This window comes from Notamacropus eugenii, chromosome 2 (assembly GCF_028372415.1).
Source record: "Notamacropus eugenii isolate mMacEug1 chromosome 2, mMacEug1.pri_v2, whole genome shotgun sequence".
NCBI classification, from domain to species: domain Eukaryota; kingdom Metazoa; phylum Chordata; class Mammalia; order Diprotodontia; family Macropodidae; genus Notamacropus; species Notamacropus eugenii.
The window spans coordinates 144,344,657-144,416,745 of record NC_092873.1 but is presented as its reverse complement, the minus strand read 5'-3'; positions in this window follow the sequence as shown (position 1 = coordinate 144,416,745).

The window sequence follows — 72,089 nt, the reverse complement described above, 5'->3', positions numbered from 1 at the left end:
AAAACTAAAAATTAATTAATTAATTTAAAAAATAAAATAAAGGAATAGGTTTGTGAGTTATATCCATAAAGGCAAATTTATCATTCTTTCTATGAATTTCTTGACTCTACCATTTTCAAGGAAGCCAAAATAGGGCTGATTTTAGGGTAAAACTATTTGACAAATCAGCATTTTGCTACACAACTATAGCATTTCATATACAATAATTATGAAGATTTTAAAGAAACCAAAACCAGAGCTTCATTAGAAACTAAAGTCCTCCTGATGTAATAATTTATTTCACATTCTAAATATGGTCTAAATTTTTTGAACTACAATTTTGGTAACTGGTGACTTCTAGCTAATTGTTGGACTTCAGTTCCTGCTATTAACATGAATTATATGCAAACTTAGATACCCTTCAAGGGAAAAAAAATCCTGAAGTTTATTATTTATAGGAGTTAGAAATTTATGAGTAATAAACCTCTCACCAAAAATATTCAGTTTGATTTAATTCAAGAGACATAATCTACTGGGTTTAGGATCAATAGATCTGATTCATGTCCCAGTTCTACCACTTACAACCCATGTAATTATGGACAATCCTTTAACATTTCTAGGACTCATTTTCCTTATCTGTAAAATGAAGATGACTAGATTCTAAAAACCACTTAATCTCAAGATAAAAGATATTATTCAATATATTTTCATGTGAATATAAGAAGTTTCTAGTAAATTCTATTGACTGACTGATTGAAAGGCCCTATGGTTGGCATTAGAATCATAGAAGAAAATATTCCCTTTATTCAAGTTTACATTTTAGTGGGAGGAATAGACAGTGGTTCCACCCAGGAATCACAGGCAGGAACATATAAGATTCATCAATTGCACCTAAAAGGAATGGAGGTGATAGAACATAATATTCCCCAAGACAAAATATATAGACATATGACCACGAATTACTTACCTAGCAGAAATGAACATTTTTCCTACAAAAGAAAAAAGAATGGATCTTTAATGAAACAGGAGACTTCCACATTCCTAATGAAAAATATTTGGAGTAAAGTAAAAACTTTGAAATGCAAATATGGAAGTAAAGAGAAACATAAAAAGGTAAATACAAGTGAGCAAAGTTTATTAAGTTCCTACTACATATACGCAAAGCATTAAACCAGGCAGTGGGCACAGTGTCTAGATGAGACATTGATCTTTTAGAATGCTTGGTCCATTAAGTACTTTCAGTGTTCAGATTCAGATTTCTTCAGTGCCACTTGCAGTGTGTAAAAAAATCCAAAAAAATCAACATAAACATTTGAATTTACAGTGTTAGTTCTTACTCTGAAGCACAGTGGAGCAGGGCCAAAAGAGATAACTTCGATAACAAACCTTAACTGGTTTTCATCTGGGAAACATAACAGAACAAAATCATCTAGGACACATTTTCCTTATTTGTGTTGCTTTTTCACTGACTTAGAGATTTATAGCCTTGCTCTTGTAGACCTTCTATGGAATGCTAATATCTCCTAAAAGAAACGAGGGACAAAATATGCTTACTGAAAGCTGTATTTTTAGTTTGATCTCTTACAGTAAATCTAATTAGGCAAATCTTGTTGAGCAGACGTTAAAATTATGATTGCTTTAACTTTAAAAACTCTAATTATTAGGAATACATGGAGATGATAAGTTGTTTCTATTACATTCAGCATTTACTGAGCACTTCGAGGCACTGTGATAAAGAATGAGAATGCAAAAATTGACATAACATCAAAATCTCTTTCTAAATTTTCTTTCTTCCTTTGGCTTCTATGGCTCTCTCCTGGTTATCCTCTTAAAATATTGTCTTAAATTTGCCTTTCGTTTGTGAGCACCTGAAAAATAGAAATGAAGACAGTGAAAACATGTCTTGGGGAAAAATATATGTTGAAGACATATATGTTGCATGATAAAAAATTATGTATTTTAGCAGGCAAAATGGACACTTTGAAAAAGGTACACATTATGCCCAGGTTGATTTAAAAAATGTACTAAGCCAAACTAAGTATATTTGGTGGATTTTAAAGTTTATATTCTTAATTTTCTTGAGACCACAGTGCTTAGCCCAGTGCCGGCACATAGTAGGCACTTAACAAAAAATGATTAACTTTGGAGAGAGAATTTATTTTCTTCATTTGATTGAACATATTGTATTTGACCATAATTCAATTATTTTCTGAGCTATCTTTATCATGGCTAAAATCTACAATAAGGAAGAAAAAATAAAATATACATTTATTAATTATTCTTCTGTGTGTATATCATTTCTAAAGACTAGATGAATGGGACAGGATTATTAGTGTAGTAATAGACTACTAACTCTAGAGTCAGAACACTTGCGTCCTAGTTCTGTCACTGAGTACTTGGGGAACCAGAGAGAAATCATTTTCCTCTCTAGCGACAATTTCCTCATCTTTAAAATATTTGCCTTCCCTACCTCATGGGGTTTTGTCAGGAAACCACTTCATAGACCTTCAATCAGTATAAAATAGCCTTATTGTAGTGAAAATGATTAAATCATGCCTTATGTGCTGATCAGTGATTTTTATGAGTTTTATAAGTATTGTTTGTATTTTCCTCACCCTGAAAAGCTCCAGGGATTCCCTTTCACCTCCCAAGTCAGATATCAAATCCTCTGTTTGATATTCAAAGTCCTTCATAACTTGACCAGTCACTTGATGCTTTATACCCCACTTCCATAATCTTCCTACACACAGAGTAAATTATCGTTGACTGTATGACAATCATCTCAGGACTCCAGGCATTTTCACTAACTTCCTTAGCACAATGCCTAACACTTCCCAAAGGATTTAAGGCAAAATTGATGGAAACAGCAGCTATTTTGTTAGTGAGACGCCATGGAGTCCAGTCCTTACTTCTTTGGCTTTCCTTCACCTACTTTTCCCCTAAGTACTGCCTAGGGATAACCTTTAACTGGATATCATTTCACTTCCTGTTAATCCTCCAATAAGCAGGAAGGATGGAGGGCAGGGAAGGAAGGTTAACCCCCATCATACCTATCATAATCTGTGGGTAGATTCTTTGTTCCTTTTCAATGCTTATCTGTGAGATAATGCTATTTGAAATTCTTATTAAAGTGTGTGACCATTTACTATAAACCCAAAGGGAAATGAAACTTTCTCCACTGCAGTCTGGGGTGAGAATGAGAGTACTTCTTCAGTTTTGGAGAAATGTAAATGTTTTCGTAGTGAACATGTTCATGCTTACTAGGTTGCTTATGAAGCTAAAAAGGTCTTTAACAAGAAAAGAAGCTATAAATGGAGAGGTACAGAGTTTGGGTGGTGTTGTGTCCAAATGCCTCCATTTGGCACATGCTGGTGGTATCAAGCCTTGCCTGGCAGTAGATAGATCCTTATACCAAACAGAGTTCCTGCTCCATGTAGGAATCTCCCTTACATCCATTTTATGATGAGGAAGCTGGGACATCATGTCAAGTACTCTATTCCAGGGTATTTCTATGTACTTGAATGAATGGATAAGGGGAAAGAAGGCCCAACATCAGATTATGGGGTATGGGGGTCAAATTGTGCTGAAACAAACCAGAATCAGAACCAGAATTTGAAATTTAGGACATTTAGCTAACAAGGGTTTATTGAGTTTCTTATGAACTTTGCCAGCAAGAGACCTCTGAAGAAAGAACAAAATATCAAAACTTATATAGGTTTCCACTTAGGCAAGAGATGAATTAAATATGGAGTACCTTTGGATTGTGTAGGACTTGTTGCTTGGGAGATTGCAAGGCAGAAATGTTGGATGCTCTATACCTTGATTGGACAGAACCTGTTGCTAGGGTCAGTAACGGGAAAGGCTGGCTCTTCTTCAGGCTACCCTGTCCTAATAGATAGGATTGTCGTTTCAGCAGAAAGGAAGGTTGCAGATAGGGGCAGGGTAAGAGACAGACAAAATGGAACTGCTTTAGTTTTCTCAGCTACCGACAGGTAACATAACTGCTGTTCTTCTTCAGGACTCAACCAGGCATCCCTCCACACTAATTCTTATCCACTTTTTATTAATACTCTGTATAAGATGGTCCCATCCAATATGTAGCGACCCTCTTTCCATTGCCTGGCTCTGCTAAAAACTAAAAGAATTGGTCATATAGCGTGTGCTCATATTCTTCTTTCTTCCTTTCCTCCTTATTGCTCAAGCATCTCTTAACTAATTGTGTGCAATTCATTTGAATTACTATTCAGAGTTCCAAAGGGTACACACCCTCATGAAACCACTAGATTTCTGGTCTTTCTTCCTCCTCTAGGCCTGCTTCTCCTTCCTTGCTCTCTGTCATTACTGCGTTGCTCCAACTCTTGAACCCCTCTTTGACCCCAACCTTTTGCAAATGATGAATATAGTTTGCATGCAGAATAGGAATGTAGGAATGAGTAGTTTCCGTTCCCCTTAAAGGGAAATCAGTCCAAGATCTGAATCATAGGATTTTTCCCTTCTCTACAATCCATTTCCCCTTTCCCATAAATAGAAATGCAAATGCTCTCTGGGGACCTAAGCTAAAATTTTTCCAAGGAGACACATTAATATTAATGATGATGGGTGATGATGATAGTAATTATAACAATATTGATATATTCATTTGGTAACATACAGGGAGGGTTCATTGGATTGTGGAACATCAGAATGCAAAGCAGGGCTGGGAAGAGGGAGGAGAAGCATTTATTAAATGCCTACTATCTGTCAGGGACATATTTAAGCATATTTATAATCATTATCTCATTTGATCCTCACAACAATTTTGGGAAGCAGGTGTTATTACTGTTGCTATTAATATATTGTGGCCTTTCCTACTCATCTCCCAACGCTAGATGTCCAGCCTGTTTAACCCCCTGGATACTTGAACACAATGCGTTGACTTTGCTAGGTGTTTGGGAAAGATATTTCAAAAACAAGGGGGATTCAGTCCCTGACTTTGAGTTTATACACAAAATCTTGAAAAGCTATTGTTCCTTCTGCATATCTAAATTAAACCACTTAGAACTTCCTGATGAGGAAAGATAATGCAGTCTCCAAGCAGAAACTCTGTGGTGAGGGTCTGCCTAGGTAGACCTTCTAATCATTTCTCTTATCAGGGCAATAGAAAATGAACTGATCCTGACAATTGGCATCCATTATATTTTGAGGAGCAATCATGATGCCACATCTCCCATGAGTAGGAGACACTGTGGAGAGTTCTCCCTCTTTACCAATACACAAATCTCCCCAAGTATAGACATTGGGATTGGTTTCTGAGGGCAGGGTGTGTTTGTGTGTGTGTGTGTGTGTGTGTGTGTGTGTGTGTGAAATTTAATCCAATCCAGTCCAATAAACATTAAGAGGCAACTATGTGTCAGACATTGTGCTAAATGCTGGGCATGCAATTAGTAAAAAGAAAATCAGCTCTGGTTCACAAAGGGCTCACAATCTAAGAGGGAGATAATGCACAAAAAGTGGAAGGAAAGCAGGGTGGGGGCAACAACAGGAATCTGGTACAGGGGCATCATGTTCCATGGAATTGAAACCAGGTAGAATAGCAAATGTAAAGTACAGTAATGTAAATTGTGTGATCTGTGCCTTTAAATTTCTGCATGCATATGAGTGCCCCATTCTTTGCTGGTTCCTGGGTCTGATTCTTTGAATGTCTATCATCACCTATTCATCATGAGAAAATCCTTTTTGTATTTTTTTAATTTTTGTTCGGAGAAAGCATCCCAGTGGTATAAAATTCAACCTGATTTAACATGACTGGCATTACCTAACAAGGACCTCATGGCTTCACACAATTGGTATTGGATATAAAATAACAATAATGTCTTTTTAGGAATACCCATAAACATTAAAATATGCTCTGATGTGCTCACATAGTAACAAAGCAGAAAACACTTAAAACATATGTTTCCTGGAAAGAAAGAGCTTGGGTCTCCATGTTTTAATTAACTTTGGTGTGTTGTCCCAGAGTACTAGCTTTCCATGATCCTGTGTTTGAGGAATCTGTTGTAAAGTTTCTAGTTTACCAGAAACTTTCCCTGGGAAGAGATCAGTTCCAGTTCTTTATGGGAATAACTCTCTGTGTTCTACTTAACCTTCAGTTTGGCAACTTGCTAGCGATGGTTCATTGGACTGGAGAACATCAGATTCCAAGTATATTTATTAAATGCCAACTGTGTGCCAAGAACTGTGTCTAATATATTTACAAATATCTCATTTGATTATCACAATAACCTTGGGAGGTAGGTGCTATTATTATCCTCATGTTACAGTGGAGGATAATGAGACACCTACAAGTAAAATGAACTGTCCAGGGGACATACTGCTGGTGTCTGAGAAGGATTTGAACTCAGATCTTCCAGTCCCCAGACTCACCATTATATCCACTGTGCCAACTAGGTGGATGAGCTAAATGAAGTAAAAAGCTTTTGGGGAGCTCAGTGCTAGAAGGAATTCAAAGGACTTTATAAATATCTTTAAAAGTTAGCAATAAAAATGGTTTTTACACATTCCTTTGAGATATTATTATTAATCAATCAATAAGCACTTATTCCAGGTACTGAGGAAACAAATACCTTAAATGAAACAAGCTTATTCAGAAGAAGCCTAATCTTTAGAGAAAGTCATATCATTAAATAAGAAAACATTACCTATGTTATGGGCATATAGGGCTAGCCCTAGAGGCTGGTGATGACTCATTGTACTTTTATTTTTTTTTAATTTTCATCTTTTTCTCTTCTTACTGATGCTATTCACAGGATTTCTCATGGAAGGGACTTTAGAAATCATCTTGTTAACCTCCACATTTTGTATTTGACAAGCCTGAAACTCAGATAGCATTATTGATTTTGCTATGGTTAAACAGATATTAAATGGTAAAATGGGGATTGAAACCCACATCTTCAGATTGGTAATCTGCTGTGCTTCCCACTACACTAAAGTATTCCTTTCACTCCATTTCTTTTTCCATTTATATTCATTCGGTATCATCGTTTTCTCTTACTTTTCTGTAGATACAAGAGGCTTCCTATGTTGTCCATAGGCATTGTTCAGCCCTGCTACTGCCAGTGATCCTCAGGGATGAAGAAAATGCTGATATCCTGACTAGATGGTGTTGATCCTGACCTAGCCAGATAATGATGATGATGATGGTAATGGTGGTGGTGGTGGTAGTAGGAGGAGGAGCAAGAGGAGGAGAAAGAGGAAGAGGAAGAGAAAGAAGAAGAGGAGGAGAAAGAGGAAGAGGAGGATGAGGATGAGGATGAAGAAGGGTGGCAGTGGTAGCTGCAGTAGTAGTACTGGGAGAGGCAGCAGTAGTAGTTGTCGCTATTGTAGTAGTAGTAGAGGTAGTGGTAGTGGTGGCAGCAGCAGCTTGCATTTATACAGCAATGACTATGTACCAGACACTGTGCTAAGCACTTTACAAATATAATTTCATTTCATTCTCACAGCTCTGGGAGATAGATGTTATTATCCTCATTTCACAGCTGAAGAAAGTGTGGCACATAGAAGTCAAACAGCTTACTCAAGGACACACAGCTATCAAGTATCTAAGGCTACATTTGAACTCAGGTCTTTCTGATACACGCCCAATATTCTATCCCCCGTCCCTATGAGATATGTCTTGATGACAATAGCTGAGAGCAAAGGGTGGGGAGTAGAGATGCTGAAGAAGGGAATAGCAAATTGATTCCCCTTGTCTCTGAAATAGTCTTCCTTCCAGTGTTAACTCAAGGCTACCATCATTTTCCTTAGAAAGTCAGTTTGCCTTTGAACTCTCTATTGGAGAATCCCAGGCTGGAAGTGAACAGAAGACCAGCTGTTCTTTCTATTGAATTTAAATGCTATTACACCAAACTATGGAAATATCATTAAGAACCTTTTGAAGAAAATAATTTTTAATGCTGTCTTCCCTTCAGGTCCCAATTTTGTGGCAGATTTGTATTAACAAAATACTTTGGGCTTCTGGAGGGACTGTGGGCTTGCTGAATTTTCTAAATATATATATATACTTATATATAATATATATTTATATATAAATGCCAAGTCTGCTGAGGTAAAATGAATTTTGGAAGGCAGAAGTTTCCCTTCCCTCTTTACATGAGTGGCCTATAAGAAAGGAGTCCTTGAAATTCTTGCTCTGGATCTGCAACTGAAAAGTCAAATGGTCCTGAGATACCTAGCTTGAGTTTTCACTTGAAAAGTGGAGATGAGACACTGTTTTTAAAATAGTCAATTTAGACCAAAATTAACCATTTTTTTCTCCTTGGAATGATTATATAAAGGACACAAAAATGGGATTGGGGTCTTATTCTCTTTTAATATTATATCACACTCTTTTTGTACTCAGATAAGTGCTGAAAGCATGTTGTATAGGAAAGTCACAAGTGCCAGAAAACATGAGTCAACTCCTGGATCTTTTGCTTGCTAGCTACATGAACATGGGAGAGTCAGAATCTTTGAGTATTAGTTTCTTCATCTGGAAAAATAGAGAACTTACATTTCCTGTTTCCCAGGATTATGGTAGGGGCTAAATGAGATAATGGAGTCACTTAATGTTTTAGACTTCAGTTTTCTCATTCATAAAAGGTAGTTAGACTAGGCACCTTATAGATTTAACGCCATGAGGGACCTTAGAGACCATCAGTATATCCCCAGTATTTTACAGATGAGGGAACAGAGGCTGAAAGAGGTTAAGTAACTTACCCATAGTCACTTGAGTTAGGAAATTACTGAAGCAGAATTTGAAGGGAGGACTTCCCAAAATTCTGTCCACCAACTCTCCCTCTAACCCCTAACCCGGCTACATCAAACAGCACCTAGCGTCCCTTCCAGCTCTAAATCTATGATCCTATCATCCTAAGTGCTTTATAAGCCTAATGAAGCGTGTAAATGTAAGTAGCTATTTTTCTCTTTATCTGTCACATACTCTGAGTAAGGCATTTTGTTGTTCAGTCATTTCAGAATTGTCCGACTCTTCATGGTGCCATCTGGGGTTTTCTTGGCAAAGATACTGGAGTGGTATGCCATTTCCTTCTCCAGTTCATTTTACAGATGAGGAAACTGAGGCAGACAAGGTTAAGTGATTTGTTCAGGGTCATACAGCTAGTATGTATCTGAGTCCAGATTTGAATTGATAAGGATGAGTCTTCCTGATTCTAAGACCAGTGCTCTATCCACTGTGCCACATAGCTGCCCAGCACTGTAAATACAAACAAATAAACAAAAATGAAATCTGCTCAAACCCTGAGAAAAATTACATTGGGTGTTGTGGGGGGAGATACAATAGATAAGAAGAAATAAAAAAATTTAAAATATATGCAAATAAAAAAGTTAAAAATAATATCCAAGAAATAAAAAATAGTATAATGGTACTAGAGTACTCACTCATTAAAAAAAATCCCTCTTCTTCCTCTGATCTCACATAGCACTTTATTTGTACCTCACTTAATTAGTTTTCATATATTATTTTGCATTACATCTATTTGTGTATATGTCATAATGAAAGACTACATATTCTACGAGGGAACAAGGACTATTTCCCCTTGTTCCTATGGCAGGACTTTGCACATAATAAGTGTGTAATAAATGACTGATTGAATGAAAGATTGATTTGAACAGAAAGTAGAGGGTGTTGGGTCTCTGAATAGATTGGCTTTTTTTTCATTTTACATTTCCACTTAATTTTATTGTTGGATGGAGAATATAAAATGCAGAACTCAATCTCAATTCATAGATAAAAATATGTAATTTGAAGAAAATCTGATACTTCTAAATTTTATTTTAAATAAAAGCAGAAAAGGGCATAAAAACATAGTCTTAAAGACAGAAGGGTTCTCTGAGGTCAACGTGTTCCAGTCCCCAATTTTACAACTACATGAAATTGAGGTCCTTGGTTTGTCCAAGATATTTGTTGTGGTTTTGTCATTTTTTCAGCAGTGTCCAACTCTTTGTGACCCCCATTTGGGGTTTTCTTGACAAAGATACTGGAGTGCTTTGCCATTTTCTTCTTCAGTTCATTATACAGATGAGGAAATTGAGACAAACAAGGTTAAGTGACTTGGCCACAATCACAGAACTAGTAAGTGTCTAAGGATAGATTTGAACCCAGGAAGATGAGTCTTCCTGACTCAAGGCCCAGCACTCTATCTGCTGAGCCACTTAGCTGACCTTGTCCAAGGTCACTTATGTACTGACTCAAATCATAGTCCTCTTACTAAAAATCCTGTGCTTTTCTAATATACCATATTGTCTCAATGCTCAGAATGAAATTTCCCTCTAAACTAATGTTCTCAAATTTAAGTGTAGGGTACCTGAAACTTACTTCCCTTGAAAATTATGATTTCATAAATGCCCTTTTAAATGAGTCATCTTTTGACCCTAAGAATAAATCTTAGTGCATGACATATGTGCTAACATAATATATAAAAGGGAGAGGGAATGACAATTTGGATTTTAGAAATGTAACAGTCTCCTTGGCAACTGTGATATATTATGATGACTTAACCATAAATGGAAGCAGAAGAAACCACTGAATAATTCATGTGGTCTGACACCAAATTCATACAAGAATCTCCTCAGATGTCAGCTTCAATTTTCAATGGAAAATCCATTCAACATTAACAGAGAGATCCTGAACACAAACCATTACAAGGACTCCAAGGATGGCATATGGTAAACTGCAAAATTTGTTGAAAAATGTTATTCATGTTTGGCTTAAGAAGAATAAAAATAATGCATAAAATAACAATTATCCACACAGTCCCAACACAGCACTAAATAGAAACATTCCAAATTAATGAAAATACATGTCACATTTATATGGCTTTTGACCAATGGATTCGTAGTCACATATGGAGAGTTTTTCCACTCACTCCACATGTGGCTTTTGAAATGTTACTAGTTGTTTGAAAACTCTTCCTGGGACCAAGCTAAAAACTTCCTGGGAACAGGCTAAACACATGTGGCATTTCTCCAAATATTAATATGTACAACAAGCACAGGGTGATCAGAGATGAACCGTACAGTACCAAATATAGAAGTTGCTAAAAATACTTGCCACCTTTTATTAGCACAAAATACAATAGAGCTTATCACCTAGTTAACAGAAGAATTAGTTAATGTGAAGTGAAAATTAAAACAACTCTGACATTTTACTTCACTCATCAGTGTGACAAAGATGACAGATATGAAGATGATGAATGTTGGGGAGTCTCAGGGAAAATAGGCACAGCAATGCCCTGTTGGTAGAATTAGGATTGGCTCAAAAATCTGGAAAACAATTGGAAACTATACCCCAAAAAACGTCTTGATCCAATGATAACACCCTTAAACATATAATCCAAAAAAGGAATAAACTTATGTGTCCTGAAATATTCATAATAATGCTTTTTGTTACAGAAAAGAATTGGAAATAGAATGGATGCCCATTAGTTGAGAAACAGTTGAACAAATTGTGAAATATGAATGTATTTTAAAATTTATTTAAAAATATATTACTTATAATACATAAAAAACCCATCCCTGGAAATACCTAAAACAAAGCAATACTCTCCCAATTATGCCTCCATGCCCAATTCCCATTTCCTTTTACTTCATGTCATATAAAAGAAAATGAAAAAAAAAATGTGCCGAACTTCCTTCTATCCCTCTCCCTCATGTAAGGTGGTGCATTTCTCCAAGGGGAAGGGTGGTTTACTCTAAAACCAGTAGGAACTGAATAAAGATTTTGTATAAAATGAGTCCATATCCCAGATGAGGATTTATTTCAAGGATCTAGCAGTAGAAAAGAAGAGGAGACATGAAGCTGAGGCAGAAAACTGATAGTGCAGAGGCCACTAGTAAAAGGGAAAAAAAGATAGTAAGAATGATTTGTGGCAGAGAAGGGAGTGATTAAAAAGGGCCATTTGCTCTACATGTATTTTGGAAAACTCTTGGACTGATCCTACCAGTTGCACCCACCTACAAGGACTGAGAAAAGTTCCAAGAAAAGATCTATTCTTTCCCCAGCTTCCCTTCCTGATGTCTATTATATGAGTGTGACATATCCTGCAAAGTTAGTCAACAAAGATTTCCATTAATGTGAATTTTACATAGCCCACAAAAATACCCATAGTTAACTAGAAATATGTATAAATGAAAATTAAAGCAGAGTCAAACATCTACTTAAATATTAGAATTTTTTAAACTGGAGGCTCCTGCTTATACTCTTGACTTTTCATTTAATATAAACTCCATGCCGTAGAAAGAAAGAGAAAAAGGAACCACATGGACCTGAGAGGCCATTTGTTAGATTACCCCTGGTGTTAAGATATAATTATATATTATATGTATGTATGTGTATGTGTGTATATAAAACATATATGTAAAATATGTACATACACATATGTATATCTATGCATGCACATACACACACATATTTGATTGCTGTTTGTCCTTCATTCCTGAAGAGGGCCATGACATCAGGAAGATGATGTCATGACTTGCAAGTGAATTGAAGAGGCAGGGCTGTACAAGGTCACTAGCCTCACTCTCTCTTTCTGAACCATCTGGGTCCAATGGCAAGATACAAATCAGGACAACTGGATACACTGGTAAACTTTGGTCTTTTTAAACTAAGATCTTTTACAGATTTCAGTTTGTCAGAGGGAATGTCCATTCCGTGATTAAGGCTAAGTAAGACATGAGGCAAAGAAGGGCCTCTTTTACCTAGTCAAAAAAAAAAAAAAAACAACAAAACTGGCATGCCAAGTGACATGGAATTATTCTCTTTGTTTCAGACAGTCAACAAACTTTTATTAATTACATACTATATGCCAAGCACTTTACTAAGTGCTGGGGACACAAAGGAGAAAGAGAAAGGAAGTCCTTGCCCTCAGGGAGCTTACAGTTAAATGAAATGAATTCACAAAAGGAAGCTGAAAAGTGGGAGAAGAGAGAAGTTTAAGGAGGATGTATAATAGAATAGTGTAAAATAGAAAGTCCTCTCTTAGAAAGGGACTTTGCTGCACCTTCTAGTCTTTAAATCAGGGGATGATATCGGGAGCATTGATGAGATGTGAGTACCAAGGCTGAAGTAACCTCAAAGGATGATAAAATTTCCTAAGGTCATGATGGAGTCCAGTCAAGAAAAGTTTCATGTATGGAATTTAAACTATTAGAACTTCAAACATTTATATGCTTCCTTGATAATCTCCATTACATTTACCTAATACAATTTGGAAGATAAATGACAGATCACTTGTTTCAGAATGGAGAAATCAGGATTTGAATCCTGATTTATAAGTTAAAAATGTATAAGCTATGTGACTACAGGCAAGTCACTTAACATATCTGAGTTTTAATTTATGCATGTGTGTGCTTGCATACATATATATGTACGTGTATATATGTACACATATATCATAAGTTTATGTGTACATATATGTACATATATACACACATACATTTATTATTTATATATTTGTATTTATATAAATTCACACATATATATAGAAATACAGATTTATCTGTGCATATAATTACTTTATAGAGTATTTTAGGAGGAATAAAAATACCTCATTGTCAGCTATAAAATGGAGACAATAGTATTATATCTGAATTGTTGTGAGGATGAAATTAATTAACCTTTACAAGGTACTTAACACAGTGCCTAGCATATAGTAGGTGCTAAATAAATATGTGTTGCATCCTTCTCCCCACCCCCCTTAATGCAGTCTACTATTAGCTTTGTAGCTGCCAGAGAGTTTGGAGAATAGCAAGGGGAAAGGAAAGATTGGAATTTAATTCTAACTTTATGGAAGAAATTGTGAAGAGATAATTTGTAAGGGACAGCAATGGAATAAAAAAGGAATTTATGGATAGAAAATGAGTGTATATTATGAGCAAAAAAAGGAATAACAGATCACTATTACCTTAAAGGTTAGCAAAATTTCATTTATTTGTAATATAATCGTCTACTTGACCATAACCAAGTGCTATTTCTCAGTCTTGGGCCAGAATACTAAAATCTGACATTTGATATCTCCCAATAAGTTGATTCATGCCCTGTGATTTTTCATTTTTCAATGGAAGTGTCTCCAAAAGGAGATTTTTTCCAAGAATCAATGATGAGAATCTGTCTTTCCATTTCAACAGGTTGAGTTCCTAGAATCATGGTTCCTGTGTATTTGTGCATGGAAATACTAACACTTAAATAAGTAGGACTTGCAGGGCCATTCCTAGGCAAAACTATAAAGTGTTTTAGTCAGCTCTTCCTAATCTTGGTTTACTTTATTTTCTATATGCTTATCTATCTACTCAGTGATTTTAAATTGTCCCTGACTACCAAGTCTTATCCAGCAATGCCTTGAGCTCCAGTTCTTTCTTCTAAAAGCATTTTTAATTAATTAATTAATTTTTAGTTTTCAACAGACATTTCCATAAGATTATGAGCTCAAAATTTTTTCACCATCTTCTCTGTCCACGCACCCCAAGATAGCATGCTTTCTGATTACCACTTTCCCCAGTATATCCTTCCTTCTGTCACACTTCTCCCTTCTCTTATCCACAGACCCCCTGTATTTTCTTGTAGGGCAAGACAGATTTCTATACCCCATTGCCTGTGTATCTTATTTCCCAGTTGCATGTAAAAACAATTTTAACTTTCATTTTTAAAACTTTGAATTCCAACTACTCTCCCTTTTTCCCACCCTACCCATCCTCATTGACAAGAAAAGCAATTCAATAGAGGTCATACATATGTAATTATGCAAAAGACTTCCATAACAGTCATATTGTGAAAGACTAACTACATTTCCCTCCATCTTATCCTGGCCCCCATTTATTCTATTTTCTCTTTTGACCCCATCCTTCCTCAAAAATATTTACTTCTAAATACCCCCTCCTCCAATTTGCCTTCCCTTCTATCATACCCCCAACCCTCCGCTCATCCCCTTCGCTGCTACTTTCTTGCAGAGTTAGATAGATTTTCATTCCAAATTGAGTGTGCATGTTGTTCCCTCCTTAAGCCAAATGTGATGAGAGTAAGGTTCACTCTTTCCCTCTCACCTCCCCCTCTTCCCCACCATTGAAAAAGCTTTTACTTGCCTATTCTATGTGAGATAATTTGCCCCATTCTATTTTTCCCTTTCTCCTCTCAATATACTCTTCTCTCACCCTTATTTTTATTGTTTTAGTTATCATCCTTACCTATTCAACTCACCCTGTGCCCTCTGTCTATATGTATATAATCCCTCCAACTACCCTAATACTGAGAAAAGTCTCAAGAGTTACAAATATGTTCTTTCCACGTAGGAATATAAACAGCTCAACATTAGTAAGTCCCTTGTGATTTCTCTTTTCTGATTACATTTTCATGCTTCTCTTGATTCTTGTGTTTGATAGTCAAAATTTCTATTCAGCTCTGGCTGTTTCAACAAGAATGCTTGAAAGTCCTCTATTTCACTGACTGCCCAATTTTTCCCCTGAATTATTATATTCAGTTTTGCGGGGTAGGTGACTCTTGGTTTTAATCTTACCTTCTTTAACCTATGGAATATCATATTCCAAGCCCCGTGATCCCTCAGTATAGAAGTTGCTAGATCTTGTGTTATCCTGATTGTATTTCCATGATATTCGAATTGTTTCTTTCTGATTACTTGTAATATATTCTCCTTAACCTGGAAGCTCTGGAATTTGACTACAATATTCCTAGGAGTTTTCCTTTTGGGATCTCTTTCAGAAGGAGATTGGTGAATTCTTTCAATACCTATTTTATCCTCTGGTTCTAGAATATCAGCACAGTTTTCCTTGAAAATTTCTGGAAAGATGATGTTTAGGGTCTTTTTTTGATCATGGTTCTCAGGTAGTCCCATAATTTTTAAATTGTCTCTCCTGGATCTAATTTCCAGATCAGTTGTTTTGACAATGAGATCTTTGACATTACCTAATATTTTTTCATTCATTTGGCTTTGCTTTATACTTTCTTGGTTTTTCATAAAGTCATTAGCTTCCATGTACTGCATTCTAATCTTTAAGGAATTATTTTCTTCCGTGAGCTTTTGGACCTCTTTTTCCATCTGGCCAATTCTTCTTTTTAGGGCATTCTTCTCTTCATTGGTTTTTGGATCTCTTTTGCCGTTTGGGTTAGTCTATTTTTTAAAGTGTTATTTTGTTCAGCATTTTTTGGGTCTCCTTTAGCAAGCAGGTGACTCGTTTTTCACAATTTTCTTGCATTGCTCTCCTTTCTCTTCCCAATTTTTGTTCTATTCCCTTACTTGATTTTTGAAATCCTTTTTTGAGTTCTTCCATGGTCTAAGACAAATTAATATTTTTCTTGGGCACTTTGGATGTAGAAGCTTTGATGTAGTTGTCTTTTGTTTATATACTTTGGTCTTCCTTGTCACTAAAGTAAAGATTCTATAGTCCGATTCTTTTTCCAATTTTTGCTCATTTCCCCAGCCATTTGCTTGACTTTTGCACTCTTTGTCAAGGTAGTTCTCAGCTTCCAGTGGGATTGGGGATGTACTGTCAGCCACTGGATCCCTCAGAATCTGTGGACCTACAGCTCCAGAAAAACTCACTGCCATTGCCCCTGCCCCTGCTGCTGTTGCTGCTGCTGAGGCTGACACAGGCTTCTCCACCCCACCACCACCCTGGGACTGGGGCCAGACCATTCTACTCTCTCACATAGGTCCCACAGGTTTTTTCCACTGACCTTCCAATTTGTCCTTGGCATTTTGGGGTTGTAAAGTCTGGAACTGCCACAGGTGCCTGAGATTCAGTCCCCCCGAAGGCCTGCTCAGGTCCCATCTGTACTGGCATGGCCCACACTAGACTGTGCTCTGCTCCCAGCATGATACAATAGACACTTCCCAGTGACCTTCCAGGCTGTCTTGGGCAAGATATTTGATTCACGCCATCATTCTGTGGGTTCTATAGCTCCAGAATATGTTTAAATTTGTTTTTAAAGGTATTTGGCTGGGTTTGTGGCGAGAGTGCTAGCAAGTCTGTGCTGTTACTCCAAAAAACAATTTTATATGAAAAAAATTTGTCTTTTAATTTTAAAACATTTTCATTCTTGAATTTATCCTTCCCAGTTTTCATGTTCAGCAATTGATACTACATATGCATTCATCCACACATGCACATGTATGTGTGTGTTAGAAATTCATTCTGAATCATTTCTTGTAAATCTTCTCTGAATTCTTTTCCAGTTCATCAACTCTTCTCACATACAAATGGATATAGATCCAAAGTCCATAGAATAGCAACTAACTCTAAACTACTAGTCTTGGTTCCATCCCAGCCCCCAAACTCAACTACTAGCCATCAATCAAGGAAGTAACTCTTGTCGAGGTATGACCTGCAAACTGTCTTCTGAGCAATCAAAGACACTAAAGACTTGAATAAGAAAATTTTCATCACCAAAGTGCTTGGCACTGTTAAATGGTTCAATATCTGAAATCAATGTAGTTTTATCTAAGGAAATAGGATTAGGCAAAACTCATTGTCATATGCTTTGCCATTATACCCTCTTGAAAACTGGACTTTTCTATACGACGCAAACATGAACCCTCCTATTTGTGTGTTCTTCCTCCAATTAGAATGTGAGATGTTTGATATTTGGGAATGCCTCAACTTTCTATTTGTATTCCCTGTGTTTACCACTATTCTTTGCACATAATAAATTCCTAATAAATGCTTTTTCATTCATTTACTGTTTTATCTTTTCTCATGGTGTAGTAATATTTCATTATATTCTTATATCAAAATTTGTTTAGTCTTTCTCCAGTTAACTGGCATCTACTTTATTTCTAGTCCTTTGCTAGTGCAACAATCTTTACAACTTTATAACTTTGACTTTCTTGTGGTATATCACTAGGAGCAGGATCTCTGGGTGAAAGCAGCTCTGACATTTTCTGATTTGTCAGAATTCATTGTCTGAATTGTCAAAAGAAATTTAGAGAAGACAACAGTCTTCAAACCTTTGGCCAATAAGCTTGACTTCAACTCCTCAAAATCTAAATACATTATTAAGGGGATAATTGATGAATTATTCACAACTCCCAGCACACAGTAGTTGTGTAATTAATGTTTTTTGACTGATCGATATAGAAAATGAGAGTGTGCTTTCATCATGAAGAATTACAGATTAACTTTACTTCCTTTTTTTTGCCTTCTCTTCTGACACTTCTATCACCTTGGTGCATGCCCTCATCATTTCATGCCTGGACTAGTTTAATAGTTTTTTGGTTGGTTTTCTAACTCAAGTCTTTCCCCAACTTCACCAGTTCTCCACTAAGCTACTGAAGTAATCTTCCTAAAGCACAGTTTTGACCATGTCACACCCCATAAGCCCATTTAAGCAATGTCAGTAGCTCCCTATTAGCTCCAGGACAAAATGGAAAATCTTTTGACTTTCAAAGATTTTTATATCCTATTCATTTTCTTCCCTTCTAGTCTTCTTGTACCTCACTCTCCTCCAAGTACTCTACAATCCAAGAACACCAGTCTCCCTAATACTCAGAATAAAATGTCCCATTTCTTGATTTTGCATTTTCACTGACTGCCCCCCATTTCTGGAAATTTCTCCCTTCTCATATCTGTCTCTTGGCTTCCTTAAAAATCCCATCTTCTGTAAGAAGTCTTCCCCAGTCTCCCTTAATGCTTATGCCCTCCCTTTGAGATTATTTTAATATATGCTGTGTATATGTTATTGGTACATAATTGTCTGCATGTTTTTCCTCCATCAGATTTTGAGATCCTTGAGGACCTGCACTGTTTTTTTTCTTTCTTTGTAACTCCTGGGCTTAGCACAATGCCTGACACATTTATTTATTTAAGAAATGTTTGTTGAATTGCTTACTTTTTAAAAAATAGGATTAATAGACTGATAGCTAAGCAGAATATATATATGTATATGCATATACATATACATATACACATTATATCCATATGTATATGTATATATATATATGTAGATATGTACCAAGATTTTAATCAAATATGTGACAAAGTTTATCTTTCTGTTATTATGGAGAATGGAGATATATGGTTTAGATGACAGTACAAATACATGTAATCAGAGCTATTTGAATGGCCATACCAAAAATGCTGTCACTAATGGTTCAGTGTCAACTTAGGATGAATTTCATGATGTAGTGGGCCAGGTCCCGTGTTGCTTAACATTTTTATCCGTCACTTCGACAAAGGTACAGAAAGCATATGTATCAAATTTTCCAGTGCTACTAAACAGTGAAATCTAATTAATGTACTGGACATTATAGAATCAATGTTCAGAGTTTGTGATGGGCTAGAACTTTGGACATGATCTAAAAAAAGGAGAAGTTAATGGAGAGATACAAGAATTTATCTTAGGTTATAACTTGCTAAAGGCTAGGAGCTGTTTCATATCTTTTCTTCATATCTCTAACCCCTGACCCAGTGACTGGGACATGAGGTATTTAAGAAATACTTATTGGACCAAATGGGGTAAAATGAGATAATCTCTGTAATGTGCTTAGCACAATGCCTGTCACATAGCAGGTGTTTAATAAATGCTTATTCCCTTCCTCTCTGTGTTGATTCATTCATTAATATAAAAGACATGATTCAAGTGCTGTTCATTTGAAAAGAATAAGGTTTTTTTTTTAAATTCTAAATTCAACCTAAGACAACAATGATGATACATTTATCACTTCCACATCATAACTTCCCTCATTGTAGTTTTGATATGTTGTGGATTAGTGTAAAAAAATTAAATAAGAATTTCTTGGAGTTTTGTAGAAGCTACAGATGATACATGAAGACCAGCAAGTGTCACAGAACCTATTACCAAATACTTAACCCAAATTTACAATAAGGTACTGTATAAATCCCATAAAAAGAAAAAGAAAAAAAATCAGACTTCTTTTCTGGTATGAAGGGAGGGCCAAAAAGTTTTATGCAGATTTTTCAAACTGTGTGGGTGTCATACCTGTAGCCCTCATGATGTAAAAGAGATAATTGTAGAAGGCTTCATTAAGATAGTCAGGGTATCTAGGACTTAGAAAAGTCCTACTGCATTCTACATCAATTCAACAGGGAGTAAAATATTCTTTTCTCAGCATCATTTCAGGAAGGACATTGACATACTGGAGGGCATCTAGAGGAGGGTAACCAAAATGATGAAGCATCTTGAGACCATGCCATAAAAGAATTAGTGGAAGGAACTAGAGTTATTGAATCTTCTTTTTTATTCCCAAAATAATAAATATCTAGCATTTGGAAAATGATTAATAAATATGTGTTTATCTGACTGACTAAGTAGACTCAGGGGAAAGTGATAGCTGTGTTCAAATATTTGAAGGGCTATCAGATGACAGTGGAAGTAAGCTCATTTTTCCAGGCTCCAAAGCACCAACATAGTGGCAGTGAGTAGAACTTAGAAAGAAACACATTTGAAGAAAAGAAAAAAATTTCCTTAGAAGGAACAATTAGAGCAAGTGGAGTGGGCTGGAGGACCTTCAGTAGAAGCTGAATGAATTTCTATTGGTCACATTGTAGAGAGGGTTCCTATTCATGTTTAGGTTGGAATAGTGTAATGGTAATTTAAATGGGAAGATCTTTCTCATTCATTAATAGGCTCATGTGAACTGCCTGGGTCACATGAAAGTCTGACTCACATGGAGCCTGTGGAGGGAGGAGCTTGCTGAATGGGTGGAAGAGGAAGAGTGGAACAGGAAGAGGCAGAGCTAGAACAGAGGTAAGAGGAAAGTTAGTCATGAGAGCAGTCAGAGCAAGGAAGGATGAAGGCAGGCAACTCGTTGGCATGAGTGAAAGAGCTTGTTTGTAATTTTGTTTAAGAGAGCCTGCTTGTGATTTGTTTAAGGGAACTGGCTTATAGGAAACTTAGCAGGGGGAAGGCTTTGGAATGGTGTTGTTCTTTGCATTGCTATTGTGTATAGATTTTTGCTGCTATGATGGATTTGGCTTACTGATGTCTGAATAAATGTTTTGGTTCTATCTTCCATGTGGAGAGTTTGTTGTATTTTGCTATTCAGAATTGTGCTTGGATATTCATGGTATCATAGGCACTGTGGATATCACATTGGTGCTACAAATAGATAGTCTCTAAGGTCTCTTTTAACTGAGATTGTGGGATTTTGGACATATGTGTATAAACAGACATTTACTATGAGGCTATAAAATAAAGTTGTGCTTCTTTCTTTGAAGGAACTATTCTGGAACAGTGTTTTTAAATGTGTGAAAGAGATGTTGGACTAATTGTACTAATATGCAGAATAAAAAACACATTTTTAGTCATGACCAATGTGGGAATTTGTTTTTCTTTTCCTTTTCCTTCCTTCCTTCCTTCCTTCTCCCTCCATCCCTTTTTTCTTCCTTCTTTCATTTCCTTCATTCTTTTTCTATGAGGTGGGAAGTGTGGAAAAGAAAAGAAAATAAATGCTTAATAATTCAAATTCTATACATGTGTTATATATATGTCATATATGTGTGTATGCACACACATATGTGGTATGCATACATATTAATGTGTGCATATATTTTATATAGATACATATTCATGTATGTATATTGGGTGGATATATAAGTACTATACTTACACACATGCATGTGTATATATATATAAATACAAATATACACATATAAATATAAATACACACATATATACATATATGTATATATATATGTATAGTCTGTGTATGCATATATACATACCCAATGTGCATAATAATCCCAGGAATAATCTCAGTTTTTTAGGTAGAAAGATATTGTCTTCTTGTTTTAATTTAGTGAATCAAAATGACTAATCTCATGAAGTTATACTGTTCATTGCCAAATGCTATAGTAAGCAATGCTATTTCCTGGAATCCATTAACAGTGAGTCAGTTTATAGATGTCAGATGGAGATATTATTCCCATGCAATGCAATGTATCAGACAACTGGGATTCAAATCTTGCCTCTGATGTTTTCCACTTGTTTGAATTTGGTCACATTACTACCTAAGCTTCATATTCCTAAGATAATGATGATGGTTATGATGACGAAAAGCATTTTATATAGCACCTATTATGTGCCAGGCACTGTACTAAATATTTTACAAATATTATCTCATCTGATCCTCACAACAAACCTGTTAGCTAGGAGCTATTATTGTCTCCATTTTACAGTTGAGGAAACTGAGGCAAATAGTACTTAAATGAGTTTACCAAGATCACTCAAATAGTAAGTATCTGAGACCAGATTTGAACTCAGGTCTTTCTAATTCCAGGCTCAGTGCTCTATTCACAGTTCCTCCTAGATGCTTCAAAATTAAGTCATATTAAGGGAGCTGTTGGGCCCATTCCAGCTCTAGATATATGATCCTATAATCTGTGACCTACCAGGTATGGGTACTCCCTCCATTTGTGTAGATTACAACCACTTTTGGCCTTTGTAGACCATTTCCCGGGTTGGTATAGCCAAAAATAATCATCTGTTATTTGGCCTTCTTCTGAAAAGCTTTTCCAAGCTAGGGTAGTCATTAGATAAAAGACTTACAGCACTTGAAGCCTTTTCCTCCTGGCACAGATTTGCCCAAGTTGTTCTGAGGGCATAACCTTTTAAAATCCAGATTCATCTCCATTCCATAGCATGGCAACAGAGTGGAGCATTTGTAAAGTGATTTGTTGTTCTGTTTAATTGAATTTTTGGTTAAGACTGAAGAGCCAGTATATTAAGTTGTCATTAATCCAATTCCTTAAAAAATAGACTGAAGAAAATGTCAGAATTTGGAAGATAGGGATATTTGATTAGGGAAACTGCCAGACAAGTACTTAAAAGGCCAAGTATGCAACATACATCAAGACAAAGATTCTGAAAATCACCTTGAGTAGGCCAGTAACATTCTTCTAACATTGTGGAGAAATGCCCCAGTATGGAGGTGGGTAATTGCATTGGTGCCCTTTTACTAACAGGAATGGAGCTCTTAGGCTTTAAAGGATGCTTTCATTACATAGATTGCTAATGGGAACTTGCTCCAGGACACATGCCAATTATTGAAATAAAATGAATATGAAAGAGATATGTTTGGGACAACTGACATTTTCCCATCCTCCCATCCAATCTGGACATGAAACTCCCATGGCTTTCCACTCCAATCCCATCCCAATTATGTACTTACTTTCTTGGATGGAAAGATGCTAAGCAAACATTAGATATTATATCTTTGTGTCAATCTATTTATAACATTCCTATCCCTTAGAGCTTGCTAGACTTGAAAAATAGATGATTTTGAAGAATCAAATGAAAATTCACAAAATGTGTTTGTATTTTACATAATTGTCCCTGTTTTTCAGAAAGGAGGCTTCATGATAGGGTGGAAACATTGCTGGAATGGAAGTCAGAGGATTTGGATTCAGATTTTAACCCTGCCACAGATGAGCTATGTGATGGAGGACATGTTCACTTAACTGTTCTCTGCCTGTTTCCTTATCAGGAAAATTAGGGTTTGAACTAAATGACTTCAAATGTTACTTCCAATTCTACATCTATGATCTGTGACTCATGTATAAAAGAAACAAAGGAAAAAATAAAGATGCTTCTGGTAATAAAATTTGAAGCTTGCTTAGTGTGTCACCATTCACAAAGTAATTGATTATCTCACTGGATTCTAACAATAGCACCATTAATTTCTTTTCCCATTTTTATGATCTCTTTGGAATACAGTCTTAGATGTGATATTGCTGGGTCAAAGGGTATGCCAATTTTTGTAGCAAAAAGAATACAGCAACTTATCACAAGAATAATACATTATGATCAGGTAGGATTTATACCAGGAATGCAGGACTGGTTCAATATTAGGAAAACAATCAGCATTACTGATCATATCAACAAGAAAATGAACAGAAACCATATGATTATTTCAATCAATGCAGGAAAAGCTTTTGACAAAATACAATGTCCATTCCTGTTGAAAACACTGGAGAGCATAGGTATAAATGGAGCCTTTCATAAAATAATAAACAGTATCTACTTAAAACCATCAACAAGCATTATATACAATGATGATAAGCTAGATACATTTCCAGTAAGATCAGGGGTGAGATAAGGCTGTCCATTATCACCACTGTTATTCAATATGGTACTATAAATGTTAGCTTTAGCAATAGGAGAAAAAAGAAAGAAATTGAAGGAATTAGAATAGGCAATGAAGAAACTGTCATCACTTTTTGCAGATGATATGATGAAATACTTAGAGAATCCTAGAGAATCAAGTAAAAAATTACTTGAAATGATTAACAACTTTGGCAAAGGAGAGCTCAATTTTAAAAACCAGGAACTAGGCAAACAAGATGAGTAAAAAGTAAAAAAAAAAAAAAAATGCAGACCATAGATAGTTTCTGTGGAGGCAGGGAAGATCAAAACGCAAACTCAAAAGACAACACTGTCAATATACCTACAACTGAAACCTCAGCAGGAAATATGAATTAGTTTCAAGTCCAAAAAGCCTTCTTGGAAGAGATCAAGAAGGATTTTAAAAGTCAAAAGGAGAGGTAGAAGAAAAATTGGAAGAAGAAATGAGATTTGCAAAAGAGAGTGAACAGCTTGGAAAAGGAAGGACAAAACTGACTGACAAAAACAGTATAATTGGTCAAATGGAAAAGAAGGTATAAAAATTCACTGAAGAGAAAAAAATCTTATTAAAAAGTCGAATTGATGCTCTAAATCACTACTGATTAGAGAAATTCAAATAAAACAACTCTGGGGTACTACATCAGACCTATCAGATTGGCTACCATGAAAAAATAGGAAAATGATGAATGCTGGAGAAGATGTGGGAAAATTGGAAGAGGTGGCCTTGTGAAATGAGCCAACCATTCTGGAAAGCAATTTAGAATTAGGCCTGAAGGGCTATAAAAATGTGCATACACTTTGACCCAGCAATACCACTTCTAGGGCTGTATCCCAAAGAGATCATACAAATGGGAAAATGACACACATGTACAAAAACATTTATAGCAGGTATTTTTGTGGTGGCAAAGGATTGGAAATCGAGGGGATGTCCATTAGCTGGGAGATGACTGAACAAGTTGTAGTATATGAATGTAATGGAATACTATTGTGCTATAAGAAATGATAAGCAGGTAGACTTCAGAAAAAAAAAACTGGGAAGACTTATATGAACTGATGCGGAGTGAAGTGAGCAGAACCAAAACACTGCATGCAGTAACAGCCACATTTTGCAATGACTAACTTTGATAGACTTATCTCTTCTTAGCAATGCAAGGATCTAAGACAAGTCCAAAAGGCTCATGATTGAAAATACTTTCTACATCTAGAAAAAGAGCTATGGAGTCTGAATGCTGATTGAACCATATTATTTTCTGTGTATGTGTGTGTATGTGTGTGTGTGTGTGTGTGTGTGCTTATTTCTTCTTTCTCATGGTTTCTCCTATTAGTTCTAATTCTTTACAACATGACTAATGTGAAAGTAGGTTTACTATGAATGTATATGTAGAACCTATATCAATTTGCACACCATCATGGGGAAAAGGGAAGGCAGAGATAGGGAGAAAATGTGGAACTCAAAGTCTTATGGAAGTGAATGCTGAAAACTAAAAATAAATAAATAAATTTAGTAAAAACTTAAATTGGCAAAAAAGTAGAATTGGTCAAATGGAAATGGAAGTACAAAAAAAAATAATTCCTTAAAAACTGGAATTGGAAAAGTGGAAACTAATGACTTGTCGAGATGTCAAGAATCATTCAAACAAAATCAAAATAATGAAAAAAGAAGAAAATGTAAAATACTTCATTGGGAAAACAACCGACCTAAAAAATAGATCCAGGAGAGATAATTTAAGAATTATTGGTCTACCAGAATGCCATGTTTAAAAAAAAAAAGAGACTGGACAGTATTTTTAAAGAAATCATCAAGGAAAACTGTCCCAAGATCCTAGAACCAGAGGGTAAAAGAGTCATTGAAAGAATTCACTGACTACTTCCTGAAAGAAATCCCAATTTGAAATTCCAAATTGACAATGCCAAGTGAGTAATAGCCAACTTTGAGAATTATCAGATCAAGGAGAAATACTGAAAGCAACCAGAAAGAAACTATTCAAATATCTTAGAACTACACTCAGGATCATGCAGGACCTTGCAGTTTCTACATTAAAATATTAGAGGGCTTGGAATATGATATTCTGTAAGACAAAGGAGCTTGAATTAAAAGAACAATCAACTATCCAGCAAAATTGAGCATGATCTTTCAGGCAAGGAGATGGACCATCAATGAAATAGGGGATCTCCAGAACTTCCTGATGAAAAGACCAGAGCTCAGCAGAAAATTTGATCTTCAAATACAAAACTCAAGAGAGGAATAAAAAGGTAAACAGGAATGGAGAAAAACATATCATTCAATAAGGGCAAACTGTTTGCATCCCTACATAGCAAGAGGATATTTGCAACTCTTAAGAACTATATCTTTATTATGACATTTACAATGGGTATACATAGAGTGTGGGTATAAGTTGATATTGCTGTGATGATAAAAAAAAATTAAGGGGTTAAAAAAGATTTTATTGGGAGAAGAGGAAAGGAGAAAGCAGAAAGAAGTGCAGGATGAAGTGCAAGGATCTATTATAGTTGACTGAAAGAAGGAAAGGAGATGAACATTGTTTGAATCTTACTCTCATCAGATATGGCTCAAAGAGGGAATAACATAAATGCTTAATTGGGTACAGAAATCTATCTTATTCTGTAGGAGGTAGTAGGGGAAAGGGGAAAAAAAAGAAAGGGGGTGGATAGAAGTGAGGGAAGAGGTAATAGGGGCAGGGAAAAAAGGGATGGGAGCCAATAGAAGGAAGGGCAGATTGAGGAAGGCGATGGTCAGAAGCAAAACATCAGTGAGGAGAGAAAAGGAGGAGAGATAAAAGCATAAATATGGGGGTATAGGACAGAGAAAAAGACAGTCAGTAATAGTAACTGTGAATATGAATGGGATTGAACTCTCTCACAAAACAGTAACAGATAGAAGAGTGGATAAAAAAATATAATCCTGCAATATGCTGTTTACATGAAATACATTTGAAGCAGAGAAACAGAGGAAAGGTAAAAGGCTGGAGCACCATATATTATGCTTCAGCTGAAGTAAAAAAAAAAACAGGGGTAGCAATCTTGATCTCAGACAAGCAAAAGCAAAAATAAATCTCATTAAAAGAGATAAAGAAGGAAACTATATCCTGCTAAAAGGTCCCATAAACAATGAAATAAAATCAATACTTAACATATATGCACCAAATAGCATAGTATCCAAATTTAGAAGAAATAAATGGAGTAAGAGCAAAACTATTTTAATGGTGCACCTCAAACATCCCCCCACCTTAAAAGTAGATAAATCTAACCACAACATAAGAAGGAAGTTAAGGAGGTGAATTGAATTTTAGAAAAGTTAGATATATAGACCTTTGGAGAAAATTTAATGGGGATAGAAAGGAACATAACTTTTTCTCAGTAGTACATGTCTCTCATGCAAAAAAAATGACTATGTTCTAGGGCACAAAAACCTGACAGTCCAAGGCAGAAAGGCAGAAATATTAAATGCATCCTTTTCAGATCATGACACAATAGAAATTACGTATAATAAAAGCTGTAAAAAAAGAATAAAAGTTAATTGGAAACTAAATAATCTAATCCTAAAGAATAAGTGGGTCAAAAAACAAATCATAGAAACAATCAATAACTTCATCAAACAGAATGATAACAATGAGACAATATACTGGAACTTATGGAATGCAGCCAAAGAAGTTCTTAAGGAAAATTTTATATCTCCAAATGTTTACATGAATAAAATAGAGAAAAAGGAGATCAATGGATTGGGTGTACAACTAAAAAAGCTTAAAAGAAAAGAACAAATAAAAAACCAATTAAATAACAAATTAGAAATTCTGAAAATCAAAAGAGATTAATAACATTAAAATTAAGAAAACTGAACTAAAATAAAACTAAGAGCTGGTTTTATGAAAAACCCAATGAAATTAACAGAGCTTTGGTTATTTGATTAAAAAAAAGAAAGACAACCCAATTACCAGTATCCAAAATGAAAATGGTGAATTTACCATCAATGAAGAGGAGGATGTCAAAACAATAATTAGGAAGTATTTTGCCCAACTGTATGACAATAAATCTTATAACATAAGTAAAATGGCTGAATATTTCCAAAAAATATAAATTGTCCAGATTAAAAAAGGGGGAAATAAAATACCTAAATAATCCCATTTCAGAAAAAGAAATTGAACAAGTCATGTAAAATAATCTCCAGGACCAGATGCATTTACAAGTGAATTCTACCAAACATTTAAAGAACAATTAATTCCAATACTATATAAACTATTTGGAAAAATAGGTGAAGAAGGAATCCCACCAAATTCTTTTTATGGTGCAAATATGGTGCTGATACCAATACCAAGAAGAGCCAGAACAGAGAAAGAAAATTATACACAATTTCTCTAATGAATATAGATGCGGAAAAATTTTAAAAATATTATCAAAGAGATTTCAGCAAGTTATCATGAGGATAATGTACTATGACCAGGTAGGATTTATAGCAGGAATGCAGAGCTGGTTCAATATTAGGAAAACTATCAGCATAATTGATCGTATCACTACAAAACTAACAAGAGTCACATGATTATATCAATAGATACAGAAAAATATATCTATTCTTATTAAAAACACTAGAGAGCATAGGAATAAGTGGAGTTTTCTTTAAAATTATAAGCAGCATCTATCTAAAACCAACAGCAAGCACTATATGTAAGGATATGCTAGAAGCATTTCTAATAAGATCTGAAGTGAAGCAAGGATATCCATTATCACCATTGTTATTCAGTATGGTACTAGAAATGTTAGCTTTAGCAATAAGTGAAAAAAAGAAATGAAAGGAATTAGAATAGGCAAAGAAGTAACTTAAGTTATCACTCTTTGCAGATGATATGATGATGTGCTTAGAGAATCCTAGAGAATCAACTAAAAAACTACTTTAAATAATTAACAAATTTAGCAAAGTTGCAGGATATAAACCCAGATAAATCATTGGTATTTCTATATATTACTAACAAAGCCTAATAGCAAGACATGGAAAGAGAAATTCCATTTAAAGTTACTGCAGACATTATAAAGTATTTGGAAGTCTGCTTGCCAAAAGAAACCCAAGAACTATATGAATACAATTGCAAAACACTTTACACACAAATGAAGTCAGATCTAAATATTTGGAAAATTATCAGTTGCTTGTGGGTAGGCCAAACTAATATAATAAAAATGAAAATTCTACCTAAATTAATTTACTTATTCAGTGCCACAATAATCAACCTATTAAAAGATTAATTTATAGAGCTAGAAAAAAAATAATACAAAATTCATCTGGAAGAGCAAAAGGAAAAAATTCCTTGATATTTCCAGAATATCAAAGGAATTAATGAAAAGAAATTCAGGGTAAGGTGGCCTAGCCATACCAGCTCTTAAATTTTATTATAAATCAGCAATCATCAAAACTACTTGGTACTGACTAAAAAATATAGAGTGGTAGATCACTGGAATAGGTTAGGTATGCAAGATACAGTGGCTAATGACTATACTAATTTACTATTTGATAAACTCAAAGGCTCCAGCTTCTGAGATAACTCATTACTTAAGAAAAACTGCTGGAAAAACTGGAAAACAGTGTGACAGAAATTTGACCTATCTTACACTGTTTATCAAGAAAAAAATCAAAATGGGTACACAATTTAGATATAAAGACTGATACTATAAGCAAACCAGGAGAACAAGGAATAAATTATCTATCAGATTTTTGGAGAAGGAAAGAATTTATGACCAAATAAGAGATAGAAACATTGTGAAATGCAAAATGAATGATTTTTATTACATTAAATTAAAAAATTTTTTGCACAAAGCCAATGCAACCAAGATAGAAGAGAAGCAGGAAACTGGAAAACAATTTTTATAGTCAATGTCTCTGATAAAGACTTCATTTCTAAAATATATGGAGAACTGAGTCAATTTTATAAGAATACAAGTCATTCCTCCATTGATAAATGGTCAAATGATATGAACAGGTAGTTTTCAGAGGACAAAATTAAAGGTATCTACAGTCATATGAAAAAAATGCTCTAAATCACCATTGATTAAAGAAATACAAATTAAAATAAATCTGAGGTACCATATCACACCTGAGATTGGCTAATATGATAAAACAGGAAAATGATAAATGTTGGAGAAGTGTGGAAAAATTGGAACACTAATATATTGTTGGTGGCATTGTGAACTGATCCAACCACTCGGTAGAGCAATTCAGAATTATGTCCAAAGAGCTATTAAATTGTGCATACTTTTTGATCTAGCAATAACACTACTATGTCTATATCCCAAAGAGATCATAAAAAAAGGAAAGGACCCACATGAACAAAAAAGTATTTATAGCAGCTCTTTTCATGGTGGCCAAGAATTGCAAATTGAGGAGATGCCTATAAATAGGGGAATAGCTGAAGTTTTGGTATATAAATATATTTGAACACTATGGTGTTCCATAAGAAATGATGAGCAGATGGATTTCAGAAAAACCTGGAAAGACTTACACGACCTAATGCTGATTGAAGTGAGCAGAACTGGGAGAACATCGTACATAGCGATAGCAACATTGTGTGATGTCCAACTTTGATAAACTTAGCTCTCCTCAGTAATGCAAGACAATTTCAAAAGACTTATGATGGCAAATGTTATCCATATGCAAAGAAATAACTATGGAGTTTGAATACAAATCTATATGACAGCAAAAGATACATCCATCCACTTATATCTAGAAATGTTTAAACAAAACTAAGATTTAATGAGTTAAAGAAAATCATGTAATCAGAGAAATAAAAGGAAGTATAATGCATATGAAAGAAAAGTGACCTATAGAACATAAGATAGTAAAGATAACAAAACTGAGGCCATGGACACTGTAAGTGTCTGAGGCAGGAGTTGAACTCTGGTGTTCCTGACTCCAAGCCCTGTACTCTTATCCACTGCACCCATCAACTGTCTTCTTTGATTTAGGGTGTCTCTCAAAGAAGAAAACACTTTCTCAATGGCTCTTCATTAAGGGAATAATTACTGCTACTCTATTATCATATTCCTTGTCATCAGATCACATCATATCACATCACATCACATCGCATCACATAGTATCACATCACAATATGCCAGGCCTAGAGGCCTGTGTGGGCTACCCGAGTCTTCTTACCTCACCTCCGAGGTCTTCGGTTGGCCAAAACCGGATGCTCATATGAGAGAAAGGACGTTCCAGAGTCGAACAAGGGTTGAGCTTTGTTTCAGGGTCTAGGTTACAAGTGCAGGGAATTCTTCCTTAGGAGGAAGAGGGGGAGATTTCCTAAGGAGGCTAAGATTTTAAGGGATTGGAAGTAGAAGTACAAGCGGGGAGAGAGGGGGAGGGGAGAGAGGAAAGAAGAGAAGCGGAGCCTACTGTCCTCTTTAGCACGTGAATACCGTGCTGTTAGATAACAATAGTGTGCCCAGATCCGGGACGACCTCGAGGGCAGGGAGACTCCACCCATCACGTATCTCCCGGGGAGAGGCGGAAATACCCGAGCTAGCCGAGCTAGCTCAGTCTGACCTTCTCGAACCCCCGCTGTTCATGGAGGGCCTCGTAAGACTCTAAGATTTAGAAGTCCCACTTTTACCCGCCCAAGACCGTCCACACGGATTTGAACTTTCAATCCCAACAACAATACAGCATATTTTCTTCCCTAAGTCTCAGGAAATTTACCCTGCCTGCTAAGCTTCTCTGTAGCACTTATTTCCCTCAAAATTATTTCCAAAAAAAATGATCTAAGATGTAGTTGCAACACTGGAGGAGAAGTACATGGAACAAGTTAGGAGCAGCCCTTCTACAGCCTTACAGAAGAATTTAACCTATGGAGTAATTCCGTGGAGGAAGTGACACATGACTGCCCTGGAGTGGGCCCAAAAAGATGGACGAGATACTCTGTGGTTGCTGCGATCTGGGGCAAGAATACTGCTTCCTTGAAGAATGATGAATAAAACATTTCTCATTCTACCCACACCAGTTATTTCCTCCCCCCACTTCCCCCCAAAAAGCCAGCCTGATTCTTTCACAAGCCTAAGAATTTGCTGACCTTAGAAGGAGTGACCATTTATAAAGACTGAAGATGATGTTGCTTTTCTTGGTCAGTCTCTGTAATGATGTGGTCTGTTTGGCTTGATGAGAGCATCCTTGTTTTGGGAAATGACAACTTTCTTTCAGTCCCATGGATTGAAGGTTGATTTTTATTTTTTCCTCACAAAGAAAATTTTCAACCAGTAGGAGAAATTGGTCAAGAGAAGTCATATAAAGAATGCCATCAGAAGGATGGTGACATTAAAGATTTAGAGCTAGAAAGGGAACCTGGAAGCCATCTAGTCTAATCTCTTCATTTTACTGATGAGTAAACTGAGGGTATGGAAATTAAGTGACTTGCTCAAAATCCCATGAGTGTCAGAGATAGGAGTTTAAAACCTGGGTCTAACTCTACTCTTTCCCCTGTTCCATGATGAACATTGGTGGATAAAACTAATTAGGCCATGTGTTAGAGAAAGAGATTGCCAATGGTTATGACTAGAATATAAAAAATAGTTGTAGTAATTTTAAGCCCGAACATTTAATAGCTTAAAATTACACTAAGATATTTGGTCATGCCATGTATAAATGTTATTTGTTGCAGTTGTCATGGATATTATTGTTCTCTTAGATTGTAAAAAAGGCAACTTGGGTGCAATATGATAAGAGGGCCAACCTTCGAGTCAGAAAGGCCTGGGTTCACGTTGTGACTCTGAGACTTAATGTCTGTGGGACCCTGGACAAGTCACTGTGACTCTCAAAGGCTGGGATTCCACAAACTGGGTATATATACCCCTTACCGTCAGTGGATACTAGAAATCTGAAAAGGAAGCATATGGAATATTTGTTAAATAGCCATACTATCCTATTAAAAATTGGACACATGGAAGACCAGACCTAGAGTCAGAAAGACTTGAGTTTGAATTCTGCTTCTTTCAACCTCAGTAAAATGGGGATTATAACAGCACACTGAACACATAGGATTGTTGTGAAGATTAAATGAAATTAACATATAAAGCATTTTACAAATGTAAAGTGCTACAGACATGACAACTACAATTATTAAATCTATTAATCTCTTTATTTAATTTCTGTTCCCAGAACTAGGTTGGTTACACATGCCATTCAGGGTTTTAAAGTACACTGAGAGGTCTTGGAGTCTCTCAACTAAAACAATGGACTTGAGCCTCCACTGGCTGAGCTCTCTCCATTGCTATGTGCCACTGAGTCTCACACCAGTTCCATTTAACCAATTGATATAAATGTTTTAAAAAGAGACATTTGTTTTTAAGTTATAATAAGAATAAACATACATACTTCTCCATCTTCTGGCTTTCCTGACTTCCTTCAAATCTCAGCTAGAATCCAACCTTTTGAACTTCTGGGAGCCAAGATGGTGGAGTACGTGGTAAATTGCTATAGCTCTCCAATATTTACCTCAAAATAACCATAAAATTGTCCCATAGAAGGAATTCTAGAACAGTAGAACCAGCAGAAAGAGGGAATGGAGTGGTCGTTTAGCCCAGGAGACTTGAAGGATCAGCAAAAAAGGTCCATCTCACTTGGGTAACAGGAGAACATATTCCAGAACAGGAAGCATCACAGTAAGCCAGCAGCAACCCCACCTCAGCAAACCAGCAGGAGATCCTGAGCTCCAGTGTGGTGGAGTAGGCAAATGCCAATATCAGGATTCCCTCATGTGCCTTACCATAGCCAGGAGAACTGGCAGACTCTAGTTTTGAGAACTACCACATGCTTCCATGTAGCCCTGGACAGGCAGGCTCCTGCAGCAGCTGGACCTCTATGTACTTCAGCACAGCACAGGGCAAACAGGCATCATCCAGGGGCCAGACCTCCATGTGTTTCAATATAACCCTGAGGAGATGCAGGAAAACCCCACCTGGCCTTAGCACATGCCAGATACCACTACTAGGACTCCTACTCAGCACCAGGTAAACTGTCAGGTCCCTATAGCCTCCAGCAGCAAGCCACCTCCCACCCCACCCCTTGAACACAGCATTAGACATGAGGGTCCCCCATGGGCCTCAGGGCAAGATTAAGGCAGTTGCAGGTAAATAGCCAGGGCATGCAGCAACTGGCATAAGAAGCCTGAGACAGAGCCCCTTCCACCCTGGAAGCAGAGATCAAATTTAAAAGAAAGGAAAAAAATAAGCTTCCCTGCCCCCCCAACCAAAAAAAAAGATGAGTAAAAAAACAACAACAAAAAGAATCTGACTATAGAAAGTTATTATGGTGACAGAGAAGACCAAGGCACAAACTCAGAAGAGGACAATACTGTCAAAACATCTATGGGCAAAACCCAAAGGAAAATGGGAAATGGTCTCAGGTCCAGAAAGAACTCATGGAAGAGCTCAAAAAGGAGGTTAAAAATCATATAAGAGAGGTAGAAAAAAAGAGAAAAGAAATGATAGTGATGCAAGAGAACTATGAAAAAAAAGAAGTCAACAGCTTGAAAAACTGCTTAAAAAGTAAAATTGGCCAAATGGAAAAGGTGATAAAAAAAATCCATTGAAGAAAAAATTCCATAAAGAGTACAACTGGGCAAACGAAAAAGAATGTACAAAAGCTAATTGAAGAAAACAACACCTTAAAAGTTAGAATTGGGCAAGTGGAACCTCATGACTCTACAACAAGACGTCAAGAATCAATCAAACAAATTCAAAAGAAAGAAAAATGCAAAAATGGAAGAAAATGTAAAATACCTCATGGAAAAAACAACTGACCTGGAAAATAGATCCTAGAGAGATAATATCAAAATCATTGGATTACCTGAAAGTCATAATCAAAAGGAGGAGGTGGACAGCATCTTTCAAGAAATCATCAAGGAAAACTTCCCTGATGTCCTGGAACCAGAGGGCAAAATGGTCGTTGAAAGAATCCACCAATCATTTCAAGAAAGAGATCTCAAAATACAAAACCCCAAGGACCATTAAAGCCAAATTTCATAACTATCAGGTCAAGGAAAAAAATTCCAGAAGGAAAGAATTCAAATACTGGGGAGTCATAATCAGGATCACACAGCATTTGGCAGCTGAAACATTAAGGGACTGGAGGTCATGGAACATGGCATTTCAGAGGGCAAAGGAACAAGGACTACAACCAAGGATCAGTTAGTTACCAGGCATCAAGGGGGGAAAGGGTCATTCAATGAAATAGAAGGATTTCAAGCCTTCATAAGAAGACCATCGTTAAACCAAAACCAATATCAAGACACAAGACAAGCGTAAACAGGTAAAAATGGAAAATAAAGTAGAAGGAATTCAATGGAGCTAAACTGATTACATTTCTACACAGGAACATGATACTATAACTCTTAAAAATTGTATCATTAACAAGGCATAGAGAAAGAATAAACATAGAGGGTATGAGTATAAGGTTTTTTTGAAGGAATGACAAAAATGTAAGGGATGGGAAAGAGGAGTAAAATGGGTGCAGAAGAAAAGGAAAGGTAGAATGGAGTAAATTATCTCCCATGAAGGGGCATGAAAGACCTATTATAGTGGAAGGGAACAAGGGGTGGGGGGCGATGGGCATTAGTTGATCCTTATTCTCATCAGTATTGACTCAAACAGGGAATCATACACATAATCAGTTGAATATAGAAATCTATCTTACCCAACAGGGAAGTAGAAGGAGAGGAGTTCAAGTAATATACGAAAAAAAAAAAAAAAACCCAAAACAACAGAGTTTAGCCCAAGAGAGAGGCAAAAGATCCTAATCTAAGACTGACTCAAGTCTTTTAAAGATGGCCCCAGTTCTGACGACAAAGTCACCTGAAAAAAGGCTTAGAGTATGTGGTGATCAAATCAGAACCAGAAATGAAACGTCTATGCATGCTCTATAGCTTCACCAAGGCGTCCATCTCACATCTTGGAATAAGTCCCCATGTGAAGGGACACTTTTTCAGGATCTATGTGTGGTGAACTCTAGAATTTATTTCTTTTCATACTGAATAGGGAAAATTGGGGAGATAGGGGCAGATATTTAATGAATGCTCAGAGGGTATTATGGGGATTGAAGAGGGATGGGAATCCTTGTTCTAAAGCCATGGGTTGCAAAGTAGATACAATTTCCTCACTGAGAGTTTCATATCACTGATGAGGCTAACACACACACACACACATAATATGTGTGTATACCTATATATACAGTGTGTGTGTGTGTGTGTGTGTGTGTGTGTGTGTGTATATATATATATACACATATACATATATGTGTGTATCTATCTCTCCTTGAGTGTCTTTATTTTCTCAATACCTAGTACTATGAATAATCAAAATAAGAATTTAAAAATCTATTATAGAATGCATTATTATTGTTGTTAGTCACAGGTCTAGACAGTTATATTTATCTGTTCACCATAGACTACTACTCTAGTTAAATAGATTCAATAAAACCCCAGAGCTTTTGAAATAACCCAAGTACAGGAAAAAATGAAAATATGCAGCTATTTAAAGCTTTCTCATTGAACAAAGCTGCAAAGTTCCTGTCCCAGATTTATTTAAATATACAACAATTTAGCCATCTAAGGGAATTTTCTACAGGAATAGTTTTTGTAATTTAAAGAGAGAGAGATTCATCAGGAAATGGCAATTAACATAAACAATTTTTTTCCAGAAAATCATTTGGTGCAACTTTGATCTTTCATGCTTCTTGTGTAAATCAATTCCTCATTCTGAAAGAACAAAGCCTCAAGATGATGTAGACAGATGTGTTTTCATGTAAGCGCTAACTTCATTGCTAGATCCTTTGTGGTGGAAAAGCTACAAGTTGGGAAACAACCACTGATCCCAGGCTGTGATTGTCTGCATAATGCTGAGAAGTGATGAGTAAGAATGGTAAGTGACTTCTGAAATAAAAAGGGGCTGGAATAAATAGAACTGCTGAGTGTATAAACAAGTTGGGTGACCAGGAGGGAATGGGCTAAAAGTCACGAGCCAACATTTATAGCAACACTTCTCCCTCTCAACCCCCTCATGGCCCCACCCCTGAATCCTCCCACCTCCCCCCAAAAGAGCAAAACTACCTAGACAGAAGCCTGTCCGAATGTACAGGATGATGAGATTTGTAAGGCATATGTGCTATCACATTCTTATAAACTCATAGTGTTTAAAAACTAGGTCTTGGCAAATCTCAAAAGAGCACATATGGATTCTGCACTCTGGACCAAGCTAGGATTTTTCTAAAACCCAAATGCACATTTCTTCTGGTCTTTAGCTTTTGCTGATCTGTATCTATCACATCTTCCCAATGACCCAGTGAGGTCAAGCTGCTCCTTATTCTATAGCCACTATCCTGGCTTCAGAATCAGCCGCTAATCAAAGGGTCATAGCTACCAGTAAGCTGAGTCTCTGAAGAAAAGGCAAAACAGTTAGAGATATATTAATGTGACAAAGCTGATAACAAGGACAGTGGCAGTAGCTGACACTTATATAACACATTAAAGTTTGGAAAGCATTTTGTATACATTATTTCATTTGATCTTAACATCTCTGTGAGGGAGATACTATTATTGCTATGTCCATTTTACAGAAGAGGAAACTGAGGCTGAGAGAGGCTAAGTGACTTGCCCAGGGTCACTCTGAGGCTGAATTTGAGTTCAGGTATTTCTGACTGCAACTCAAGCGTTATGTCACTTATCTGCTGCTGCGACTACTGCAGCTCATGATGACTGATGATGATGAATCAAAATCTTGAAAATAAGCTAAGATAACATCATCCCCATCATGCCACCTTCTCCTGGAGTTAACCTGGATATACATTCAATATGTTTAGAGAAGTTGGGCTTATATGAGAATACTTTCATTCAATTACCAAAACGAAGTGTTTTATTCACCTGAGGATTATGTATAAGGGAATACTGCAAGATAGAAACTTGTCTCCAGACCACTTCTCTCTGAACTCTACAGAAAAAAGATGAACAATCATAATAAATCGAATTTCAAAAGCTGGGAATATTTTTTTTTAAATCTGTGTACATGAACTGGAATTGTTTTGTGAAACTCAATACTATAAAATGTAAAAATCATGAAATAAAAAATTTCTTGCCTCAGCTCCCTTTTTGTGTCAGTACTTGAATCCCAGGGAAAAGCATGACCCCTCCCTACTACTTTCTCCTTAACATTTTTAAAGCCATATGAGTATTTCTTGAGCCCTATTAAGAAAAATAACTTGCCTATGACCCTGATGTCAAATGCACTTTAAATCCTAGGCAATTATAAAGAAAGGGGGCCATGTTCTCCTTCCATCTGATGTGTAAGGACTCAAGTCAAGGTCAGGTTGCCCTCCAACAGCATTTCATAGCGATGATCAAAGCAGATATGACTGAACACAGACAGAAATTTGCAAAGTGTATTTTTCTCTTTCCTCTACTGGCAGAGCCTAGGCAAAATTATGAACTTGGTTTCCAAGGTCTAAAGTCCCATTCCTTTTAAGGCCCTTCACCATGCCTTTTTGTTAAAAAACCATTTTACTTAATCTTTCTGCATAGTAACCTCTATCAAAATCTTCTCTTAGGATAGAAGCTAATGTATTACTCATATCCTTGAAACTTTAATGGATGTGCGGTCTATGCTAAGGGAGCATTCCTTCCACCAGTGCAGATCACAACCCATCCATGCCTTCTCATGCCATGTGCATTTTTCCCAGGTTCTGTCACAAATCCTCTAAAGGTCAAATGTGTTGGAGTCTTCTATTTATAGATCTTTATACTTTTACATAGTGTCCTACCAATTTTCTTTTTCAGTCATATAAGTCTTTGATTGAATGCTATGTGTGTCTTCTTTTACATAATTCTTCATTAAATTATCATCTCCTTATACCTAATATGAGAAATGATTATTAATAACCAATATCTTGGGGAGATTCAGAGCTCCTCTCCTCTTCTTTCACAGTCCTGACTTTGAATTCGGATTTTCTCTATGACATTACTGTTAATGAGATTGCATTAACTCTCCTGAGTCTTGGTCAGAACCCACTCAACCTTACCAGGAATTTAATCTAAGTTAGGGAAGCCCACTGTGTACTGCTTAGGCTTGGATGGGATACATATTCTTTGAATTGATAGCCTAAGGCTATGAGTGATCTGATATAGAGACACTGTCCCTACCCAAAAGATACTTGGCCTTTCATTTTAATATAGCCCCTCCCCTCCAAACAGGTTAATCAAATAGATTTGATTGCTGTTTGATGGACCACCTACTTTTGGTAGGGTATATAAAGCGTGAGTCCCCCACCATGATTATCTTTGGTCTGAGAGAAAGAGCCAAATGACCGTTCCTTTATTAATAACCTGCAGGTGTTATTAATTAAATGATTCAATTATCCAGGAATTATGTCTCTTAAACCCTACTAAATGTCACACCACCTCATACATCTCCCTTGTTTTTTGGGTGACCCATAACTTCAGTCTTTGGAGACTGTGGTGTTCTATGACTCACAGTCATAAAGTTTCTTTCAGCGTCTTTGTTTCAGGAACTTTATTTTGGGGACATTAAATGCACTGTTTCCCAAAGATCATTCAACTCTCTGATTTCCCATTGATTTCTGTACTGAGCTTCCTGTCCTGTTGTAGTGTTTCACACACACACACACACACACACACACACATACATCCAAATTCTATAAGTTATACATTAACTGTGTATCATAGTACATATATAGGGCATTTTATATGCAACTGATACACAGTTCAAAGTATGACCTTTTAAATACTTACATTTTTCTTTTATAAATGTTCATTAATTTTTAGTTTTCAACATTCATTTCCACAAAATTTTGAATTCCAAATTTTCTCCCCATCTCTCCCCTCTCCCACCTCATAATGTCTTGCATTCAGATTATTCCTTTTCCTCCATATGCTCTGCCTTCTATCACACCCCTTCCTTCCCTTATCCCCATCTTCTCTCTTTTCTTGTAGGGCAAGATAGATTTCTATACCCCATTACCTGTATTTCTTATTTCCCAGTTGTATGCAAAAACATTTCTCAACTTTCATTCCTAATACTTTGAACTCCAACTTCTCTCCCTTCCTCCCTGCCCACCTATCCCCACTAAGAAGGCAAGCCATTCAATACAGGCTATACATGTGTAGCTTTGCAGAAGACTTCCTAAATAGTCATTTTGGATAAGACTAACTATATTTCCCTCCATCCTATCCTGCCCCCATTTATTCTATTCTCTCTTCTGACCTTGTCCCTCCCCAAGAATGTTGACTTCTAATTACTCCCTTCTCCCATTTGCCCTCCCTTCTATCATCCCCTTCACCCCACTTGTCCCCTTCTTTCCAGTAGTGTAATATAGATTTTCATACCAAATTGAGTAAGCATGTTATTCCCTCCTTAAGCCAAATGTGAAGAGAGTAAGCTTCACTTTTTCCTTCTCACCTCCTCTCTTTTCTTCTCCATTGAATAAGCTTATTCTTGTCTCTTTTATTAGTGATAATTTGTCCTATTCCATTTCTCCCTTTCTCCTTCCAATATATTCCCCTCTCACCCCTTAATTTTTATTTTTTTAGATATCATCCCTTGTTAATTACTAACTTCTTTCAAAGCTCACTTTGAGTGCCACCTTCCACATGAGGTGGTCTTTCTTAATTCACCTAGATTTGATAGTACTATGCTCTCTGACTATATATGTATATTTGTGTGTGTAAATATAATCCCTCTAACTACCCAAATACAGAGAAAAGTCTCAAGAGTTACAAATATTGTCTTTCCATGTAGGAATGCAAACAGTTCAACTTTAGAAAGTTCTTTATGATTTCTCTTTCCTGTTTATTTTTTCATGCTGCTTTTGATTCTTGTATTTGAAAGTCAAATTTTCTTTTCAGGCCTGGTCTTTTCATCAAGAATGTTTGAAAGTTCTCTATATCATTGAATGACTATTTTTCCCCCTGAAGTATTATACTCAGTTTTGCTGGGTAGGTGACTCTTGGTTTTAATCCCAGTTCCTTTGATTTCTGGAATATCATATTCCAAGCCCTTCAATCCCTTAATGTAGAAGCTGCCAGATCCTGTACTATCCTGATTGTATTTCCACAATACTTGAATTGTTTCTTTCTAGCTGCTTGCAATATTTTCTCCTTGACCTGGGAACTCTGGAATTTGGCTACAATATTCCCAGAAGTTTCTTATTTCAGATCTCTTTCAGAAGGTGATCAGTTGATTCCTTCAATATTTATTTTACCCTCTGGTTCTAGAATATTAGGGCAGTTTTCCTTGATAATTTCATGAAAGATGATATCTAGGCTCTTTTTTTGATCATGGCTTCCAGGTAGTCCCATAATTTTTAAATTGCCTCTCCTGGATCTATTTTCCAGGTCAGTTGTTTTCCCAATGAGATATTTCACATTATCTTCTATTTTTTCATTCTTTTGGTTTTTATTTTGTAATTTCTTGATTTCTCATAAAGCCATTAGCTTCCATCTGCTCTATTCTAATTTTTAAAGAACTATTTTCTTCAGTGAATTTTTGAACCTCCTTTTTCCATTTGGCTCATTCTGATCTTTAAAGCATTCTTCTCTTCACTAACTTAAAGATGTTAGTTTCTTCAGCATTTTTTGGATCTCTTTTAGTAGGCTATTGATTTGCTTTTCATGGTTTTCTTGCACCACTTTCATTTGTCTTCCCAATTTTTCTTCCACTTCTCTTACTTGATTTTCAAAATCCTTTTTGAGCTCTTCCGTGGCCTGAGACCATTGCATATTTATTTTGGAGGTTTTGCATGCAGAAGTCTTGACTGTTATGTCTTCCTCTGAAGACCTAAATTGTTCCTCACTGGAAAGGATGGAAGAAAATACCTGCTCACCAAGAAAGTAACGTTCTATTGTCTTATTATTTTCCCCTTTTTTGGGCATTTTCCCAGCCAGTTACTTGACTTTTGAGTTCTTTGTCAGGGCTGAACTCAGGGCTGCCACTCCAGACTGTACTCCCCTCTTCTGGGTGAAGGAGTCTTCTCATTGACTTTTGAAGCTGTTTGTAGGTTAAGCAATCTGGGAACTGGTGTTGCCAGTGGTTCTCTGAAGTCTGTTCAGGGTCCTGTCCCTGCCACATCAGGCTGTGCTCCATGCTTCCTAGCCTGTGTGCATTCTGTGCTTCCAATATTTAAATTTTTCAAGGAAATAAAACCAAGGGAACAAAAATATGAAAGCAAAATCTGAAGCTGCAGCTGCCTGGTTGGGGAGTCTTTTATTGGAGAAAGGGTCATTCCAAATACCCATTTGTTTGCTTATTCAATCTTTGTATAAGGCCAGATTTTCTGGTGCTGTATTTTAGTGAATGCAAATGACATTTTTTATCTAGTAAGAGCAATTTAGTCATTTCAATATGTACAAAGAATAAATACAAAGTATGGGGGGAGTACCATCATGTCTAGGGGAATTAAGAAAGAGCACCTCATGTGGAAGGTGGTATTTAAACTGAGCTTTGAAAAAAGTTAGTAATTAATTGTAAGAGGTAGAAGTGAGGAGGAAGAACATCCGAGGTATGGGAGGCTGCCTATGGAAAGACACAGAGGTAGATAATTGCAAGTCCTACATAGTCAATGGACAGAAAGTAGTCCAGTCTAGCTATATCACAGAGTACATAAGGGGAACTAAAGGGAAATCAGTTAGGAAAGCTAGCATGAAGTCACATTATAAAGGGCTTTAAATGCTACCCCTTAAATTTCTATTTAATCCAAGAGGCAATAGGGAATCATTTATACTTCTTGAGCAGAGGAATGCCATAGTTATAACGATGTTCTAGAAACATCAACCAAGCACCTTTGTAGAAGATAAATTGGAGGAAATAGAGACTGTGAGAAAGGAGACTAATAATAAGTACTACAATAATAACTAATAATAACTACTAAGATAGTCTAAACAAGAGGTGATGAGGGCTTGAACTAAGGTTGTCACTGCGTAAGAAAAGGAGACACGAAGTGTTGTGGAAATAGAAATGACAAAACTTGGCAACAATTGCATATGGAGGAGACAGGTGAAGTAAGAAAGACTGGGTGAAGATGTGTAAGGGTTTTGAAGTAGGAGAAAGGAAGAAGAGACCATTTATGTCTTCTTTCAGTAATAGAGGAGGTAAGATCATCTATTAAGAGATATAAGAAAAGGGTTATCATTAGGGGTTTAATGGGACAAGAAAATGTTTGAAATCATCCCTGTGCCATGTGATGAGAGTCAATCAGGGAAGAATAAAGGTACTGTTCTGTCAGAAAGAAGGATCACTTGTGACTGTATAACATAAGTTTGCTGTTGGCTACAGCAACTCTAACAGTGCTCAGCAGAATTCAAAGGAACAGACGAGGTAGACAGTGAGGTTGCTCACCCTATGATTTAGGGTTCCTAAGGTGAGGAAAGTAGGGTTGGAGAAGAATGTATTGAGTTAGGCAACAATGGAGGTAGGAGTGAGAAGGGAGGCCAAAATCCAGGAGATGAAGTAGACAGGGAGGAATGGATGGTTTAGAAGCTGAGGTAAAGACGAAGTATATATTTATAGTGAGTAATGTGCTTGGGGTCAGGGCCTGAGCCCCCTGGATCCCCCTGACCCACGGGCCTCTACTCTGTGGGCCCTGAAGGAAGGAGACTGGAGACAAGATGATCCAAGCAACAACCCTTCATTCAGCTGAGGGGTTAGGGTTTATAAAGGCTGTATCCACCAATCACAAACATGCTGAGCTCATCCCATTACTTCACCATCTCATGACTATTTCACATCCTTACACCTGCAGTAAGTAAGGAAGCTTATCTTGTTCCTGCAGCTAGTTCCTGGGTTCCCAGGCTTACTTGTAGCTTTACTGTACAGAGCATCAGTATCTGCAGGAACATCAGGTTCCAGGGTCACACAGAGCTTCTGCCAGGGTGCGCGTCAGCACTGTTCCCACGGGAACAGGCTTTGCCTCTGACTTGCACCCCCTGGGACCTTCTGGGCCCCTTACAGTAATGTATAGGGAGAGAGGGACAGAGAGGATGTTATGATCAGAAAGGATTTCAGAATTCAAAATAATGTAGGTGCAATTTTTTATGGTTGATGGTAAGATCTAAGATATGCCTGTCCCTGAATGTGACTGTGGTAGAATGAAATCATAACAACTGATCAACCAACAAATATGTATTATGTTTCTCCTATGAGCCAGGCCCTGTACTAGAAGCTGAGGATCTAAGTATGAAGAAGGAAATAATTCCTACTTACAGTTAACTTACAATCTAATAGGGGAGATAAGAAATACATATAAAAATACATGCAGCATAATTATAAAGTTATTAAATACAAATATACACAAAATAGTTAAATACAATATAGTTTGGGTGGGAGAGCACAATAATTTGAGAGTATCAGGAAAAGGTTCATATGGAAGATAGTGCTTGAGCCGTACCCTATATTCAGTTTGAAGTATCCAATAGGCTAATAATAATGCTTAACTGAGGCTCAGAGAAGAAACTATGACTGGATATATAGATATGGGAGTCATCTGAGAAGAGATGATAGTTAAACTCAAGGGATCCGATGAGGTTACTGTAATATTAATGGAAGTTAAAAGATCTTCCCCATCTATTAATGGGCCTCAGTTGGAGCTCATTAAGGGAAGCTTGATTAGGGAAGCTTGTTTTGTAGGAAGACAAATTAACCTTTTGTTAATTGTTTATAAGACACTGGGTCATGAGAGTCTTGAAAAGTGTTTATATACTCTGAAGTGAGATTTTGTTTTGTGGGCTTCTCTTTGGAAGAAGGTTCCTGTGCCAGATGAGACTCTGAGTAGTCGTTAAGGAGCTTTGAAAACTTAGATGTTGGTTCTTCGCTCTCTAGTAACTGTGTTTCTATGTAAGTGTCAGACAATTGGATTTGTCTATTGATTTGTGACGTATATATTGCTTATGGTCAGACAGTTAGAAACCTGTCTGTTGATCTTTATTTCTCTGCTTGCATTTTCTCCGTTATATATATGATTAAAGAAGGTTGTTGACTCCTTAAAAGTTGCTTTCCTTTTAGAAAAGCAGATCTAAGAACCTGTGCAGTAGGCTCTCTCTGTATATCAGAGTGCTTGAGTGTGTACATTGAAAGCACAGAGAAAAAGATTTAAGACAGAACCATGAAGAATACCCATAATTGGGGTGTATGAAGTGGAAGAGGAACCAGCAAAAGAAATCCTTTCAAAATAAAAATTATGTGCATCAAGAAACCAATGAAATAACAATCCCATGAACTCACAACAACTCCCATGCTAGTCCCTGACATGCTCACTTAGGACCTTCCACCAACTCTCTGACATGGTTACAAGAGCAGACCCAGAGATTGAAATAGAACTCAATTCTACTCCCTACTGCTCACCTCGACCCTAATGCCATAGAGAAGCAAAAGGTAGAAATTTGCTGTGACTTGGACCACAGAATGTCACTGCTCTTTGCTGCAAAAGTATTCAGCTAGAAAAATATAAGAACAGAAGGAATTAAGGAAGGCCATTGGTATGTGTGGGAACCTACCAGGTAGGAAGCAAAGAGTTAGTGACATCCATCTGGGGTCAATTTTCCCCCCAAAGAAGTCACTTGTGAAAGAGAATAAGGCTGGTGAAATGAAATTGCCCAGCATGTGAATTTGTCCCCCCAGGAAAATATTCTTCAAAATGGAATAAATCAAAGTGAGCAACAAAGAACTATCAGGAGAAAAGGCTGAAGTTACAAATATTTCAGGAGGAAGAAAACTCAACTAAAGACTTTTAGCATAAGCAGAAAAACCAACACGGAAAATATTATTAACAGAAAGGACGATGTCTTCTAGATCATCTAAATGACTCCAGATATCTATGAATAAACATTGCAAGACAAAGAAAAAGTGAATCAACATATGAGAATGGTGAGGATTTTGTGGATTTTCAAGTAAGCATGGAACCACAGTAAAGTATTTCTGAATAGTTTAAGAAATAAATGAAAATTGTGGCAGCAAAATTTATGGCATGCACAACAGAAATAATTAGCAGTATAGAAAAACTTGCACATTGGCAAATTTCACCAAAGAAAGAAAAGAGAGAAAAAATGGTTAGAAATGAAAATACATAGAAGTGAGTGACAATCTAGAAGAAGAGAAATAAAAAGTGATAACATTAAAAGAAAACAAAAATTCTATACAAGCAAAGCATATTCATCTTGCAGATAAAATGTATAGAAACAACTTAAAGCTTATAGGTCTCCTGGAAGAACACAAGTTAAAAAATTTGAACACCATAATGCAAGAAAATTGCCCAGAACTTCTGAAAGAATCCATAGGTTGCCTCCATTTAAAAACAATAACATCAAAAAAAAAAAACCCACCCAAAAAACTATGCTGCAAATTCCAGAACACATAGTAGTTACATTTAACAGTTCCAATGACTAACATTATTGCTTGGAGAAAGATCTTTAATTATAAAGACAAGGAAATTCGAATGATACTGGAGTATTCTGCACCTACCAGGAACTACAATAGGTAATGGATTAAGGTGTTACAAAGAGCAAAGGAGATCAAGATGCTACCCACAGTGACATACCTTACAAACCTGAGCCTAACTATTAATGCCAAAAAGATGGAATTTCAACAAAAGAGGCATTTGAAGCATTTCTACAAAGAAAACCAGTCCTGAACAAATTATTTGCTTTGTAAACATCCCAGATAATAAAAATACATGAAAGACATACCCTTCCAACAACCAAGGAAGGCATCAGTATGAAATAAATTACACCAGAAAAGGTAAAAAGAGGAAGTTATTTATGAGGATAATAACAAAAATAGCAGCAAAAAAACAAAACAAAACATTGAGATTTCTTTCTCTCCGTCCGTTTTGAAGCTTGATTTCACATTGTTTCTGAGGAAAACTGGAAAGAGTTCAGGCAATTTCCTGGTTTTTCTCACCATTTTGTCTCCTCCACTCAAGAGATTTCCGTCTAAAAGTATACAAGGAGACAAGGATGAAAATCAAAGTCAAATAGAAGTGATGGTGGCCCAACAGGCTTATGACACCACAGACTAAATCTCACAAAACCCTACCTACTAGTGAATCAATGTTAGTTTTTGGGGAGGGAGACTAAATTGATGATTGGGGGGTAGCAAATAGAGAAAGGGTGAAAAAAAAAGAAGGAAATATATGACGTACCCTTAAGTCAAAGGTGAAGCAGTAAAGGGAAACTAACTTCTGCCACCTTTCCAGAAAAAGAAAGCTTACAGGAAAATATGTGAGGAGACAAGGGAAGGGATAAGAGAAGGATGGGGAACCTGTGGCCTTGAGGCCTTGGGTGTGGCCTTTTGACTAAATCCAAGTTTTATAAAACAAATCCTTTTATTAAAGTCATTTGTTCTGTGAAGTTTGGATTCAGTCAAAGAGCCACACTTGAGGACCTAGAAGGCCACATGTAGCCTTGAGGCTGCAGATTAACCTTGAACTAGGGTTTCTGTGCCTCCTGGAGACATTCAATTTTTCTTAAATACAAGAAGCTACAAGGAGATGAAAAGAAGGAGAAAAGAAAAAGCAAATGAAAAGAAAGTTACTAATGACTGAGTATACTCATGGAGGTTTGTAAACCATAAATTAAGAAGTTCAGAACACTTAAGGTTAACCCTAGACCCCAAGGTAGGAGCAGCCCTTTGGGGACCTAACCTATAAATATAAAACCTTTATACAAAATATACAAATGTAAATTCTTTTACAAAAAATACAGAAGTATTTCAGAGGGGGTCCTATACCTAAAAGGAAGGATAGGACAACTAGAAATTAGAAAGTGGTAAACTAGACAGGATACAAAGCTTAGGGAGAGGTAATAGGGGAAGAGGACTTTCACCTTGGGAGAAGTCTTCACTGCCATATTCAGGGAGCTCTATGGGTACTTACTTAGAAAACTTAAGATACACTCCATTATGGATAAGACATTGGAGTAGGACCATTCTAGAAAGAAAAAAAAAAAGTAATTAGACCTTTCCAAGAACAACTCCTTTACACAATTCCCCTTCCTTCCTATCAGTGAAGTCATACAGGCTTATAGACAAGGTATTACCAGCCTTAGGCCACAACTCTTTCAGACATCCTTATCTTTTCTTTTCATCATGGATTCCTTTAGTAATCTATTGAAGTCTATGGTCTCCCTCTTAGAATAATGTTTTTAAATGCATAAAATAAAATCTATAGGATTACAAATGAAGCCAATTATAATTATAGTTATCTATATCTATGTTTATCTATTTAAAAAAACAAGTTTAGAGACTCTAACCAGATTCTTCTGTCTAGACTCGCTTGTTTATCTTCAGGATTAAGAAGCTATAAGCAAGTGGGTAAGCAGTTAATTTAGATTTTGCAAGAATCTCTGGGGGGGTGGGGGGAAGAGGGAGTTATTGAAATGATATTACGGAATCACTCAATTCTTTGGTATTTTCTTTGCCTGAGCCTCCTTTGCTTGTGTTGGGGGGGGGGGGAAGGGGTGGGTGTGTGGGGAGGTGCTAAAACAGAGGATGAGTTGCTCTGGCCTAACAGCTCCACCAAGAATTCTATTTCTTGTCTCCCCCTCTCCATTTCCTAATAGGGTAAGTTCTGCAGACTAAGCATACCCCTAAGAAATCTAAGGAATCCCCTGATCAGAAAACTGTTTGGTAGGATAAAGAAGGAGTCACTTGGCCAACCTAGTCTTCTTCCAGTTGACTATAAGGGAGATGTAATAGCCTAGCTTAGCGCCGGGGGCTTTAAGAGACCCCTTCCCCTTCACATCTTGAGATGATGATTTTTGTAAAATTCCTTGCATATTAGTTTTGCTTGGAAAATATATGCTTTTCCAAACAAATCAAAACCTAACTTTATTGCAGTTCCTCCTACTGGGCAATATTTCTTTTGGCTTTGCCTAAGAAACAGTTGCCCAAATTAGGATTCCAATTCTGCTGTGAGTCAAACTCAATTACAACAGTGCTCCTAGATTTTGACCAGATTGAGGGAACTAAAGTTGGACTCGCAGAGTTGGAGTGGTGTGTGTGGGGGAATGAGAATTTTCCCCCAAGAAAGACTAAAACATATGTCCTTCAGCTGTTAATCTACTGACCTGGCTGCCCCTCTGGAGACTTTGGCTTGACATTGAGGGGTCCATTTTCAGTGAGGTGTTTGGGGAGTTGGCCGCCTGAATCTTGATGACTGTGATTGAGTCAGACAATTAAATGACTGCCCAGTTACTGAAAATGTAAACCATATACACTGTATGTAGGTCACAACATTCCTGGAGTGCGTGTCTAGTATAGTGACTAAATGCCTGAACCTAGAGGAGTGGACAACTGAAAACATATGCTAAGTCAGCAGATGTGCATGCACAGAAGGCCAGCAGCAAGCAAAACAGTAAATGTCTACAGTTGTGGAAGGGACCCTGGATGGGACACATTAGCACATAGATGCATTTACACTAGACAAGTGAGCTCACTTATCATAATGCTATCACTGGATAGGGAACAAAATGCAATATAAAATGTTGCTTTTAATGTCTCTTCCTATATACACATACATACAAGAGAGAACTGGGGTGGGGAGAGAGGGAGGAGAGAACACCTTTTTTTTTTTTTTTAATCTTGCCTTTATACCAAAGTTGTTCTAAGAAATATGAAACATATGCTTCATGATTGGAGTTTTAATATTAGGCTGGTAACTGGGGATAAATCTGCCAGATGTTTTGGTATGGTTATTTGATGATTCACTGAATACATGGTAGGTAAATTTATCATGCTTTTATGGAAATAAGTGAAGAAAGAAAAATATATGCATTTGTGTGACCTTTAGCTTTCTTTAAATAGGAGTACAAGTTCTTCCAGCTGACTCTCTACTTATAAAGTCAATGGTTTTTATCGATGATGATAATGACAATGATTTGGAGGTAGGGGGAAGAGTTGATCATGTAATTACTTGAGTGTAGGGAACTCCTAGAAAGGACATTCCCTTTCCTAAGGAAGATTAGCATACTTCCATTAGGAAATGAAGATGAATGAAAATTAATTAATTCACTAATGGTTAATTAATTAATGAAGACCTATATTAATTAAATAAATTAATTTATAAGATATAATAAATTAATAAAGACTAGTCTTAGTTACCTGGGGTATTGAGAGGTTATGTGACTTGCCCAGGGTCACACAGCCAGTATATGACATAGATGAAACTTGATCCCAGGGCTTATCTCATTTAAGCCCTCTGAATTGTTTCTCATGGTGATGATAAGCAGTGTTTAATGAGAAAACTCAGCAGACCTATTATAACTGACCAAACAGGTCAAAACCAGAAAGAACATTTCATTCATGCCCAAATGTATTTTAGCAGCACATTTTGTGATAGCAAAACCAAATTGAAAACAAAATGAGTGCCCATTGATTGCGAAATGGTTAATAAATTATCCTGTATGAAATCCGTGACATCATCATATGCTCAGAAAATCTAAATTTATTTTCACATTAGACTAGGTTTAATTTAATTACATTTTGCACTTAAAAGTTCAGATAATAAATGTTAGCTCATATGGAGTTAGCTTTAATAAACTTTTTTGCTATGCACACAAGAAGAGGCAGAAAATAATGGTTTCCATGCCTAAAGCTGGTGGTACATTGGGACGGGGGAGATTCACACTCCATCTAAGGATGAGGGCATTTCAGGCATCATAGATTATTTGAGACAAATAGCCAGTATGACATCTGCGAGGGAATGCTCTGTTATCAATAGGACCAGGAGAGTAAGGGTATTTATTAAATGACCTAATAAAATATAAGAAATGAGGAGCAGAGAAATAGGGAATTTAACCACTCAATTATGGCAATTATGCCAATCCAGCATGTCTGAAAACAGTGGGATGTGAGGGAAGGGGCAGGTTTAGTTTTGTACCATTCGAACTGATTTTCACCATTCGATAGTTTCGTTTTTTTAAGTAAAGGTGTTCTGAGGGAGGGAAAGTAGTCACCATGTCTTTTCTTTCTTCTCTGTCTCTTTCACTCTGTATGTATGTATGTGTATGTGTGCATGCACACACACACACACACACACATACACACACACATACACATTTGAGATGGGGAAGCCAGGTGGCAAAGCGAAAAGAGCACTGGACTTGGAGAAAGCAAGAACTGAGAGCAAATTCTGCCTCAGACACTGACTTCCCTGGGGAAGTCACTTTACAAATATAGAGAGATAGAGACACAGGTTTATGGATATAGAAGCGTCATAAATTTTGAGCTAGAAGAGTCCTCAGAGGTCTTACTGTCCAATCCCTTTGCTTTACAAATGAGGAAACTGAAACAAAGGCAGAGAGAGGTTAAGGGGCTTACCTAAGGCTGAATATGTACCTGAAATCAGAAATGGAAACTAAGAACATGTCTAGCTAGTGTTAGGCTTAGTGTAATGATGATTTTACATTTCAAGACAGTGTTTTTTGTCTCTGCTGTGTCAAAACACACTCTCAGTGGAGGCTAATATACAGTGAGAAATATATATGTGTGTGGGTGTTGGTGTATGTGTATGTGTCTACATATGTACGTATATACGTGCATATACACCTCTCACCATGTATTAGCCCTGTATTTAGTAGTTTTCCAGTGCATTTGGCCCTATTCCAAATGTGAAAACAGTGGATGCTATTGAAGGAGAGTTCAGAAGCTGTGATACAAGCTGGGAATATGCTTCTCTCCAGATGTGCATGGTTTAGGAAGCCTAGGCTATGTTTGCTCTGAGTCCTTTGTAGTGACAATCAGAATGAGAGTGAAAAAAAAAAGCCCCTGCTAGGAAAAAGAGTAGCTCACACTTGTATAGTGCTTTAAGGTTTGTGAACTGCATTTTACAAATAATATCTCCTTTTGTCCGCTCAGCAACCCTGGGAGTTAGGTGCTATTATTTCCCCTGTTTAGATGAGGAAACTGAGGCAGGTAAAAGAAATTAAGGCACACAGTCACATAACTAGTAAATGACTAAGACCAGATTTGAATCCAGTCTCCCTAACTCCGGTTCCAGATGTCTATCTTCTGTATCACTAGGGACATCTAGACAGAACAATGGGTAGACAGAGCATGGGATCTAGAATCAGGAAGACTTAAAATCAGAAGGACTTGGATACATGTCCTGCTTCTGATATATATTAGCTGTGATATATTAGGGAAAGTCTTTTAACAACTTTGTGTACATATGTCTTTAACAATTTTGTATTTAGTATAGGCAACTCCCAGCCCTTAATGCAAGTTTGCATGTTGCCTGGAGCACTGGGAAGATAACTTGTCAAATGTTACATAGTCACTATGCCTCAGAACTTAAAACCTGATCAGTTTGGCTTCAAGGCCAAGTAAAGGGTGTGTATGCATGTGTGTATGTATGGGTACATGTGTGTATGTGTCTATAATGTATATATGTGTATTTTTATGTAATGTGTATATGTGGTGTTTATGTATATATGGTATATAATTTTATATTTATTTTTATATATTTAAAAATATATGGTTACATTCTATTAGAATGTAATCTCTAAGCTCCATACAGGATCTTTTCATTCTTTGTGCTTGTATCCTCAGTACCTAACACAGTACCTGGCATACAGAAGACAATTATCAAATATTTAACTGATGAATTCGCCAATCTCAATGGTCCAGGCAGCGCTTTAAGACTGGTGGCAGAGCTACTGCTAATCGACATTATTGTAGGAGGTTTCCTCCCTAGGTGCTTTGAAATCACAGGTGGGGAAAAAAAAATCAGTGTCCTATCTTAGAAACTAATTATGCAGAGATGAAAAATGATGTACTTTCTACCCTCAGAAGTTTTGTTGCTCAGTCATTTTTTTCAGTCACTCTTCATGACCTCATTTGGGGTTTTCTTGGACTAGATGACCTCCATCGTCCCTTGTAACTCTACTGCTAGGATCTAGATATAAATCATACAAGGTTGAGAGTGAAAAAGGGAAAACAATGCACTGAAGAAACAACTTTTCTTCACCTGCTTTGAAAGGTCCTCTTGTGGCATCTCCAGGATGTATCTGATACAGATGAAGAGTTTGACATTTCAACTGCTCAGGCTATCCTTCCATGCTGAAAGAAAAAAAGAAAGCCTTAAATGGAATTCTTAATTAGTTATTTCATGGTTGAGCTCCAAACCTCCCAAGGTAAATTAAGGAGTTTGGAGCACATTGACAATAGTGGTGGGAAGGTTATGCAATAACTCATATAGACTTTTTCTTTTTCAACAATATCTTGCATCATTCAGCAAAGGAATTCTGACTCCTTGTGGCTAGAACAATTACCCCAAGGCTTGTTGACTGAAAGAAAATATTTTTCTAGTATGAAGGATTGGAAATTTTTTTTTCCATTACACTCTTAGGCGATGAGTAAAAGTCTACTGATGTTCTCACAATTCATGAAGATTCCAGTTTCTTGACCAAGCCAGGAGGACAATTTGAACTACAGAGATAAAAAGAAATTTTGACAAAGTGTTGATAGTACTATAAACTAGAGAAAAGGGTCATTCAGTCCTCAATTTCTGTTTCTGCAGTTTATAGTCCATTACTTCTGAAACCTTGGTAACACTTTCATTCTAATGTTTAAGTGATTTCTTCTAAAAGCAATGCTACCAATGTTTAGTTAAGTTATTTAATTTTATTAATTCAATTCAATTAAACAAATAGCTATCAACGACTCTTCTGAATGAAATAATGGATGCAAAAGCATTTTCGGAAACCTCAAAGTGTTATGTAAATAGCAGTGACTACTCTTACTCTTGTTGCATTAATAGCAGTAGTTTAGTATTATGACACAGAAGATAGTTAGCTGTTCTTTGAGATAGGAAGATCTAAACTGAAAGCTTGCCCCCGTGAGATACTGGCTTTGTGACCATGGACGAATCACTTTACTTTTTGGATCCCAAGCAAGTCTTTTAGACTGTAAGTCGTAGATGGATCAGCCAATCTGAATCATTGGAGGGAACTTCCACAATGATAATTTGCCACATCTCTGAAATCACAGATTAAGACAAGGTGGGAAAAGCGGGGGAAACTAATTATTAGCATGTATAAAGTATTGTGCTAGACATTGAAGGGGGATACTAAGAAGAAACAATCCCTGCCTTCATGGAGTTTAGGAAGGGGGATGAGACATATCTTGTTAAATGATAGATTATATTTTTAGTGCTAGAAGGTAAGAGATCACAGACCTAAACTGGAAAGGACTCCAGAGGTTATATATTACAATTCTTTTATTTTACAAATGAGTGAACTGAGAACAAGAGAACTGAGGTCACTTGCCCAAAGTCAAAGAGCTAGTATCTATCTGATGAGGGATTCAAACTCAGGTTTTATTGACTCTAAGTTCAACATACAATGCACACTGCCTCACAATGAGATTGAAATGTACAAGGGAATATCATGTGAGAGCACAGCAAGAAAGAAACAGAATGCTGGTTAGTTCTTCAGTGTGAGAGAGCACTTTTCCCTGGGACAATCAAAGACTTTTTAGAAGAGCATTAGTCATGATTGCCTCCCAAATCTGAAATCAAACACTGTGATACTACGTAGTCAAATGAAAAGGTATACGTCTACCTTAATGGATGGAGAAGGGAAATGCTTTTTGTGCTCAAATGATTTAAGAATCCAAAATGCTCCCAGAAGATCCATTTTTGACCCCTTCTCAGGACTTCTCTCTGTCATAAATAGGGCAGAAAATATTGGTTTTATTCTACATTCATTCAATAGTCATTGCTCCCATGTTTACTTCTTCAAGACAATGGTTCTCTGCTCACCAGGTTCTCTTCCTTCTCTATGAATCAAGCATAATAGCAAAATGCAGAGGTTTGTCAGAAGGAACCACATATGAATAGGGAATAAATGGGAGAGTATCATACAGAACAATGTTGTTGGCAATTAGAACAAAGGAGAAACCTTTTATAATAAACCGATCAACAAACATTTATTAAGTGCTTACTGTGTACCAGGCATTCTGCTAATCTCTAGTGATACTAAGACAAAAGTAAATCAGTCTCTGTCCTTGAAGAGCTTACAATTTAGCCAGGATTGGAAAATATAAATAAATTGTGCTCATGTCACTTAATTCAGCTCAAGCTGGTTAGCTACTGGAGCTAAAAATGCAAAAAGCACCATCAATTTTCAAATACAACTGCAGACACTCTGGACATACAGTGGGGTCACAGACAGGATAGACCCTGCTACATGAATGAAATACTTTTGTCAAAGCAGAAGAATTCATACACAAAATAAATGCTCCTTGGAGATTCTAGGCCACCATAGTCATACACTTTTCTGATGAATAGAGTCTGCTTGATGAACTCTTGAACTCTTTTCACACTCCATTGTTGATCAGGTGTTTCAGTCATGCCCAACACTTCATGATTCCATTTAGAGTTTTCTTGACAAAGGTGCTGAAATGGTTTGCCATTTCCTTCTCCAGCTCATTTTACAGATGAAGAAACTGAGGCACACAGGGTTAAGTGACTTACCCAGGATCACAATCTAGTAAGTGTCTGAGGTCAGATTTGAACTCGTAAAGATGAGCCTTCCTGACTTCAACCCTGGCTCTCTATCCACTGTACCACTTAGTTGCCCTATTCGTTATACTCTAGTTGGATGAAATTTTATCATAGGTAAATAAAAGGTAGAGTACTAGTTAAAATACCTGGATAGTTTTACTATATTGCTTACCTTCACCATGCTACCAGTGGGCTTCAGAGTCTTCATCCATAAAATGCAGATAATGAAAACAGACTTACCTACTGAAAAAGGAAGGGAAGGAAATAATTTTCATCATGTGGTACTTTGAGTTTATACAATTCCATACAGCTTTAGGAAATGATGATAATTGATGATGATGAATGATTGCTTAAGACCTTCCACCTACTACTATATATTTATTAATAAAGATTTCCTTCCTTAAACTGTGCTCCTCTACTTTTTATTTCTTAATACTTTGACCAGAATTCCAAAAATATAATGTTCTATGCATAGTGAACAATGATTAGAACACTTTCTTTTTGGGACTGCACCTTGAATTTCAATGGTATAAGGAATTCCCAATGAGGAAGCTCCTTCTACCTTAGTAGATCAGCTACTGCTCTGTAACTTATAATCTTTTATAGTTGTCATGGTACTGGAAATATTAAGTAAATTACCCAGAGTCACATAGCCAGCATGTGTCAGAAGGCGGACTTGGAACACTTAAGGGGGAGAAACTTCATTTAGAGAAGTTTGGGGGGCATCAATACTTAATAATTCTGAATTTCTTTCAGACTCAGAAAACTTCAAAATTCTCTTCTCAATAGCAGACATTGTTTGAAAGTTGAAATTCTTCACCCTCAAGTTTCAACATCAATTTATTTAAAAAAATAGCTAACAACCATAAGTTCAGTGTTAAAGATCAGCTCAGTTTGGCCCTCAAAAGATGGAAAACTATCGCAAAAGAGTGAAACCACACTTGGGGAGTGGTTTGTTTATCATAGCTATTTGCAAGCAATCCATTCAAATTTAGTGAATGAAAGGAAACATTCTTAAGGGATGAAAGTCTTTTTTTTTTTTTTTTACCCTTTTAAATTCATGGCAGATCGACGCAAATAAGTACTTCTTCCACTAAAATAGGATAGATGAGGAGTGAGAAAGCATTTACATGAAGGAAAATAATGGCTCATTTTCAGTCTAAATGTACATATTCATATATTTTGGTGTATGGTGAATTTAATGGTCTCATATAAAGAAGAACAACACTAAAGAGAGCTCCATAAGGCTCTGACCAGCCAATATAACAGGTTCTTTTCCCAGTCTCTGATTCAGTCCAATATAGACACAACCCAAAAGGACATGAATAGGAGGACATGGTGGAAGATAATGAACCAGGCAATTAAAAAGTGATGCCCTCTACAGTGTGGAAACAGCAACTATATCATTTTAAAATTAATATTTTATTTCATGTGAACTGGAAGCATAATAATTGGACATTTATTAAGCTCCTACCACATACAAGGTACTAGTAGAATGAAAATGCCATTAGCTGTTTCACTTTTAACTTTGTTACCCCAGTACCTTGAACAGCGCCTGGTACATGATAGAAACTTAATAAACCTTTGTTGAATTAAATTAATATAAAGGCAAAGTCAAGGCAATTCTTACCCTCAAGAAGCTTATATTTTACTAAGGAATACAATAGGAACATGGACCAGTAAATATAAAGTCATTACAGGAGGGAGAGAACACTAACATATCAGGGGATCTGGAAAAGTTTTACATAGAAAGGAGCAACTATCTGCCATATGTAGTAACACACAATTCCGTGTTGAGATTCTGACAGAAGCAAGAAACAGGGGTAAAGGAATATAGGCCAGCGTAGGAAGTCCATATGAATCAGTGTAGATTAGTTAATGGAAAGCTTTAGAGATGTAATGTTATACTAAACTACCAAAAGGATATTTTAAAGAGCTACATAAAAAAGTGTGAGAGAGAAATAGCACTTCCAGACTACAAACTATATTATAAAGTAGCAATCATCAAAATCATCTGGTATTGATTTAAAAATAGAATAGCAAACACAGGAAGCAACAGAGAATCAGAAACCATGGGACTCAATAGGCCAGTGTTCGGTAAATCCCGGAGTATAAATAACATTGGAAAGTATTCCTTAGGAATTGCTGGAAAAATTGAAAAGTAGTCTTACAGAAATTAACCTTAAACCAGCATTCTACATCATAATATGAAAAAAAATAAAAATGGATATGAACATAAATATTAAAGAAAATTCCATAACAACATGATGCGAGAGATGGTCTCTTACAAGTGAAGCATCCTCAGATGTTTCTTATGCCTTATTCCCCCTTTCTCCCAACCTTGTCTATGTCCTACCCCACCTCCCTGCCCTTCTTTTTCTTTTTGTTATTTTTGATGAGCAAACAGTTTCCTGTTTCATGCCTTTTCGTCCTTTGTTCTTGGGGAGAAGTTCCCCCGTTAGATTGTGAGTTCTGAGGCCCAGTCAATGGGAGGAGGAGGCAGTGGATGGGTGGGGGTTCCACGTTAGGGACTATATAAACTTACTTTGAGCTGTGTGTATTTGTACACTCTGGCCAGCAGTATTAGTGAGAAGAAGGGGGGTACACTTTCTCATGAGAAAGCAATAAGCTCCTTTTTTGTTTTTCCTAAGATAAGTCTTTGACTGATGATTACAAGGGGGTCAAAAAAATACCCCACACGATGAGAAGATAAATAGATTGTATGCCTTTCATAATTGTGAGCAGGATATGAATTCTTAACCAAATGCAGGATCAAGACAATAGAAAAATATAAAATGAATAATTATAATTACATGAAATTGAAAAGCTTCAAAAAGGAAATTGATGACTTAGAAAAATCTTACTTCTCTTATAAAGATTTGTTATCTAATATTGTCTACATATATATGAATATAATGTATACAGTGTGTATGTATCAACTACCTGAAATATATGACTAAAAATTTCTCCAATATGTATAGTAAGATGTGTGACCAAAAATCTCTCAAAAGAAACTTTTAACAACCATATGAAAGAATACTCCAGATTATTATTAAAAAGAGGAAAGCTAATGAAAAAAATCTCAAGGTTTCAGTTCACAACCAGCAAACTGGCAACGATGATAAAAAAATAAAAAGGTTAATTTTCAAGGAGTTATGGAAATGCAGACACTAATGTATTTTTGCTGGAACTGTGAATTACTATAACTTTTCTAGAAAGCAGTTGGGAATTATGCAAATAAGGTTGCTAGAAATATTTTGATAGAAAGATTCCATATAGACCTAAATATTTATAGCAATGCATTTTATAATAAAAAAGAACGGGAAACAAAGGATACTTATAGATTTGTGGCATGACTAAAGCAAATTTTGGTACATTAATGTAATGGAATACTACTATGCTATAAGTAATGATGAATATGATGAATAAAGAGAAGTATAAGAAGTCATGAACTGAGGCAACGTGATAGAGACACAATATACATGGTAACTACAGCACTTTAAAAAGGAAAGAACAAATGCAAAACAACTGAAATTGAATCTTTCAAGATTATAAAGAAACTGCTTGATCTCAAAGGAAGGTACGTTTGTCTGCAGCTCCAGCCTCACGGTTTTACAGAGTGATTAGGATTTTGCATGGACATGGAACTTTACCTAGGCTGTCTCAAGAGTCTTAGTGCAATTTTAAAGTTTAAACTTGTTCTAAGACTTTGAGGACAGCTTATATAACATCAGATTTAAAAAAAAAATTTTAAAAATTTGCTGAATTTAGTTCTTCTTATTCCTTTTTTTAATCTGTTAAAGTGGATGTCTCAAATAATATATATCTTGATGTTTAAATCACTTCATTATTCTTATTTTATTTTAGCCTTTCAGAATTTCCAATTCCTTTTATTATGTGTACTGCCTACATGAACGCACATCTCAACTGTTCTATGGTATTTAGGAAATGATTGTGCAAATAGTTGATGTATCATCTTGTCACCATACCTGTTGATGACACTTGTCAGTCTTAGTTTGGTCGTAGTGATGGGGTACAAGCCCAAGCCAAGACTTTTTCCCCTTGGATTGGGAGGATTTTTGTCACATTTGTCTGGAGGACCCTGGAATACTGGCCTTGGGGGGTGGTGGGACTCCTTAGATTCCACTTCCATTTCTCCCAGGCCAGATACTCCCTGTCTTCTGTTTAGCATTCTTTTGATATTCCTCCCTTTGATCCTATTACCAGCCACTCCCATCAGGATCCTCCCTGGGTTTGATCTATTAAGACCATCCCTGGGACCCCAGACTACTTGGCAGCACCTGGATTCTTCCCTCAGTCTTTTTCTGTATTTAAATTCCATCTTACCTCCATGAAGGTGCTCAGATTCAATCCATCTCAGACTCTGTCTAGCTGAGATTCTATCTGGCTGGCTTGTGCATACAAGTATTACAAATGCTGAGAGTCCTTAAGAGTCAACCCAATATGGTGAATCTTTAATAAACTTTGCTTTTCTTTGGCTTTAAGAAGGCTTGTGTTGAATTCAGTCAAGCAGGATCTGGTATGTTGGTATTTTGGGGTCTCCCAGGACCCCTCAAACCTCAACAATAGGATCAGAACTGGCATTGGAAAGGACATTCTCCTCTCATTTTCCAGATGAGGAAACAGAGTCAAGAGAGGTTATGAGGGGGTAAAGAAGCAAAGTCAGGATTTAAACCCAGGTTCTCTGGCTCCAGATTTAGTTCTTTTTCATACTCAAAAACTCTACTTCTTGGTTCTTGGACAATAGAGATGCCATTTCCCATCAGGTCTTTATTCAGAAACTTTCCAACTCAGGACTTGCCAACATTTGCACAGCCTTTTCCTGATATAGCCTCTTAGAACTTGGGATTACCTGAACGCTATGATGTGACATTGGAGGAGGCAGGAAAACATAGCTAATATTAACAATTTTCACATAGAACCACTCCTTACTAATGTTCCCAACATCAGGAATCTATGGGACACAGTTTTGGGAACACTTATTTACTTCAGTCTTTACTTACTTGAGTTGCTATCTTTTAGGGGGGTCTTTATTAAACTCAAATACAAAGGGTAAGATTGTTACTACTCACTATAGCCCAGTGGTTGAAAGAAAAACGAACAAAGGAGAAAGACTTTAGCTACTTGTCAGGAAATGTAGAGGGAATATGTGTGGACACTCCATAAATTTGCCAGAATTTCTCTGCTGAGAAAACTAGTTTGGTAGCTTGAATCATTTGAGTTTAAATTTTTAAACAAAACATGTTTAGTGGTATGTTATATATGAGGAGAGTACCTCTTTCTGGTTTTGCTTTCATAATGCCCCACTTTGAAAAAAAGATAGTCAAGGTGCTAAATGAATGTAATTATTGTTAAATAATAAATAAATGTTATTGAGGAATTCTGAGAAAAATGGGATAATTTGTATGAAGTGATGCAGAATGAAACAAACGGGACCCAAAGAACAAAACACATGATGACTTCAACAACGTAAATGAAAAGATTCCTAAAATAAATCTAAACTCTGAGTAACTGAAATACCAGGGATGGTCCTAGAGAAGAGGGATGGTCCTAGAGAAGAGGTAATGAGAGGTAATAAAAGAGGAATTTTCCTCCTCTTGGTAGAGAAGAGGGTAATTAGGAGGTCAGAAGTGGCTAAGAGAGTGAGGTAAAAATGTAAAGGGAAAGCTCTTAAAATTTTAATTGTAATTTGATAAATTATTCCGCTTTTAATGACCTTGAGGTTTGAATAGCTTAAATGTAACTGAAAACGCTAGGAAAGATCTTGCCACTGGGCATGTACTGCTGATACGTGTTTGTACCCAGGCTTTCATCTGCATAAGACCTCTGAAGGAATATAGAATTGCTGGTCTCCTTAGTGAGGTGAGTGCCCAGGGTTGTATTGGAGCCCCAGTATCTTTAGATGGCTGATTAATTTTCAGTCAGAATGTGTATCTCAGATGTCACGGCTTGCTTCGTTGTTTCCTTTTTTATCGCTTAAACTTAAGAAAGTGATGGAGACAATATTGATACTGGAGATTAAACTTAAAAATCTGTCCTGTGGTACTTTTTGTTCATCCTTCATTTTCAGAGACAACCCAGGGCATAACAAGGTGATGTCTTGCCTTGTTCGTGCATTGGATTTAAGTGAGGCAGGCTTGCATAAAGTTGGTAAGCCCTACTCTCTTCCAGCCATCTGAGTCCAGTGGTAAGTCAGAACCAATGGCGATAGCCATTGTGGTGGTTCAGTGAATTCCTTTGGTGTCTTCAGCCTCTGACCAAGCTCCAAGAACTCCACAGCACCTGCTTTATTTGGTCACCGTCCTAACCATGTGTGTGAGTTAGAGAAAGCCATCTCATTCTAAGGTAGCAGATGGTGTTTAAAATTGGGCCAGGCCTAAAAGGGGGGTTGGAAGTGAGTGAAATATGGCCTTCGTGAAGACTTCACACAGTAGGGATACAGGATTATCTTTAAAATGAAATAAGTGGATTTTTGGGGGGAATGAAAGCAGACTTGGAGATTAACTTTGCAGGGACTGGGTCACCTGACTTCTGAGGTGCCTTAAGGCAGTAAGTGCCCTCCCTTCTTTTTCTTAGCGTTGCCTCATTGCTAAACTTTTGCCAAATAAGGATATAATGGACTACATATAAGTCGTCTGTTTCCCGCTTCAGGAGGCTGCCCCTTTTTCTCCTCCCCCTTTACCTTAGCTATAGTTCTGCCAAATCAGCAGTTAGTTACTAAATAAGGAGATGTGTTTGGATTAGTTGTGCTTGACTCCCTGGTTCTTTGTCTAGCTTTTCACGCCTAGGCTGTAAGCCCGCCTCCCAGCAGCCAATGGAGAGGAGGGATAGTGGAGGGTGGGATTCTCTGTGATAGAGTGTATAATGGTGCTTTGCTTTCTGTAAGCCTGCTTCGCCTCACTAGTCTGCCCTGGTGAATAGGATGCCCAACTCTCTGGAGACTTGCTGATAAATTTTCTTTTCTATCTCTGCCTCGAGATGTCTCTGTGGTTTGTTGAGGAGTCTTGGGTGGTCTTCCACCCCACATGCATTGCACAGGTTTTATTTTTTTGAGAGGACTAGGCTGTTCAACATTTACTATCAATCCAATGATGTTGCCTCTCACTGAAGTAAATGATTATCAAAAGGAAAGGATAAATTTCATATGTATACAGAATAGCCCCTTCCCCCTAGTAAGTAATTTTCTTGTTCAATGTTGTTTACTCCAATCTCGTTATGCATTTATCAAAACCTAATGACTATATTTTTTTTAAAAGAGAGAATGTTAACAGAACAGTGATAATAAAGATACTGGCAGCTAGTTGGTTCAGTGGATAGAGTAACAGGCATACAGTCAAAAAAGAGCTAAATTCAAATCTTGACTTGGACAATTACTAGCTGTGGGAACCTAGGCAAGGAACTTAATCTGTTTGCCTCAGTTTCCTCACCTCTAAAATGAGGATAATAACAACACCTACTTCCCAGAGTTATTGTAAGGATCAAATGTGCCTGGTGCATAGCTAACACTATATAAATGTTAGCTTTCTTTATTACTGCCAATGAGATTTTACAAAGTCACTGAAGAGAACTGATATAATTTCCATTAGGGACTTTTAGAGCTGGAGACCTTGTACATCCCACCACAGCCCCTTCATTTTATAATGAGAAAACTGAGGCCTGGAGTGGTACCTATCAAGGTCATTAAGGGAGAGGCATGTCTAAATCCCAGGATTTCTAGTGTAGTATTCTGTCCACTGAACAATACTGTTTACTTAAAAACCTGTATTTGCATAGGAAGAGCAATGTCACCGACAGAACATTTAGTTGTTTCCTGGTGATTATTGAGGATAAACCAATGTGAAGCAGATTTTGTTGGCATTATTCATATACTTTATTTACCAGAATATAATCATACACAACGGCATGACAAATTTCACGTCTTAAAGTAGGCTACAAAAGGTCAAGGGCAGACAAAGGAAATGTTTTTATATTTTTAGTTCATTTACTTTATAGTTTCATATGCTTTTATTTGAAGGCTCTGATCTTTAGAGTATTATTAGTCAGAATTTAGCACCTTAAATGTGTATTCACTTCAGCTTGAATAAATAAGAAAATGTTATTCAGTTGTTTCTGACCCTGTGTTACCTGATTTGGGATTTTCTTGACAAAGGTATTGGAGTAGTTTGCCATTTTCCTCTCCACCTCATTGTACCAGTTAGAAAACTGAAAAAAAAAACAGGGTTAAGTGACTTTGCCCAAAGTCACACAGCTAGTAAGTGTCTGAGTTTATATTTGAACTCAGGTCTTCCTGATTCTAGACCCAGTACTCTACCCACTACTACCTAGCTACCCTCAAGGAGAAATTAATCACCAATACTTAATGGGTTTCAAGTCATAGGACCCTAATTCATGTCCTGGCTCTGATAGTTCTAAAATGATAGGCATGAATTCTAGCTGTGCCTCAGTTTCCTCTTCTGTGAAACTAAAGAGTTGGACATGATCTCTAAGTTCCTTCCAGTTCTCAGTCTTAAGGTACTACTACTAAGTTCACATTGCTTTCAACTAGTTGAGGTAGAAATATGTGAAATTCTTCTGGAATCTCAATTATATGTAATAAATTTAAATCATCTTAGATCTAACTAAGGTCCACATTAATCACTATTAAGAAGACTACGTGGGGACTGCTGTACAATCTGCCAGTTCATTTAAAAAAAATATTCCCTTGGAAAGAAAACGTCAGTTGTATTTGGTTAAGAAAAGTTTAGCATTTTGTTTGCTGAATAGAAAATGAAAATCAGGATTAAGGATTTTAAGTGCATGTGCTAACAAGGAGATCATCAAGCTGGGGTGTTCCATGAGCCATATGGAGTACAGTAATGGAAACAGCTATTGAAGATAGTCTCCTGTAGAAGTCATCACTAAGGGGAGTTTGTGGCAGATAAACTAGTAGATTTCTTGAGATTTTTCATTTTGTTGTCAGATTTCTTATGAAAGGAACCAATTCAAAGATTAAATCTATAATTTTCATGGTTACTGAGTATGTATATATGCCTGAATATCTCTATGACATCTTCCTCATATGATTTCTCCATATTATTTATTTTTAGTTTTCAGCATTCACCTCCATAAGATTTTGAGTTCAAAACCCCATGTCTGCTCTCTGCCCACTCTAAGACAGCATACATTCTGATTATCCCTTCCCCCAGTCTGCCCTCCCTTCTATCACACCCCTCCCTTCCCTTATCCCCATTCTCTCTATTTTCTTGGAGGGCAAGATAGATTTCTATACCTCATTGCCAGTATATTTTATTTCCCAGTTGCATATAAAAACAACTTTTAACATTCGTTTTTAAAACTTTGAGTTCTAACTTCTTCCTCCCTCCCCACCCATCCCCACTGAGAAGGCAAGCAATTCAATACATGTTATACATGTGTAGTTATGCAAAACACTTCCATTAAGGTCATGTAGTGAAAGACTAACTATATTTCCCTCCATCCTATCCTGACCCTCATTTATTCTATTCTCTCTTTTGACCCTACCCCTCCTCAGAAATGTTTACTTTTAATTACCCCTCCTCCTGTTTGCCCTCTCTTCTATCATCCTCCCCATCCCATGCTTATCCCCTTCTCCCCTGCCTGTAGGGTAGTGGATAGGTTTTCATAGCAAATTGAGTATGCATGTTATTTCATCCTTAAGCCAAATGTGATGAGATGTTCACTTTTTTCCTCTCACCTCCCTCCTCTTCCCCTTCATTGAAAAAGCTTTTTCTTGCCTCTTTTATGTGAAAGATAATTTATCCAATTCCATTTCTCTCTTTCTCCTCCCAAAACATCCCTCTCACTCCTTAATTTTATTTTTTTACCATCCCTTCCTATTCAACTCACCCTGTGCCCTCTATCTACATGTATATAATCCCTCCAACTATCCTAATACTGAAAAAAGTCTTGAGTTACAAATATTATCTTTCCATGCAGGAACAGTTCAACTTTAGTAAGTCCCTTATGATTTCTTTTCTATTTACCTTTTCATGCTTCTCTTGATTCTTGTGTTTGAAAATCAAATTTTCTATTCAGCTCTGGTCTTTCCATCAAGAATGTTTAAAAATCCTCTATTTCATTGAATGACCATTTTTTCCCCTAGAAAAAATTTCCCCCCCTCAGTTTTGCTGGGTAGATGATTCTTGGTTTTAATCCTAGCTCCTTTGACCTCTGGAATATCATATTCCAAGTCCTGTGATCCCTTACTGTAGAAGCTGCTAGATCTTGGGTTATCCTTATTGTATTTCCACAATACTCTAATTGTTTCTTCCTGGCTGCTTGCTAATGCAAAATATTTTTTTCTCCTTAACCTAGGAGCTCTGGAATTTGGCTACAGTTTGTCTAGTTTTCCTTTTGGGATCTCTTTCAGGAAGCAATCAGTGGTTTCTTTCAATATTTATTTAACCCCCTGGTTCTAGAATATCAGGGCAGTTTTTCTCGGAAATTTCTTGAAAGATGGTGTGTAGGCTCTTTTTTTGATCATGGCTGTCAAGTAGTCCAATAATTTTTAAATTTTCTCTCCTGGGTCTAATTTCCAGGTAAATTGTTTTGACAATGAGATATTTCACATTGTCTGCTATTTTTTCATTCCTTTGGTTTTGTTTTGTAATTTCTTGATTTTTTATAAAGTCATTTTTATATAGAGTCATTAGTTTCCATGTGCTCCCATTTCCCCCATCTCCACCCCTAACACATAACACATAACACATGATGTTAAGATATGGTCAACATAGAACAGGAATCAACAATATTTGGACCATGGGACAAATCCAGCTCACTGTCCAAGAACTAAGAATATTTATTTTTTATTTTTTAAATAAAATTTCATTACATTTAAAAATGTTAAAAAATGCTTAACTGGGTGAAAGTGAGGCTACAAAACACAGACAGAAGGTAAGATTTGGCCCTCAAACTCAAATTTGCTGATTCCTGGCACAGAACCTTATGAGACTAGTAATGTTGTCAAATCTTCCAGGAAATGTCCCTCTGAATGTAGCAGGGAGACCAATAGACTGACAGCATTAAACACCACAAACACTAAGGTGATGTTCATAGTGTCAAATTTACTGGGCTGGCCAAATGACCTAAGTGTCCAATTGGATTTTTTTCCCTAGAACAGCTAAAGTATGTGCCTATGAGAAAGCTTTTCAAAAACATTGTGAAAGTAAGCATTATGCCATTGAATGAAGATGTGAATGAAGATAAGAAGGTAAGTATCACAAAAGAGTACAAAGCTATCTTTAATAGAAATAATAAACTACTGACTGGATCTTGAGCCGCTTAAGAAAAAAAAATCCATATCTCCCATATTCTTGCAAGGAGATGGTAGACTATAGGTACAGAATAAGGCACAGGCTTTTAAGAGATGTCCAGGGGCAGCTAGGTAGTGCAGTGGATAGAACACTGGTCCTGGAGTCAAGAGGACCTGAGATTAAATCCAGCTTCGGACACTTGATAGTTACTAGCTGTGTGATCCTGGGCAAGTCACTTAATCCTGATTATGTTGCCTGAAAGATAAAAGACATGACCAAAGAGCTGGGTCGCCTTGCTTAAATGATCATCTTTGTTATGGACATTTTACAATGTAATATGTAAGGGAAAAAATAGTTGCAAATTCTTGTGCTGCCGTGTAACTACTTTTTGGATTTAATTGCCAAAAAATACATGTATATTAATCAGTAGTGTCAAATTCATATAGAAAAAATGGTCTCTAAATCATACATAAGGATCCCTATGGGCCCATATTGACTTAGAAAATCATATGTAAATACCGTTTAAGTTTTTTTTCATGTTGTTAAATATTTTCCAATTATATTTTCATCTTGTTCAGACCTCACTTAGTATTATTGTGGTCCACGTGTGGCCCACAGGCCATATGTTTGATAAATTCGATATAAATGATAGATCTTAATAGCCAATACTCTTTAGATGTGGCACCCTTTTAAAGATAGAAAGATCTTTTAAAATTATGAATTTCGTTTTCATGTTATCTACATTTCCTAAAGTTTACCTTCCTCTCCCTGTGAGTAATACCTTACAATAAACAATAAAAGAGAAGAAAAACAAGTTCAGCAAAACCAATATAAAAATGATATGTCATATGTAGTATTCTGCTCTCATAGTCTCCCCATCTCTGCCAAAAAAAAAAAAAATGTGTGTGGGGAAGTACATTTTCATAACTCTTCTTTGGGACCAAGCTTGGTTGTTACGATTTCACAACATTCAGTGACGTTGTTAATTGTTTTCCAGTCTTTCCATTTGCCATTAAATATCTTCTTTTCCTGGTGCTGTTTACTTCACTTTGTCTTCATACTTTATAGTTTATAGTATATCTTCCTATATTCCTGAATTCATCATATTAATTTTTTCTTACATTCCTATAAAATTCCATTACTATCCTGTTCCTCTGCTTGTTTAATTATACTCACATCAATGACCATCTACTTTGTTTTCACTCATACTTTTCCAGAAGGTGATCCTATAAATATTTTGGTTATATGGGCCTTTCTTTTCTTGTTGTTGCCCTCTTTGGAGAATATAGATGTACATGATTTCATTATTAAGTCTCCATCAGAACACTGTACAGTATAATAACAATATTGTAATGATGATCAGCTGTGAAAGATTTAGCTACTTTGATCAATACAATGATCCATGACACTTCCAAATGACTCATGATGATAAATGCTATTCACCTCCAGAGAGAGAGAGAACTAATGAACTCTGAGGGCAAATCAGAGCATAATGTTTCCCTTTATTTTTCTTGCTTTTTTTATTTTTGCAACATGTTAATGTAGAAACACATTTTACATGACTAGATAGATAGATAGATAGATAGATAGATAGATAGATAGATAGATGGATGAGTATCAGATTTTTTGCTTTCTCAAAGGGTAGGTGAAGGGTAGAAGAAGAGAAAGAATTTGGAACTGAAAATAAATTTTTTTTTGAAAATGAAATAAAATAAAATAGGCAAGATTATAAAGGAAACTACTTATATTGAAATAAAAGTGTAGTTAACTTCCCCCTGTCCTAAGTCTTCATTTAAGTCTGTGCTTTTTTCCTTATACTAACTGCTTTCAGGGCTGTGCTGGTAAATGTTTAACTGTTTCTATGATTGTAAATAGTACATAGGACATAATTTTAAATTTAATTGACCTTATTAACATTTTCTCTATCACTTTCTTAAATTTAGACAATCAACAAATCAAGTACTTATTTGTAGTATTTGTTGATTTCTGAGGTGGCAATGCTCACGTTGAAAATTTAACAGTTGACTTCTGTGAGCCGGTATGAACTGGCTCCAGTACACTCTTACCTATATTGATTACTATTACTAGTACTATTACTATTTATTGCATTGTGTTGTACAGATGATGTGTTTGGTATTTCTGCTTTTTTCATATTTATTTATTATTACTTCCTATCCTTGTAGATGGCTTATTTTTATCAAGCTGCAACATGGCACTATGAAATATGCATGCTCATCAATATACTTGTTCAAAAAATAAGATAAATATTTTAGTTCTTAATTCTCTAAGAATTATTCAGTTGCATATTTCCCCTTTTGCATATCTTTCTGTTAGGTTTGTCACACTCAGAGAACACTGAAGCCTCCTGCTATTATTGTATTACTATGTCTTCTAGAAATTTATTTAACTCTAAGTTAACCTCTTCAGGCATCAAATTCTTTATCTGTGAAATAAGGAAGTAAGATTAGAGGACCTGTCATTTATCTTCCTGTCTATAAACCTATGTTTTCTTCAGTTCTCTAAATATGGTCTGATGAGGACAGGGTATAGTAGGATGGGTTGCCTTAGCTTGCTTTTTTGTCATGTAACATTATTAATATTAAACTTATGGTTAACTAAGCTCTTCACATTCAGAGGAATTGCCATTGTGATGCAATTCAGTCTGTTCTATTACAGAATCATGGGATTCCTGAGTTGGAAGGGATCTTCCATACCTACATGGAAGGGCCATGCAATCTAATATGAATAGAAATCCATTCTATAACATACCCAGAAAGTGGCCCTTCAGTCCTTACTTAAAAAATCTACTAAGGGAAAACCACTTTCTCCTGAGATAGGCTTTGGAATGGCTCTAATTTTTATGAAGTTTTTCTACACAAGTCCAAATTTGCCTTTTTGCAATTTCTACCAGTTGTAACTATCTCAGCCCTCTGAGGCCAAGAACAAGTCTAATCCCTCACTTCATTTGGCAACTTTAAAAATATTTGAAGACAGCTATCATATTCCCCCTAAGTCTTCTCTACTCCAAGTTAAACACTCTGATTTTTTTTCAAACTATCATAAGTTCCATATTTTAAAGCTGGAAAGAACCCTCGAGACCATCTAGTCTAACACTCTCACTTTATATATATATATATATATATATATATATATATATATATATATATATATATATATATATATATATAAGGAAACTGTGTCCAAGAGAGATAAAAGGATTTGTTCAAGGTCACATGAGCAGTAAGTAGCAAAGCCAATCCTTGTATGGTATGAATTTAAGCCTCTTTACCATCTTAGTTGCCCTGATTTTTACAGTCTTTAGCATATTAATGTCTTTCCTAAATATTATATGATACTCAGAAAATTACTATTGATTTCTTTGAGCCTCAGGTACTGTATCTGTAAAATAAGGACTAGATCTAGGACTAGATAACCATATCCTGCAGTCCTAGAACCTATATGCTCTGCAGTTTTCCAAATATGGTCTGACTAGGGCAGGGAAAAGTGGGATGGGTTGCCTTAGCTTGCTTTTTGGCCACATGATACAATTAATATTAAGCTTACAGTTAACTGAGCTCTTCAGATTCAAGATACATTTTCCACTGTTGTAGTATAGTCCATTTTTGGAACTCAAGTATGAAAGCTTACATTTATCTGTATTAAATTTATTTTTACTAGATTGGGCTATCAGATGTTTGTAGACCCTACTCAGTCATCCAGTAAGTAAGCTTTTTCTCCTAGTTTTGTGTTTTTTGCAGATTTGATAAATATGTCCACTGTCTATGCATTCATCAAATTCATTAATAAAAATATGAAATGGAATATACCAAGAACAGATATTTGGGGAAGCCCCAAAGTGGCTACCTTCCATATTGACATCAAACTAATAATGATTACTCTTTGTTCCATCAATTTTACCATTAAATCTTAAAGATTATCTCCATAAAATCTGCTTTTCTAGAAGGGTAGCCACAATACCTTGTATTCGTACGTCAGGAGAAATGAAGATACAATTGTCTTTTATCAATGTATTTTTAAAATTGAAAATGAAGGTCTGTTAAGGTTGTCTTAAATAGCTAGACCTCTGTATTGGATTTCCTTGTAACAACCTGATATGGAACACAGCTAGCTGATAAGTAGCACACTTTCAATCCCTTTTTAAAATAGAATTGTATTTTTTGGAAAAAAAGTCTAAATGTTTTTATCATAATACGGTTTCAAATTTATAAGATTTGTGGTAAAGTAAGTAATTTTTATCAAGTGCATAAAGTAAATGATATACAGTTGTAAGACATTGTAAAAGATGCTATAAAGTGGTGATTTAGTCTACTGATGTTTTCTTTTTTCAGTTGATTCTCTAGGTTTCTGTAAATAAATAATCATTCTTCTGTAAAAAGCAGTAATTTTGGTCCCTCTTTGTCTATGCATATTTCCTCAATTTCTTTTTCTTTTTTTAATTGTTATACCTAGAATTTCTAGCACTAAATCAATTAATGGGGATAATGGAATCCTTACTTTATCCCTGTTTTTATTGGAAAGTCCTCTAGCTTATATTCATCATATGTAACATTCACTCTTATTTTTAATCAAATGCTTTTACATAATCAACAAACAACAAGCATAATAGGATATCATATTTTTATATCATTCACTAAATTGTGAAGTGGAAAAGATGTGGTCCATTTTCAAATGAAGCCTGCAAAATCCCTCTTATTCCCTACTAATACACTCATTGAAGATGCCTTCAATTTGTGTATAGATGAATCTCAAAAAGATATTGTGTATGTGTATCAGTAAGCACTCCCAACATACCTAGAAAGGCCTGCTAACACAGATTCTTTGATCTGCTTTTCTGAAAGAAAAGGCAGCTTTTGAGGGGTTAACAATCTCCTTTATTCAAGCACATAAATCACTTACCTAGTTCAGGGGAAAAAGTCAGCACTCTGAACTTCAGAAAAAATACAGAGAAATAAAAGATCAACAGACATGGCTTCCAACTGTCTGACCATAATCAATACGTATATCATAATTCAACAGACAGATTCAACTGCCTGACCACACATACATAGTTATCAGAAAGGGAAGCACCAATATCTGGGTTTTCAAAGCTTGGGAGCCTGCTTAGCAGTTTCCCAGAGTCTCATCTGGA